The 72,089-nt window shown below is 39.3% G+C and overlaps 3 non-coding genes across 3 annotated transcripts; all 3 read right to left on the minus strand.

The window, feature by feature from the left end:
- Positions 1-6,729: 6,729 nt before the first annotated feature.
- Positions 6,730-6,835, minus strand: LOC148561822 (small nucleolar RNA R71). The gene has a single exon (XR_015886891.1). It is a non-coding gene; the product is annotated as a small nucleolar RNA R71 (small nucleolar RNA).
- Positions 6,836-31,640: 24,805 nt separating this feature from the next.
- Positions 31,641-31,748, minus strand: LOC148561823 (small nucleolar RNA R71). Its single transcript, XR_015888005.1, has one exon. It is a non-coding gene; the product is annotated as a small nucleolar RNA R71 (small nucleolar RNA).
- A 14,451-nt stretch (positions 31,749-46,199) lies between these two features.
- Positions 46,200-46,307, minus strand: LOC148561824 (small nucleolar RNA R71). Its single transcript, XR_015887368.1, has one exon. It is a non-coding gene; the product is annotated as a small nucleolar RNA R71 (small nucleolar RNA).
- Positions 46,308-72,089: the final 25,782 nt, after the last annotated feature.

Below are 72,089 nucleotides of genomic sequence, written 5' to 3' on the forward strand. Positions count from 1 at the left end.
ACTTCTAACGTGGTAGTGATAGCCATCTCCAACGTTAGTGACAAAGGTGAGTGTCACTAACGTTGGTTCATCATTCCTTCCCTCCACGTTAGCTTCCACGTTAGTGCAATTAACGTGGCAACTAACGTGGCTAATGGTGGCTTAGTCCAATGTTAGTGACAAAGGTGAGTGTCACTAACTTTGGCACTTCTTTCCTTCCACGTTAGAGTTCATGTTAATGTACTTAACGTGACTTTTAATGTGGCTAGGTGTGCCCCCTTTTCCAACGTTAGTGGCATTCACTTTTACCACTAACGTTGGAGTTTTACTTCTCTTCTACGTTAGCTTCCATGTTAACGTAGTTAACGTGGCAACTAACGTGGGCTATGATGGCTCACGCATACGTTATTGGCGATCACTTTTCTCATTAACGTTGCAAGCTGTCCTCCATTCCACGTTAATGGTCACGTTAGTTAGACTCACGTGGCTATTAACGTGGCATCTTCCTTGCTTCCTTTGTCCTAAAATCAAGCAAATAAAGTGCATCAAAACTAGGTTCTAACCCATGATATCATGCATCATCCATTTTATCATTCAATTCATGCATAATTCTCATGAAATCATATAAAATTCACAATGTTTGCTTGAATCAAGATGTAAGTGAAATTCTAACCAAAATTTGCTTATTTCCTAAGAAAATGCATGAAACTACCCTAAAACAGTAAAGAAAAGGTCAGTGAAACTGGCCAAAATGCCCTGGCATCAATCACTCCCATTCCCATTTAATTTCTTGCTATTTACTTTCTGCACTTTATATTCAGCAATTTACATTCCAGCAATTTAATTCAGCTATTTAACTTTTCGTCATTTACATTTCTTGCTATTTATGTTTTCCGCCATTTAAATTTCTGCAATCTCAACTCCATTATGTTCAGTTCAACTAGACCATCCCTCTGATTAAAGTTGACCAACCAATCAATCCCTGTGGAATTCGATCTCACTCTATTGTGAGTTTTTACTTGACGACAAATTCGGTATACTTACCGAAGGTAGTTTGTAGAGATACGAAAATTGCGCGTATCATCTATCTCTGTTCTGACTGCTGCACATCATCATGAACCTAAAGAAATAACTAAAGAAAACAAACAAATTTTAAGGAATTAAAAGAAATAGAAATAACTAAATAGGGTTGGGTTGCCTCCTAACAAGCGCTTCTTTCACGTCACCTAGCTTGATGGTTAGCTCCTTACGGAGATGAGTATAGGCTCAGAATTTTGCCCCTTACAGTGAAATTTCTTCCTGTCTTCTCATGAATGAGCTCCACATACTCTAGAGATAAGACACGACTCACTATATGTGGTACGACTGGCTTCTTGGTGAAGACAACTCTCATGCCAGGTGAGAGGCCTTCAGTGGGACTTTCTTGTCCTTCTAGTCTTTAGGTACTTTCTTCTTAGTACCTTTGTTCTCAGTGCTTGTTTGTGGCCGCCCAACACCAAACTTAGAATTGATGTTTGAGGGCTTAGTAAAGCTCTACACTGAAAGAGATGGTTTGAACACTAAGTGTTGCACATTTATCTCTCTTTTTTCAGAGGGAAAGTTAGGGTGAGGCATCTTAAACAAAATGTGATCCTCCCCTAGTTGTGAAATCAGTTCTCCCTTTGCTACATCAATGATAGCATTGGCAGTGTCTAAGAAAGGTCTTCCTAGGATGATGGATTCATTCTCATCTTCCCCAGTATCTAAGATAATAAAGTTTGTAGGGATGTAAAGATTTTCAACCTTTACCAAGACATCCTCTACTAAGCCATATGCTTTCTTTATTGATTTGTTTTCCATCTTTAGCAAGATATTTACAGCTTGTACCTCAAAGATTCTCAACTTCTCCATTATAGAGAGTGGCATGAGGTTTATACTTGACCCAAGGTCACACAGAGCCTTCTATAAGGTCATGGTGCCTATGGTGCAAAGGATTAGGAAGCGTTTGAGATCCGGAAGCTTCTGAGGTAGCTTTTGTTGAACCAAAGAAATTAGTTCTTTTGTAAGCACTGAAGGTTCTTCCTCCACAGGTTTTGTACCAAATAACTTGGCATTCAGCGTCATGAGAGCTCCTAGGTACCGAGCAACTTGCTCTTTCCTAGTGTCCTCATCCTCATCAGAGGATGAGTATTCATCAGAACTCATGCACTGCAAGATTAGATGCAAGAGAACCTCTATGGTCTCTATATGAGCCTTGGCTTCCTTTAATTCTTGGAAAAAAATTTCTTTAGTGGGTGCTGAACACTCAGTAGGTATACCATTACTGGAGTTTAACGTGAGTTCTGGTGGTTCTTTGGGCGTTGAACGCCCATCATGCATCCCTTCACTAGCGTTCAACGCCAATTTCCTTGCGAAGTTGTGCGTTGAACGCCCAGTGATGGCTTCCTCACTAGCGTGCAATGCTAGCGTCTATGCCAGCTTGGGCGTTGAACACCCAGTGAGGTCTTCCTTACTAGCGTTCAATGCTATCTGAGTTTCTCTAGGTTCGTTCTCATACTTGCACTCTTCTCTTAGGTTCACTTCAGTGTTACTAAGAAGAGTGTCAGGAGGAGTCTAAGGGATTTTCTTGCTCAGTTGACCAACTTGTACCTCCAAATTTCTAATGGAGGACCTTGTTTCAGTTATGAACTAGGAGTGGCCTTAGAGAGGTTGGAGATTATAGTTACCAAGCCAGAAAGGCTCTGCTTAGGAGTCTCCATATTCCCTTGAGAAGATGGGAATGGTGGCCTGTTGTTGAACCTATTCTAGGTTCTTCCACCTTGATTATTATTGAAACCTTGCTGAGGCTTCTATTGATCCTTTCATGAAAGGTTAGGATGGTTCCTCGATGAGGAATTGTAGGTGTTTCCATAGGGTTCTCCCATGTAATTCACCTCTTCCATGGTGGGTTGGTCAAGATCATAAGCTTCTCCTTCAGAGGAAGCTTCTTGAGTGCTGCCAGCTACAGCTTGCATTCCAGTCAAATGTTGAGGGATCATGTTGACCTGCTAGGTCAATATCTTATTCTGAGCCAATATCGCATTCAGAGTGTCAACTTCAAGAACTCCTTTCTTCTGAGGGATCCCATTGTTCACAGGTTTTCTCTCAGAAGTGTACATGAATTGGTTATTTGCAACCATCTCAATGAGTTCTCTTGCCTCTGCAAGCGTTTCTTCAAGTGGACTGATCCACCTACAGAGCTGTCGAATGATATTTTGGATATCTCATACAAGCCATCATAGAAGATGCCTAGGATAGACCATTCTGAGAGCATGTCAGAAGGACATCTCCTGATCAGTTGCTTGTATCCTTCCCAAGCTTCATAGAGGGTGATGACTTGCATCATCTACCTCTTTCTCCTATCCAAAAGGACCACAAAAGAAGTGTAATCTCATTCACACAATACAATTTCATGAGTTAATGGTGAATATTATGGTACATTGCTTTGAAATGAGTTTGTGTTGAATTTCAGGTGAAAAAAAAGCAGCAAAAGAAGGAGGAAACAAGAAAAAGAAGCTGAGCGTGTGAAGTTGGGAATGCTACTTGATACAAACGCCACCAAACAGTATGGGCGTGGCACGCCAGCAATAGGGCGTGGCATGCCAGTTGACAATTCCAGAAGAGAGTTCATGGAGCTTTAACATGGGCGTGTCACGCCAGGGCCAGGCGTGGCACGCCAATTATACCTTCCAGAGAAGCACTCTTGGAGCTTTACCTTAGGCGTGGCACGCCAAGGCAAGGCGTGTCACGCCAACTATATTTTCCTGAGAGCAAGTTTGAAGACCACAAAGTGGGGCATGTCATGCCAGGCTAGGCGTGGCACGCCAACCTTCTAGTCAACACTGGGCGTGCCATTTGGGTTCGAATGCGTGGTACGCCAGTTCATTGGTCCAGAAAGGAAACTTGAAGGCTCAACACTAGGTGTGCCACTTGGGCTCGAAAGCGTGGCACGCCAAATCTACCCATGTCTTGGGCGTGCCACTTGGGTTCTAGGCATGGCACGCCAAGCTTGAAGAAGTTCACACCAACAAGGGCGTGCCACTTAAACTCGAGGGCGTGGCACGCCAATACGTTTGACTAGAGGAACATGGAGGAAGTACTAATGCTGGGCGTGCCACTTGGGTCCCAGGCGTGGCATGCCAATGCTTGCAGAGCTAAAGTGCCAACACTGAGCATGCCACTTAATGTCGAAGGCATGGCACGCCAACTCTAGCACCCAAGGAAGAAGACTGGGCGTGCCACTTCAGACTAAAGGCGTGGCATGCCAAGACAAGATAGCTATGGGCGTGCCACTTGAATGTTGGGCGTGGCATGCCAGCTACTGGACCAAAGGGAGTCATGCATGCATCATAAAGGGCGTGGCACGCCATATGCTGGGCGTGGCACGCCAGCTACTGGACCAAATAGAGTCATGCATGCATCATAAAGGGCATGGCATGCCACCTACTGAGCATGGCACGCCAATATCATTTTCCAGAGGAGAAGAATGAAGCATCATAAAGGGTGTGGCATGCCAGTGTTGATTTCCAGAAGAGAAAGATGAAGTGTTTATAATAGGCGTGGCACGCCACGTTCTGGGCATGGCACACCAGTAGTGTTTTCCAGATAAGGAAGAAGAGGTGTTTACAATGGGCGTGGCATGCCAGACCTGGACGTGCCACGCCAGTTCAAGATTCCAGAAAGTAAGAGAGGAAGAAAGACCCTAGGCATGCCACTTGAGCTCGAAGGCGTGGCATGCTAGGTTAGCTGGACAAAAGGGGCGTGCCATTTAGAAGCCAGGCGTGGCACGCCACTCAAATGCCAGTCACACGCCAGGCACATGGTTCATTTTATGAGTTTTTCCTTTTATCTTTCACTTGTAATTTTCTTTACTCTTTTGTACTTTCTTATTCTAGTGGTAGGAGTAGTATATATACCCCCTGAGAGTACTGATTCGGGGGTTGGCAAGTGGGTTAGAAAGTTGGATTGGATAGTTAGTTTTACTTTTGCTTCTACACTTCATCTTCTCCATCTCTTGTACTTTTCTCTAAGCTATGAGTAGCTAAACTCCCTCTCATTGGGAGAGGGAGCTCTGTTGTACTTGATAGATTAATGATAGTGAATTTCTTCTCTTCATCTTCTCTTTGATTTGCTAGAAGGAATTTTGTTCTTCATGCTACTGCTCAATCATCTTGGGAAAGAGGTTGAATGCAAAATGGGTTTCATGGGAACATTGGAAAAGGAAATATGAAACCATGCTTGAAATCCCTTCTCACACTTGAGTAGATCTGGGTTTTGGGATTGGATATGGTGGCATGAAGTCCACCCAATATTTGGATCTATGAGGATGTGTGGTATAATCAGGGACTAAGCATATCTCTCTTTATGAGCAATTAGACTAAAGAATTGGCTAATTATCAAGATTTGAGAGATTGAATCACCAAGGGATTGGGGTTCAATCAATCATGATTGCCAAGAGGTCAATGAGTTGCATGATTGAAGATGAGATGATCTAGATTTAATCCAAAGAGAGTAACATCTCCTAATCTCAATGAATTTTCCCTATTCTTATCTTCCCTATTCTTTATAGCTTTCTTTAATTTCTGCTATTACCCATTCCCCATTTACAATTGAGTCATTTATATTTCAGTTCTTTATATTCTTGCCATTTACCTTTTTGCACCTTATTGCTTTCCTTTACCTTTAAGTCGTTTACATTTCTACTATTTAAATTTCTGCACTCAATACTCTCTACATTGATTAGCTTAACTAAATTCACTCATTAACAAAAATTACTCAATCAATCAATCTCTGTGAATTCGATCCCACTCCATTGTGGGTTATTACTTGACGATAATTTGGTGCGCTTGCCAAAGAATGGATTCATTTTATATGGGGAGTGAATTTCGGTCATCAAGTTGCCGGGGATTGATTTTGAATTGACAATGATTAAGTTGATGAGAATTTAGATTAAGCATTTTCTTTAATTTGTTAGTTTCTTTAGTTTCAATCTTTACTTTAATTCTTTTAGTGTTTGAATTCTTAATTGTTCATTGTATATATATTCATTCTAACAAAAAGCACACAAACTATTTGATACGTCGCATCAATTAATTTTTACTTACCCAGTCTTCTTCCAAAAGAGGTGATAACTCTTGTTTTAGATTGTGTCTTGTGTTATGTATGACAGGGAGAAGAGGAGTTGTAACCTATTACGATTCTAAACTAGAGAGAACATTTTTGAGATTGAAAAGGGAAGCAGTAGCAAGAGGCAAAAGAGTAGTTGGTGAAGAAGAAGAAGTAGAAGATAACCAGTCCAAACCATGGAAGGAGAATCACACAATCATCATGAAGAGGCAGTTGGTAACCATGCCCCTCCACAAGAAAGGAGTGCTAGGCTCCTACATCAATCACAATCCTGGGAATTGTAGGAGTAGCATCTTGAGACCCAACATACATGCCAACAACTTTAAGCTCAAACCACAACTAATCACTCTCGTTCAGAACAATTGCTCATTTGGAGGGAATGCTCAAGAATATCCCAACCAACATCTAACCACATTTTTGAGGATATGTGACACTGTGAAGTCTAATGGTGTTCACCCAGACACCTACAAACTGCTCTTGTTTCCCTTTTCTCTTAGGGACAAGTCCTCAAAGTGGCTAGAATCATTTCCTAAGTAGAGCTTGACAACTTGGGAGGATGTGGTGAACAAGTTTTTAGCAAGATTCTACCTTCCACAAAGAGTCAATAAATTGAGAGCTGAGGTACAAACCTTCAGACAACAAGATGGTGAAACTCTCTGTGAAGCATGGGAGAGATACAAGGACTTGACAAGGAAATGCCCTCCAGACATGTTCAACGAATGGGTACAGCTGTATATCTTTTATGAAGGGCTGCCACAAGAATCAAAGAAAGCTTTAGACCACTCTTTCGGAGGCTCTCTCAACAAGAAGAAGACAATCGAAGAGGCCATAGACATCATAGAAACTGTGGCCAACAATGAGTATTTCTATGCTTCTGAGAGAAACCCAAGAAGAGGAGTGATAGAGCTCACTTCTATGGATGCTTTGTTAGCTCAAAACAAGGTGATCACTGCTTAATTGGCAGCTCTAACCAAGCAAATGGAGAAGAATCAAGTCTCAGCTGTCTAAGCTCAAGCACCTCCACAAGAAGAAGATACCCTAGAAGTTGAATGTGAATAGGAGCAAGCTAACTATGTGAACAATTCCTCCAGACCACCATATGACCCCAATGCCAAAACATACAACCCAGGTTGGAAGAACCACCCAAATTTTGGGTGGGGAAACCAATAAAACCACAAACAAGATCACAAACCATACCACTTTAACCAATACAATCACAATCCCAACCACCAATCAAGCAACAATAGACCCTACCACAACCCACAAAATGCATCCTACCATCCCACCCAACAACCATACAATAACCACTCACAATACGTAGCATCCTTAACCCTACGACCATGTGATATCAGCAACAACTTTGCAAGATTGGAGGCTGCTATGGCACAATTGACAGGGAGTGGTGACATGTCATCATGTCATATTTTTCTATGCATTTTCATACAAGAAATTAATGATTAATGAATAAATGTTGAGTGTTTTTTGTGCTTAAATAGTATATTTCCTTGATCTTTTGATTTTATAAATTTTGTAGGAAATAAGTGGAAAAAGAAGCAAAATAGCACAAAATCAGCTCAAAAGAAGAAAAGAAGAATTTTGGGGCACGCTTTGAAGATTTAGGACGCTTTGGAGTCCTAGGCCACGCTTTTAAAAGCGTGGCCCATGACCATGAAGCCTTGGCATTAGTAATGATGCATATGCATTTTTATGCACGCATGAACTAATAACTAAAGCATGCATGTATTTAATTATTAATGCCAAGGTGGTGCACGGAATTGTGATCTCAGGCAACGGCGCCAAAAACTCTGTATGCACGTCTTAATAAATTATTTTTCATTCACAACTTCGATACAACTAACCAGCAAGTGCACTGGGTCGCCCAAGTAATAAAACCTTACGTGAGTAAGGGTCGATCCCACGGAGATTGTTGGTATGAAGCAAGCTATGGTCACCTTGTAAATCTCAATCAGGCGGATATAAAATAGTTATGGAGTTTTCGAAAATTTATAATAAATAAATAGAAAGTAAAGATAGAAACACTTATGTATATCATTGGTGAGAATTTCAGATAAGCGTATGAAGATGCTTTCGTTCATCTGAACTTCTGCTTTCCTACTGTCTTCATCCAATCAATCTTACTCCTTTCCATGGCTGGCTTTATGTAAGGACATCACCATTGTCAATGGCTACTTTTCATCCTCTCTGTGAAAATGGTTCGATGCGCTGTCACTGCATGGCTAATCATCTGGAGGCATCACCGTGGTCAATTGGTGCATCCTATCCTCTTGTGAAAATGGTCCAAATGCTCTGTCACAGCACGGCTAATCATCTGAGGTTCTCGATCATACTGGAATAGGATTCACCCTCCTTTTGCGTCTGTCACTACGCCCAGCACTCGCGAGTTTGAAGTTCGTCACAGTCATTCAATCCCAGAATCCTACTCGGAATACCACAGACAAGGTTTAGACTTTCCGGATTCTCATGAATGCCGCCATCAATCTAGCTTATACCACGAAGATTCTGATTAAGAGATCCAAGAGATAATCATTCAATCTAAGGTGGAACAGAAGTGGTTGTCAGGCACGCGTTCGTGGGGGAATGATGATGATTGTCACGTTCATCACATTCATGTTGAAGTGCGAATGAATATCTTAGAAGCGGAACAAGTTGAATTGAATAGAAAAGCAGTAGTACTTTGTATTGATTCATGAGGAACAGCAGAGCTCCACACCTCAATCTATGGAGTGTAGAAACTCTACCATTAAAAATACATAAGTGATAAAGGTCCAGGCATGGCCGAATGGCCAGCCCCCAAAACGAGATCACAAGATCAAAAATACAATCCAGGATGTCTAATACAATAGTAAAAAGTTCTATTTATAATAAACTACCTACTACGGTTTACAGAAGTAAGTAATTGATGCATAAATTCACTTCCGGGGCCCACTTGGTGTGTGCTTGGACTGAGCTTTAGCTTTCTACATGCAGAGGCTTCTTTTGGAGTTGAACGCCAGGCTGTAACGTGTTTCTGGCGTTTAACTCCAGACAGCAGCATAGAACTGGCGTTCAACTCCCTTTTACGTCGTCTAAGTGCGGCCAAAGTATGGACTATTATATATTGCTGGAAAGCCCTGGATGTCTACTTTCCAAAGCAACTGGAAGCGCGCCATTTTGAGTTCTTTAGCTCCAGAAAATCCACTTTGAGTCCAGAGAGGTCAGAATCCAACAGCATCAGCAGTCCTTCTTCAACCTCTGAATCTGATTTTTGCTCAAGTCCCTCAACTTCAGCCAGAAAATACCTGAAATCACAGAAAAACACACAACCTCATAGTAAAGTCCAGAAATGTGAATTTAACATAAAAACTAATAAAAATATCCCTAAAAGTAACTAGATTCTACTAAAAACATACTAAAAATAATGCCAAAAAGCGTATAAATTATCCGCTCATCACAACACCAAACTTAAATTGTTGCTTGTCCCCAAGCAACTAAAAATCAAATAGGATAAAAAGAAGAGAATATACTATAAATTCCAAACCATCAATGAAACATAGCTCCAATCAGATGAGCGGGACTTGTAGCTTTTTGCCTCTTGAATAGTTTTGGCATCTCACTTCATCCATTGAAGTTCAGAATGATTGGCATCTATAGGAACTCAGAGTTCAGATAGTGTTATTGATTCTCCTAGTTCAGTATGTTTATTCTTGAACACAGCTACTTTATGAGTCTTGGCCGTGGCCCTAAGCACTTTGTTTTCCAGTATTACCACCGGATACATAAATGCCACAGACACAGAACTGGGTGAACCTTTTCAGATTGTGACTCAGCTTTGCTAAAGTCCCCAATTAGAGGTGTCCAGGGTTCTTAAGCACACTCTTCTTTTGCTTTGGACCTTGACTTTAACCGCTCAGTCTCAAGTTTTCACTTGACACCTTCACGCCACAAGCACATGGTTAGGGACAGCTTGGTTTAGCCTCTTAGGCTAGGATGTTATTCCTTTAGGCCCTCCTATCCACTGATGCTCAAAGCCTTGGGATCCTTTTTATTACCCTTGCCTTTTGGTTTTAAGGGCTATTGGCTTTTTGCTCTTGCCTTTTGGTTTTAAGAGCTTTTGGCTTTTTCTGCTTGCTTTTGCTTTCTATTTATTTTTTTTCGCTTTTTTTTTCTGTAAGCTTTGTTCTCTGCTGCTTTTTCTTGCTTCAAGAATCATTTTTATGATTTTTCAGATTATCAAATAACATGTCTCCTTGTCATCATTCTTTCAAGAGCCAACATATTTAACATTCTTAAACAACAACTTCAAAAGACATATGCACTGTTCAAGCATTCATTCAGAAAACAAAAAGTATTGTCACCACATCAATATAATTAAACTAAGTTCAAGGATAAATTCGAAACTCATGTACTTCTTGTTCTTTTGAATTAAAACATTTTTTCATTTAAGAGAGGTGATGGATTCATAGGACATTCATAACTTTCAGACATAGTTACTGAATACTAATGATCATGTAATAAGACACAAACATGGATAAGCACTTAACATAAAAAAAAATGAAAAACAGAGAATTTAAGAACAAGGAATGAATCCACCTTAGTGATGGTGGCGTTTCCTTCTTGAGAAACCAATGATGTCCTTGAGCTCTTCTATGTCTCTTCCTTGTCTTTGTTGCTCCTCCCTCATTGCTTTTTGATCTTCTCTAATTTCATGAAGGATGATGGAGTGCTCTTGATGTTCCACCCTTAATTGTCCCATGTTGGAACTTAATTCTCCTAGGGAGGTATTGATTTGCTCCCAATAGTTTTGTGGAGGAAAATGCAATTGAGGCATCTCCGGGATCTCATGGTGATGAGCTTCATGCGTCTCTTGAGCTCCATGAATGGGATCTCTTGTTTGCTCCATCCTTTTCTTAGTGATGGGCTTCTCTTCCTCAATGGGAATGTCTCCTTCTATGTCAATCCCAGCCGAATTCTATAGATGGCAAATGAGGTGAGGAAAAGCTAACCTTGCCATAGTGGAGGACTTGTAAGCCACCTTGTAGAGTTCTTGAGGTATAATCTCATGAACCTCCACCTCTTCTCCAATCATGATGCTATGGATCATGATGGCCCGGTCTATAGTAACTTCAGACCGGTTGCTAGTGGGAATAATTAAGCGTTGAATGAACTACAACCATCCTCTAGCTACAGGCTTAAGGTCCAGTCTTTTCAGTTGAACCGGTTTGCCTTTTGAGTCAATCTTCCATTGAGCTCCTTCAACACATATGTCCATAAGGACTTGGTCCAACCTTTGATCAAAGTTGACTCTCCTTGTGTAGGGGCATGCGTTCTCTTCCATCATTGGCAAGTTGAACGCCAACCTTACATTTTTCGGACTAAAATCTAAGTAATTCCCCCGAACCATGGTGAGATAATTCCTTGGGTTAGGGTTCTTACTTTGATCATGGTTCCTTGTGATCCATGCATTATCATAGAACTCTTGAACCATTAGAGTTCTGACTTGTTGGATGGGGTTTGTTAGAACTTCCCAACCTCTTCTTTGGATCTCATGTCAGATCTCCAGATACTCATTTCTCTTGAGTTTGAAAGGGACCTCGGGGATCACCTTCTTCTTGACCACAACATCATAGAAGTGGTCTTGATGAGCTTTGGAGATGAATCTTTCCATCTTCCATGACTCGGAGGTGGAAGATTTTATCTTCCCTTTTCCTTTTCTAGAGGATTCTCCGGTCTTAGGTGCCATCAATGGTAATGGAAAAACAAAAAGCTTATGCATTTACCACACCAAACTTAGAATTTTGCTCGCCCTCGAGCAAGAGAAGAAAGAATAGATGAAGAAGAAGAAGAAAATATGGAGGAGAGGAGGGAAAGGTGTATTCGGCCAAGAAGAGAAGAGAGGGTTGTGTGGTGTGAAAATGAGGAAGAATGGAGGGCTATATATAGGGAAGGGAGGGGGGTAAGGTTTGGCCATAAGGGTGGGTTTTGGGTGGGAAATTGATTTTGAATTTTGAAGGTAGGTGGAGTTTATGAGGTAGGTTTATGGGGAAGAGTGGATGATGTGAGTGGTGAAGTGTTTTGGGGAAGAGTGTTTATTGGGAAGAGAGGATGAACATTGAGAAGAGGGAAGAGAGTGAGTGGAGGTAGGTGGGGAGCCTATGGGGTCCACAGATGCTGAGTTGATCCTGTGGGGTGCACAGATCCTGAGGTGTCAAGGATTTGCATCCCTGCACTCATCAGGCATGTAAAATGTCTTTGCATGCAATTCTGGCATTTAAACTCCGAATTGATGCTTGTTCTGGGCGTTCAACGCCCAGATGCAGCATATTTCTGGCGTTGAACGCCAGCCAGATGCTTGTTTCTGGCGTTGAATGCCAGACAGATGCTCCTTACTGGCGTTTAAACGCCAATGAGATCCTCCTCCAGGGTGTGATTTTTCTTCTGCTATTTTTGATTCTGTTTTCAATTTTTATATTTATTTTGTGACTCCACATGATCATGAACCTAATAAAACATGAAATAACAATAAAAATAAATTAAAATTAGATAAATAAAAATTGGGTTGCCTCCCAACAAGCGCTTCTTTAATGTCAATAGCTTGACAGTGGGCTCTCATGGAGCCTCACAGATGTTCAGAGCATTGTTGAGACTCCCCAACACCAAACTTAGAGTTTGGATATGGGAGTTCAACACCAAACTTAGAGTTTGGTTGTGGCCTCCCAACACCAAACTTAGAGTTTGACTGTGGGGGCTCTAGTTGACTCTGTTTTGAGAGAAGCTTACTGTGCCTCTTTTCCATGTTTACAGAAGGATGTCATTGAGTTTTAAACTCAAGGGAGTCCTCATTCAATTGAAGGACTAATTTGCCTCTGTCAACATCAATCACAGCTCTTGCTGTGGCTAGGAAGGGTCTTCCAAGGATGATGGATTCATCCTCATCCTTCCCAGTATCTAGGACTATGAAATCAGCAGGGATGTAAAGGCCTTCAACCTTTACCAACACGTCATCTACTTGTCCATAAGCATATTTTCTTGAATTGTCTGCCATCTCTAATGAGATTTTAGCAGCTTGCACCCCAAAGGTTCCCATTTTCTCTATTACAGAGAAGGGCATGAGGTTTATCCCTGAACCAAGGTCACACAGAGCCTTTTCAAAGATCATGGTGCCTACGGTACAAGGTATTAGGAACTTTCCAGGATCCTGTTTCTTCTGAGGCAATGTCAGTTGATCCAGATCACTTAGTTCATTGGTGAACAAGGGAGGTTCATTTTCCCAAGTCTCAATACCAAATAATTTGGCATTCAGCTTCATGATTCCACCAAGGTACTTGGTAACTTGATCCTTAGTAACATCCTCATTCTCTTCAGAAGAGGAATACTCATCAGAGCTCATGAATGGCATAAGGAGGTTTAATGGAATCTCTATGGTCTCTAGATGAGTCTCAGATTCCTTTGGTTCCTCAGAGGGAAACTCCTTATTGATCACTGGACGCCCCAGGAGGTCTTCATCCTTGGGATTCACGTCCTCCCCTTCTTCCTTGGATTCGGCCATGATGGTCATTTCAATGGTCTTGCACTCTCCTTTTGGATTTTCTTCTGTATTACTTGGAAGAGTACTAGGAGGGATTTCAGTGATCCTTTTACTCAGCTGGCCCACTTGTGCCTCCAAATTTCTAATTGAGGACCTTGTTTTATTCATGAAACTTACAGTGGCCTAAGATAGATCAGAGACTAAGTTTGCTAAATTAGATGTATTTTGTTCAGAGTTCTCTGTCTATTGCTGAGTGGATGATGGAAAAGGTTTACTATTGTTAAACCTATTTCTTCCACCATTATTAAAGCCTTGTTGAGGATTTTGTTGATCCTTCCATGAGAGATTTGGGTGATTTCTCCATTAGGGATTATAGGTGTTTCCATATGGTTCACCCATGTAATTCACCTCTGCTATTGCAGGGTTTTCAGGATCATAGGCCTCTTCTTCAGAAGGCGCCTCTTGAGTACTGTTGGATGCAGCTTGCATTCCATTCAGACTCTGAGAAATCATATTGACTTGCTGAGTCAATATTTTGTTCTGAGCCAATATGGCATTCAGAGTATCAATTTCAAGAACTCCCTTCTTCTGAGGCATCCCATTGCTCACAGGATTCCTCTCAGAAGTGTACATGAACTGGTTATTAGCAACCATGTCAATGGGTTCTTAAGCTTCTGCAGGCATTTTCTTTAGGTGAATGGATCCACCTACAGAAGTATCCAATGACATCTTAGCTAATTTAGACAGACCATCATAGAATATATCCAGGATGGTCCATTCTGAAAGCATGTTAGAAGGACACTTTTTGGTCAGTTGCTTGTATCTCTCCCAAGCTTCATAGAGGGATGTACCTTCTTTCTATCTGAAGGTTTGAACATCCACTCTAAGCTTGCTCAAATTTTGAGGAGGAAAGAACTTGGCTAAGAAAGCCGTGACCAGCTTATCCCAAGAGTTCAGGCTATCTTTGGGTTGAGAGTCCAACCACACTCTAGCTCTGTCTCTTACAGCAAAAGGGAAAAGCATGAGCCTGTAGACTTCAGGATCTACTCCATTAGTCTTACCAGTATCATAGATCTGCAAAAATTCAGTTAAGAACTGAAAAGGATCTTCAGATGGAAGTCCATGGAACTTGCAGTTCTGCTGCTGATGAGATATTTTGGAGGAAAAATGAATCTCTCCCAAAACACACAAATCTAACCGGCAAGTGCACCGGGTCGCATCAAGTAATAAAAACTCACGGGAGTGAGGTCGATCCCACAGGGATTGAAGGATTGAGCAATTTTAGTTTAGTGGTTGATTTAGTCAAGCGAATCAAGTTTTGGTTGGGTGATTTGTGATTTGCAGAAATTAAATTGCATGGAAGTAAAGAGAACAGGGAATTAAAGTGCTGAATCTTAAAGAACAAGAAATTAAATAGCAGAAACTTAGAATGCAAGAAATGTAAATTGTGGAATCTTAAAGTGCAAGAAATGTAAACGGCTGGAATTATAAAGGGAATTGGGGAATGGATTTGCAGAATTTAAACAAGGAAAAGTTGAATTGCATTAAACAGAAGAGTAAAAGGGAATTGGGATTGAAACGGATCTTGAAGCAGTAAAGTAAATGAACATTAAAAACAGTAAACAAAGAATGTAAAATTGAGATCTCAGGACCCAGAGACTAGAAAACCAAGTCTAGATCTCAATGCCTTCCTAGATCCAACAAGAACAATTGAAAGGAAATTGTAAATTGCAAGGAAAGTAGATGAGAAGCAAGTAACAGAAACGGAAATTCAATTGAGCAGTAAATAAACAGAGGGATCCAAGGATGAGATTGAAACAGAATTTCTTCAATTCTCCAACCCAAGATCCAAGACAATTCTAATTGAAATTTAAAGCAATAAAACTAAGAGGAAGAGAAATGAATTTTCCTTCCCCAAGACAAAGAAATTAAAGTTTACTCAATATCAAAAGCTCTCCGAAAACTATTATGAAAATTCCAAAAGGAAAGCTCCCCGAAGAACTTGAATTCTATCCTATTTATACACTTTCTTCAAATGATCTTCAAGCCTTGAGTTGGGCCTTTGCTCTTGGTGGAATTGGGTTGAAAGAGGCCTTGGTTGATTGCTCTTGAAGTTTGAAGAAGAACCAAAGTGAACCAATTGAACCGGGTTGGAGTTTTGCAAAAGTTGGACCAAAAGTTTGAGCCAAAGTTAGGGGTCTAACTTTGGCTCCAACTTTTCATATCAGCTAGCACAATTTGCTGATATCAACGTTGGTGCCAACGTTAGGGGTCTAACTTTGACCCTAACATTGGCCTTGCCTAGTGTGTTTGTGGCGCCAACGTTAGCCTCCAAGTTAGGGGTCTAACGTTGGCGCAAACTTTTGCTCCTCTCCCTTGTATTTCATGTGCCAATGTTAGCCTCTAAGTTAGGGGTCTAACGTTGGCGCAAACGTTAGGTGGCCAGGGAGGAGTTTCTCATGCCAACGTTAGCCTCAAAGTTAGGGGGCTAACGTTGGCGCAAACTTTTGGTACCCAGGGAGTGATTTTCAAGTTCCAACGTTAGCCTCCAAGTTAGGGGGCTAACGTTGGGGCTAACTTTTCAACCAAAAGTTTGTGCAAAAGTTTGGTGCTAACTTTAGGTCCAGCCTTTTGCTTTCTGGTTCAATTTCACTTATTCCATTGTCCTCTCTTCACTCCTAGCCATTCCTTCTTGCTTCAACCTTTCTCCAAGATTTCTTCACCTATCATTAATCAACCAAACACATCAAAGCTATGCTCAAAATCATGAGATATTCATTCTTTCAAAATATGCAACAAATATAGCATAAAACCTCATGAAATGGCATGAATTCATACATGGTTGATTCAATCAAGGGAAACATGAAAATCTACTCAATTAGCTTGCTTATGGTTCAAGAAAGTGCATAATTCTAATGAAAACAAAAGAAAAAGACTAGTTAAAATAGGCTAGGATGACTTGTCATCAGCTGCATCAGAGAAACTAATTGAGGTTTCAGCTCAAAATTGTTTGCTCCAATGGTGGGGATAGAGATGCTTCTTCCATGTAAATTGGAATTAGGTGCAGTAAAGTCACCAAGTATCCTCCTTGCATTATTATTATTATTTTCGGCTGCCATCTCCTCTTCCTGTTCGAAAATTTCTGAAAGGTGCTTGCTGGATTGTTGTAATTTAGCTTCTCTTAGTTTCCTCTTCAGAGTCCTTTCAGGTTCTGGATCTGCTTCAACAAGAATATTCTTGTCTTTGCTCCTGCTCATATGAAAAAGAGGGAACAGAAAAATAATAATAATAGGGATCCTTTTTGCCCAAGTATAGAGGTCCCTGTGTGAGTAGAAGAAAAGAAGAAGAAAAGAATGTAATGTAAGGAAAGAAACACAAGGGTGAGGAGAGCAGAAATGTGAGATGAAGAGAAGTGTTAGTAGATGAATAAATAAATAGAAGGAGATGAGAGAGAAAGAGAATTTTCGAAAATTATTTTTGAAAAATGGTTAGTTATTTTCGAAAATTAAAAGAAGAAATAAATTAAAATTGAATTTTGAAACAATTAGTTAATTAAAAAGAATTTTTGAAAAAGAGGGAGATATTTTCGAAAATTAGAGAGAGAGGGTTAGTTAGGTAGTTTTGAAAAAGATAAGAAACAAACAAAAAGTTAGTTAGTTAGTTGAAACAAATTTGAAAATCAATTTTGAAAAGATAAGAAGATAAGAAGTTAGAAAAGATATTTTAAAATCAAATTTTTGTAAAAGATATGATTTTTGAAAAAGATAAGATAAAAAGATATTTTTGAAAAGATATGATTGAAATTAGTTTTGAAAAAGATTTGATTTTTAAAATCACAATTAATAACTTGATTCACAAGAAATCACAAAATATGATTCTAGAACTTAAACTTTGAATCTTTCTTAACAAGTAAGTAACAAACTTGAAATTTTTGAATTAAAACATTAATTGATGATGTTATTTTCGAAAATTATGTGATAAAGATAAGAAAAAGATTTTTGAAAAATATTTTTAAAATTTTCGAAAATAACTAAGAAAAATGAAAAAGATTTTGAAAAAGATAAGATTTTTTTTATTGAAAATTTGATTTGACTCATAAGAAACAACTAAGTTTTAAAAAGTTTTGAAAAGTCAACTCAAATTTTCGAACTTTATGAGTGAAAAAGGGAAAGATATTTTTTTTATTTTTGAATTTTTAATGATGAGAGAAAAAAAAACATGAAAATGATGCAATGCATGAAAATTTTGGATCAAAACAATGAATGCATGCAAGAATGCTATGAATGTCAAGATGAATACCAAGAACACTTTGAAGATCAAGATGAACACCAAGAACTTATTTTTGAAAAAAAAATTTTTATGCAAAGGAAACATGCAAGACACCAAACTTATAAATCTTTAATGCTTAGACACTAAGAATTCAAGAATGCATATGAAAAACACCATACAACACAAAAAAATATAATATAAAGATCAATCAATAAGGTTTATCAAGAACAACTTGAAGATCATGAAGAACACTATGAATGCATGAATGCAATTTTCAAAAAATGCAAGATAAGTATGTAATTGACACCAAACTTAAAAATTGACTCAAGACTCAAACAAGAAACACAAAATATTTTTTATTTTTATGATTTTATTATTTTTTTTTTCGAAAAACATCTAGGAAAAAAAAAGAAAATAAGGATTTCAAAATTTTTAATATGAATTCCAGGTATCTTGTACTCTTAGTCTAAAGCTCTAATCTGAGGGTTAGGCATGGCTTAATAGCCAGCCAAGCTTTAGTATGCTATTACATGCATTGAAGTGATTAGTTGAAGACCAATCCCAAAGCAGTTTGGATAAGGCTTTACAGCCAGATAGGATTCAACATGTAACCATGAAACTCTAGAATTCATTCTTAAAAAATTCTGAAATAATTTTCGAAAACAAAGGGAAAATTTTTGAAAGATTTTTGAAAAAAAATTTTTTTGAAAACTTTTTGAAAATAAAATAAAAGGAAAATTACCTAATCTAAGCAACAGGATGAACCGTCAGTTGTCCAAGCTCAAACAATCCCCGGCAACGGCGCCAAAAACTCTGTACGCACGTCTTAATAAATTGTTTTTCATTCACAACTTCGATACAACTAACCAGCAAGTGCACTGGGTCGTCCAAGTAATAAAACCTTACGTGAGTAAGGGTCGATCCCACGGAGATTGTTGGTATGAAGCAAGCTATGGTCACCTTGTAAATCTCAGTCAGGCAGATATAAAATAGTTATGGAGTTTTCGAAAATTTATAATAAATAAATAGAAAGTAAAGATAGAAACACTTATGTATATCATTGGTGAGAATTTCAAATAAGCGTATGAAGATGCTTTCATTCATCTGAACTTCTGCTTTCCTGCTGTCATCATCCAATCAATCTTACTCCTTTCCATGGCTGGCTTTATGTAAGGACATCACCATTGTCAATGGCTACTTTTCATCCTCTCTGTGAAAATGGTCCGATGCGCTGTCACTGCATGGCTAATCATCTGGAGACATCACCGTGGTCAATGGTTGCATCCTATCCTCTTGTGAAAATGGTCCAAATGCTCTGTCACAGCACGGCTAATCATCTGAGGTTCTCGATCATACTGGAATAGGATTCACCCATCTTTTGCGTCTGTCACTACGCCCAACACTCACGAGTTTGAAGTTCGTCACAGTCATTCAATCCCAGAATCCTACTCGGAATACCACAGACAAGGTTTAGACTTTCCGGATTCTCATGAATGCCGCCATCAATCTAGCTTATACCACGAAGATTCTGATTAAGAGATCCAAGAGATAATCATTCAATCTAAGGTGGAACGGAAGTGGTTGTCAGGCACGCATTCGTGGGGGAATGATGATGATTGTCACATTCATCACATTCATGTTGAAGTGCGAATGAATATCTTAGAAGCGGAACAAGTTGAATTGAATAGAAAAGCAGTAGTACTTTGTATTGATTCATGAGGAACAGCAGAGCTCCACACCTCAATCTATGGAGTGTAGAAACTCTACCGTTAAAAATACATAAGTGATGAAGGTCCAGGCATGGCCAAGTGGCCAGCCCCTAAAACGAGATCACAGGATCAAAAATACAATCCAGGATGTCTAATACAATAGTAAAAAGTTCTATTTATAATAAACTAGCTACTAGGGTTTACAGAAGTAAGTAATTGATGCATAAATTCACTTCTGAGGCCCACTTGGTTTGTGCTTGGACTGAGCTTTAGCTTTCCACATGCAGAGGCTTCTTTTGGAGTTGAACGCCAGGTTGTAACGTGTTTCTGGCGTTCAACTCTGGTTTGTGACGTGTTTCTGGCGTTTAACTCCAGACAGCAGCGTAGAACTGGCGTTCAACGCCCTTTTACATCGTCTAAACTCGGCCAAAGTATGGACTATTATATATTTCTGGAAAGCTCTGGATGTCTACTTTCCAACGCAATTGGAAGCGTGCCATTTTGAGTTCTGTAGCTCCAGAAAATCCACTTTGAGTGCAGGGAGGTCAGAATCCAATAGCATCAGCAGTCCTTCTTCAACCTCTGAATCTGATTTTTGCTCAAGTCCCTCAATTTCAGCCAGAAAATACCTGAAATCACAGAAAAATACACAAACTGATAGTAAAGTCCAGAAATGTGAATTTAACATAAAAACTAATAAAAACATCCCTAAAACTAACTATATTCTACTAAAAACATACTAAAAACAATGCCAAAAAGCGTATAAATTATCCGCTCATCACAAGGCCAAGTGAGAATGAATGCTACGGATTACTATTTAAACCAATTGGCAAAAGAACAAATCATGCATTAATATGAATGCATTGGCTTTATTAATTAAAATATAATGAAAGCATGCATGAAGCTTTAATTACTAATGCAATTGGCAAATGCAAGCTTACGTTAAATAAATTGCATTACCAAGTAATTGGAAGCATGCAATATTAAAGCTAATTGGCAAGAGGAATAAACACTAGCGTTCACAAAAGGGAATGCTTCATTTAGCAAAGCCAATGAATGAAAGAAACAAAGGCTAGCGCTCATTAAAGGGAGCGCTACGTTGAATTTTGTTCACTTTTTCGGGCTTTTCTTTAAGCCTTGTGACAGCATGACCATGCCTCCTTCAAAGGGCAATAACTTGAGCTACAGATGTCCAATTGATGCGCTTTGAGTTGTGTTAGAAATCTGACATTTAGAGATTTCCAAAAATATAAAACAATCTATATTTGGCATGAAATTAAAGCACAAGTGATAGGCATCTTTTAGGCCCAAGAAAATACTCAACCAAGGGAAGCAAAAAGTGCAACACACATGCACTGGCCAAGGATCGAAGAGGGGGCACACATTGAAGCAACAAGGAGTAGCACTCACAATTTGAGCACTGTGCTCACTTAGTGAATGCTAGAAGAGCTAAGCCCATGAAGGAAGCATGCTTGGCCAAAGGAAAAATGAACGTAGCGTTCACAAAACTCAACGGAGCGCTCCCCTAGGAGTGTCACCAAGCCACTCCTGACCCATGCCATCAAGTGCCATCTTGGATCCAATTCCTTACAGACCCAAGTCACCAATTGCATCCGGATCTACTCTCATTCAAAACCAAAGCAAGCAAAGCCCATATCATCACTCAAAGGCACAAGAACAAGCTAGATTAGGAATTTCATTTAATTTGTAATTTGATTTCAATTTTAATTTTATTTTCATTTTTGTAAAGCCTATAAAAAGGCATCTTATTTCATTTCATTAGGAAGGCTGGCTCTGCTAGAGGGCAATAGGAGTAGGATTAAGATTAGAATAGAAAGACATCTCTTCTTGAAACACTTTAAATTTTCTGCACTTTTATTTTTCAATATTGGATTTATGAAATTTCAGTTTTTGCAACCTTTTGCTACAATTTTCTCCTCTTCAATTTTACTTTTCTGTTTACATTGCTTCCAATTTAGCTTTATGCAAATTTCCAATTCTTTGCTACAATTTCCTTTTATGCAATTCTACTTTCTGCACTTCACATTTGAATTTTCTATGAGCTTGATTTACATTTCCTGCAAATTTACATCTTCTGCATTTGTTCTGAATCTGATCTATTGCCTTCTTTAAATTCCCAGCACCCAGCCCCCTTTACCTTTCATGCAATTTACCTTTCTTGTTATTTAAGATTTTGCCAATTTACATTCCTTGCTTTTTACGTTTTTGCTCATTTACTTTCTGCAACTTTTAAATTTCTTGTCATTTACATTCTGTTGCTTCAATTTCATCCAATTCACCAATGTTAGCATGACTAAACTTATCATCCACTAAAGTTGCTTGATCCATCAATCCCTGTGGGATCGACCTCACTCTTGTGAGTTATTACTACTTGATGCGACCCGGTACACTTGCCGGTGAATTTTGTGTGGAAATCTAATTTTCACCCATCATGGAGCATTGCCACTATTGCAGAAAAGAAATTTCAAGCTGACAAAAAGATAGACTCAATCCAAGAGGAGACCAGATCCAACATAAAGAATCAAGGGGCAGCAATCTCAAAACTGGAAGCACAACTAGGGAGCTTGTCTAAACAAATACCAATGTCTATAACTACCTTTCCTAGTGATACCATGGCCAACCCAGGAGAAGAATGCAAGGAAATAACACTAAGAAGTGGGAAGGTGGTAAATGAAGCATCCTCAAGTCACAACAAGGAAGAAGAAGAGGCTGGAAGTGAACCAGAAATCAAGGAGGAAAAAGAGAGATCTACCCCAACTCCACCCAAGCAAACCTTGAAGCCTTATGTTCCAAAGGCATCCTACCCACAGAGGTTGAGGAAAGATGGGAAGGACAGCCAGTTTTCTAGATTCTTGGAGATCTTTAAGAAGCTTCAAATCAACATACCTTTTGCTGAGGCATTAGAGCAAATGCCATTCTATACCAAGTTTCTAAAGGAACTTATGGCAAGGAAAAGAAACTGGGGAGAAAAAGAAACTATAGTGCTCACAGAAGAATGTAGTGCCATCATACAAAAGAAGCTTCCCTAAAAGATGAAATTTCTTGGTAGCTTCCAAATCCCCTGCATCATAGGGGATATAAACATTGAGAAGGAATTATGTGTTCTGGTAGCTAGCATAAACCTCATGTCCTTAACCATGATGAAAAGAATAAGAATTGAAGAGGCCAAACCAACAAGAATTGCAATTCAATTAGCTGATAGAACATTCAAGTTCCCTCATGGAGTAGTGTAGGATTTATTGGTTAAGGTGGGGGAGTTCATCTTCCCAGCGGATTTTCTTGTGCTTGATATGGAGGAAGAGGCTAACACATCAATCATATTGGAAAGACCATTCCTAGCTACTGCTGGAGCTATAATTGATGTGCAAAAGGGAGAGTTAGTCTTGAGATTGCATTAAGAAAAGTTGGTATTTAAGGGTTTCAAAGCAATGAGCTACCCAAAGGAATCCATTAGTGAATGCATAATGGTGGACACAATAGAGAAGCTAGTTCAAGGAGTTCTAGAAGAGGAACAATGTGAAGAATCAATGGAGCAAGATCAACAAGCATTATGTGGTGAACTACCACAGGAGAGCATAGAAGACTCAATCATGCTAGACAAGGCAAGCAAGAAGGAAGTGGAAGCACCAAAGTTAGAATTAAAAATCCTGCCTCCAAGCTTGAAGTATGCCTACTTGGGTGATAACAACACATATCCAGATTTAAAAGGGATTAGTCCTTCAATGTGCATGCATAAAATCCTTCTTGAAGAAGGTGCCAAGCCTTCAAGACAACCACAAAGAAGGTTAAATCCAATAATGAATGAAGTGGTCCAAAAAGAAGTGCTGAAGTTGTGGCAAGCAGTGGTGATCTACCCAATCTCAGACAGCCCTTGGGTAAGTCCAGTGCAAGTAGTTCCTAAGAAGGGAGGAGTCACTGTTGTGCCAAATGAAAAAAATGAATTAATACCAATAAGAATAGTGACTGAATGGCGCATGTGCATAGATTATAGTAAGCTCAATGAAGCTGATAAGGGAAAAACGGTTCCACATAAACTCACCCGCAAGTGTACTGGGTCGCATCAAGTAGTAATAACTCACAAGAGTGAGGTTGATCCTATAGGGATTGATGGATTGAGCAACTTTAGTGAGTGATCAGTCTAGTCAAGCGGACAGTAGTGAATTGGTTGAAATTGAAGCAGCAGAAAGTAAATTGCAATGAATTTAAAGTGCAGAATGTAAATGGTAAAAACTTAAAGAGCAAGAAAAGTAAATTGCATCAAATGTAAAGGGAATTGAGTGCAGGGAATTTAAAAAAAAAAAACAGTAAATCAGAACTCAGAATAATTACAGAAGATTTAAAGTGGATGAAAAGTAAATTCAGATCACAGCAAATTCAAAAGTAAAATTGCAGAAAGTAAATTTGCAGAAGAGAATTTTCAGAAACTGAAATTTCATAAGCCAAATTGAATACTGAAATGTAACAATGCAGAAAAATAAAAGTGTATCAGCTATGCTAAGCTCTCTGGAGTCTCTAATCCTCCAACAGAGATCTGGAGTCTCTAATCCTCCAGCCTGAGCCTCCTATTCTACTCCTACTCCTATTGTGTGTGTCTCTTCTATTCTGTTAAATAAAGCTTTTTTATAGGCATTCATAAATTACAAATGAAATTGAAATTGAAAATAAATTACAAATCAAATGAAATTCCTATTCTAACTATTTCTTGTGTCTTTGAGTGATGTCAATGGGCTCTGCTTGCTTTGGTGTGTCAATGGGCTTGGAGTCAGATTAATTGAGCCAGAGTTGTATTTCCAAGAGAGTGGAGCGGTTTCAAATTGAGCGCAGCATTCATTCAACCACGCGTACGCGTCCTGCACACTTGCGCGTGCTTTTGCATTTTCGCCCATCGACGCGTACGCATCACCCACGCGTACGAGTCCCTTGCAGCGTTCACTTAGTGAGCGTAGCGTTCTTTAATTGAGCGCTACACCATGCGTACGCGTTATCTACGCATACGCGTGGATCGGAAAAATGCCATTTCCACACTGATGCTCCACCCGCGCTTGCGCGTCCTTCTTCAGGTAAGTCACAACCACGCGTACGCGTGATGCACGCGTACGCGTCGATGGCTGAACTTCTATCCCAAATTTGGTTTTGCTCGAAAATGTTCACTTATACAACGTAACATTCTCTTACAAAACGAGCACCAATAAATTCCTCGCGTATGCGTGGATCTTCAAAATTTGTTGCTCGACGCGTGCGCGTCTTGTACGCGTGTGCGTCGTGATGTTTTCGCGCCAAGAGCTCTCCTTGTTTAAATCATGGGCCACGCTTTTAAAAGCGTTGTTGATGTAAATTTAGCTCCCAGTAAAAAGTTACAGAGAGTTGCGTTGGAGGCGTGCTTGAAAGGTGCCTGACGCATGGTAGCACGAATTGCGAATCACACTTTTCACAACGCGTACCACTAACCAGCAAGTGCACTGGGTCGTCCAAGTAATACCTTACGTGAGTAAGGGTCGAATCCCACGGAGATTGTTGGTTTGAAGCAATCTATGGTTATCTTGTAAATCTTAGTCAGGAAGTCAATTATGTTTATCAATTGAATTGTGAGTAACCAGTAGAGCATAAATTAAAAATTACTTGTTGTGCAGTAATGGAGAATATGTTGTAGTTTTGGAGATGCTTTGCCTTCTGAATTTCTGCTTTCCTCTGTCTTCTTGTTCACGCACGCATGTCCTCCTATGGCAAGCTGTGTGTTGGTGGATCACCGTTGTCAATGGCTACCTTCCATCCGTCCAGTGAAAACTACGCTCATGCGCTCTGTCACAGCACGGCTAATCACCGGTTGGTTCTCGATCCGGTTGGAATAGGATTTACTATCCTTTTGTGTCTGTCACTAACGCCCAGCCTTCAGAAGTTTGAAGCTCGTCACAGTCATTCAATCCTTGAATCCTACTCGGAATACCACAGACAAGGTTTAGACTTTCCGGATTCTCATGAATGCTGCCATTAGTTCTAGCTTATACCACGGAGATTCTGATTAAGGAATCTGAGAGATAATCATTCAATCGTATATAGAACGGAGGTGGTTGTCAGGCATACGTTCATGAATTGAGGAAGGTGATGAGTGTCACAGCTCATCACCTCCATCACAGTTAAGCGCGAATGAACATCTTAGATAGGAACAAGCGTGTTTGAATGGAAAACAGAAATACTTGCATTAATTCATCGAAACACAGCAGAGCTCTTCACCCCCAACAATGAGGTTTAGAGACTCATGCCATCAGAGAATACAAAGTTTAGATCTGAAATGTCATGAGATACAAAATAGGTCTCTAAAAGTTGTTTAAATACTAAACCAGTAGCCTAGGGTTACAAAATATGAGTGGACTATGATGGATGATGCAGAGATCCACTTCTGGGGCCCACTTGGTGTGCTGGGGCCCACTTGGTGTGTGCTGGGGCTGAGACTTTAAGCAATTCACGTGCAGAGGCCATTTGTGGAGTTGAACGCCAGTTTTTGTGCCAGTTTGGGCGTTCAACTCCAGTTTTTGATCCTTTTCTGGCGCTGGACGCCAGAATTGGGCAGAGAGCTGGCGTTGAACGCCAGTTTACATCGTCTATCCTTGTGCAAAGTATGGACTATTATATATTGCTGGAAAGCCCTGGATGTCTACTTTCCAACTCAATTGGAAGCATGCCATTTCGAGTTCTGTAGCTCCAGAAAATCTACTTTGAGTTCAGGGAGGTCAGAATCCAACAGCATCAGCAGTCCTTTTTCAGCCTGAATCAGATTTTTGCTCAGCTCCTTCAATTTCAGCCAGAAAAATACCTGAAATTACAGAAAAACACACAACTCATAGTAAAGTCCAGAAATATGAATTTTTCCTAAAAACTACTAGAAATAGACTAAAAACTAACTAAAACATACTCTAAACTATATGAAATTATCCCCAAAAAGCGTATAAATATCCGCTCATCAACGCACAAGCCAACCCACACGCACGCGTGGGCGACGCGTGTGCGTCACCTGCAGTTTTTCCAATCCACACGTAAGCGTCAGCGACGCGTACACGTGGATGAAAAATTGGCGTAAGAGAGTGTTTTGAACAGAGAGTTGTGCGGGAAGGAGGCTAGTGTCGTGCGTCTGGCACGACGAAATGTCACGCGTACGCGTAACCGATGCTCACACGTGGGCAACGCTCACGCGTCGCGTTGCAGATTCCACTCCTCTCATTTTTTCTCCCGTTTCTTATTCTCTCCTCCTCATTTCCCACTCTCTTCTCCTCCCCTCTCATCCTTATTCCCTTTCTTTTTGTCTATTTGTTACATTTGCATACTCGCATTCATGGAATTCTAACTTTATTGTTTTTCCTCCTTTTCTTTTCTATATTTGTTGTTTTCACTTTGGTGTTTAAATTTTCTTATCCAACTGTTACATCTTTTCCTGAATTATTCTGGTGCTTCATAACTTGTTTTATTCTGATTGGGTATTATTATTCATAAGTCAATGCTATTCTTTTATGATACTTGCATTCTATTTGCATTGATATACACTTATACTATATTGTATTATCCACTCCCTCTCGCCCAGTTGTTGCAATTTTCGCACTATTGATATTCCATCTGCTTCTATTGTTTTCTCACTTGCATGTTGTAGCTACCTTGTAATTGAGACCCTCATTATTTGGCATTAACCCAACTCTATTTTATTTATTTTCTATCTTTATTTATGGGTTACATTTCTTTCCTTTTTCTTTCAGGATGGCCACCAGGAAGGAAACCAGAAGACGTTTACATGGGAGAGACACACAAGTCCATCTGCACAAACTATGGAGAAAAGAGTCAGTTGGAGCAGCCCGTCCACTTGCACATCTTAGCATGCACCGAGGACGGTGCAATCTTTAAGTGTGGGGAGGTTGATACCGACTTCTGTGGGTTATTTATTTCCTATTTCAACACTAATATTTTATTTTATTTGTTAGTACATTGTTGCATTTGCATGTGTTCATTGCATGTTTGCTTGATTTTGTGCATATTCTACCACTACTTGGTTGGAATAATAAGTTTCTTTTCAAGACCTTATTTTGAAAATTTCACTAATTAAAGTTAAAATTCTATGTTAAACTTGCTTGAAGATTGTAAATTGGAACATGGATTTTGAGCTAAGAACACACAACCTGTGAGATTTGAGCAAAATTACATGGTTACATTATTTAACCATAACATTTTATTCTTGTGTGTTTTCTTCTCTATAATTGTAATATATATTTTGTTCCACTCTATATGTCCAATGTTTAGTATATTTATATGCATGCATATGATTGAGGCCATCATTTATTATTAGCTCACTTATCCCAAATAGCCTACCCTTTCAATTACCTTTGATTAGCCACCTTGAGCCTTTTAATCCCCATTTGTTCTATATTTTACCACATCACTAGCCTTAAGAGGAAAAGTAAATTAATTACCGTAATTAAATCTTTGGTTAGCTTAAGATAGAGATTGTGTATCAATTAAGTGTGGAGAATTGTGGGAACTTGGGTTGATGAAAGTGTACAGTGTTTCATTGATAAAATATTGGAAATTTGGGTACCTTCTCATGTGAGACCAGAAAAATTAAAAATACGTGTGCATTGATATGTTATGTTTACTTTTATAATTTAAAAAAAAAGAAAGAGAAAAAGAAAAAGAATATATATATATATATATATATATATATATATATATATATATATATATATATATATATATATAAATAAATAAGTAATTAAATAAGGGGACAAAATTACCACAATGCTAAGTTTAATAATCAATGCATATGCGGTCAAATTAAAGAAATATTTGGTACATGAGTATGTGATACAAAAGTGGGAATTATGGGTAGCTAGGCACAATTTTAGAGTTACATAGAATGTGTGTGTGTTAGGTAAGAGTTTAGGTTAGTCAAAGATTCATATTTCAGCTCACTTGGCCATACATATATCCTCACCATTACCTTAGCCCCATTACAACCTTGAAAAGACCTCATGATGTTTGCATTGGTATACTAAATTTTTGTTGATTGGTTAGATGAAGAAAAAAGTTTAGAAAGCATGACTGGAGAAGAGTAGAGTGATTAACCCTAGACACTTGAGAGATTAGAGTGCATACACATTACCAGTGAAGGTTCAATGCTTGATTCTATGTTCCCTGCTTTCATGAGCTATCTTCTTACAAGTTTACCTATCTTTTATTGTGTGATTTGGATTAGTCAAATCTGACTTATGTTTGTCTTGGAGAACTTATTTGCTTTTAACAAAGTAGACAGAATCATCATAGCATATAGTTGCATTCATAGGTTGCATCTCATGAGTCTTACTTTCCCCCATTCATTCTTTCTATCTCCTTGAGCTTAGCATGAGGACATGCTAATGTTTAAGTGTGGGGAGATTGATAAACCACTATTTTATGGTTTATCTTATGGTAATTTGAGTGGTTTTTATCAAGTCTTTGCACACTTATTCATATAATTGCATGATTTTTACAATTCCTTCCCAATTTTACTCTATTGTTGAAAATATGCTTCTTTAGCCTTAAATTTGCTATGTTTAATCCTCTCTTATTACCATTCGATGCCTTGATATTTGTGTTAAGTGTTTTCAGGGTTTACAGGATAGGAATGGCTTAGAGAATGGAAAGGAAGCATGCAAAAGTGGAAGGAATACAAGAAGTTGAAGGAATTGCTAAGTTGTCCAGCCTGACCTCTTCGTACTAAATCGACCATAACTTGAGCTACAGAGATCCAAATGAGGCGGTTCTAGTTGCGTTGGAAAGCTAACATCCGGCACTTCAAAATGATATATAATTTGCCATAGTTGACACGCTGTTAGGCAATGAGCACGCATGAATCACGCGTACGCGTGACCTGGCAAAAATTCAATCCACGCGTACGCTTGGACGACGTGTACGCGTGACAAAGACACGTGCTCGACGTATCAGAAATTGCTGGGGGCAATTTCTGGGCTATTTTTGACCCAATTTTTAGCCCAAAAAATACAGATTAGAGGCTACAGAGTGGGAGAACACATTCATTCATTCAGACAACTTCTCATTATTCATAATTTTAGGTTTTAAATGTGGTTTTCTAGAGAGAGAGGCTCTCTCCTCTCTCTAGGTTTTAGGATTTAGGATTTCTGTTAGTTTTAGGTTTATTTCTTCTCAATCACAGGTTCAATGTTCCTTTAATTTAATTTCTCTTCTACTTTTATTTGTTCTATCATTCTATTTTATTTATTTTCTCAATTTGGTTTATGAACTCCATGTTAGATTTGATTTCTTTATTTAATGCAATTTGAGGTATTTCAGATTTATGATTTTTATTTTGCTTTTTACATTCTTAGCTTGAATTGATCAATTGGAGACACTTGAGTTATCAAACTCCTTTGTTGATTGATAATTGGAATTTCCTGGTTGGTTTAGATCCCTCTAAAGCTAGTCTTTCCTTAGGAGTTGACTAGGACTTGAGGAATCAAATTGATTAGTCCACTTGACTTTCTTTTATTTAGTAAGGGTTAACTAGGTGGGAGTAATGAACAATTCTCATCACAATTGTTAAGGATAACTAGGATAGGACGTCCAATTTTCATACCTTGCTAAGAGCTTTATTAGTTATTAATTTAATTCTTGCAATTTACTTTTCCTTGTTCCTTATTCAAAAACCTCAAAAAGATAATCTTCCATAACCAATAATAAATACACCTCCCTGCAATTCCTTGAGAGACGACCCGAGGTTTAAATACTTCAGTTTATTTTTGTTGGGTTTGCTTTAGTGACAACAAAAGTTTTTGTACGAAATGATTCTTTGTTGGTTTAGAAACTATACTTTCAACGAGAATTTATTTGTGAAATTCTTTACTAGCAAAAATCTGTTCGTCAAAATGGCACCATTGCAGAACAACAACAACCTTTTATTATTACACTTGGGAAAATTCAACACTGATAGAATTTCCAATTAATCTTCTCCCGATCAAGGCTTTTATTTGAATCATATAAATTCTCTCCTTAATTTCCATTGCTTCAGTTTACTATTATTTATTTTTCTGTTTCTCAAACTCAAAAATTTCTTGGAAAACCTCTGACCAATAAACTGCACTTTTTTGTCAACTCGTTGGGAGATGACCTGGGATTTCTACTCCCAGTATTTTTATTCTAAAAATAGTGACACTCTTTCTAAATTGATAAGCAGATTTTTGCTGGTTAAGAATTGAACTTGCAACATATTTCTCATACTAATTTCTTAATCGGCTAATTTCTACCACGTCAATTTTTGGCGCCATTGCCCAGGAGTTGCAATAGTGTGCTAATTTATTGGTTGGAATTTATTTATTTGCATTTTATTTTATTTTATTTCATTACCATGAGTTGTATGTTTCTTTCGTTGAATGACGCGTTCATTGCTTAATCCGAGCTTAGCCGCATTTGATCCTGAAATTGAAAGAACTTTTTTACGTATTAGGCGAGCTCGGTGTCGGTTAGCCTCTGAGGGTGGTGAAGTAGTTATTGCCAATTCACCAATCTTATCTGAAAGCGAATCTGAAGCAGCATTTGAGGAAGAAACAAGCTCCTCTACCACTGATTCGGTTGATTTGCGTGCAGGTAATACGGCAGAGCATAGGAGGATTACTCTCTAGGAAGCTGGAGCTCCAGACTTTACATTGTAACCGTATCAAGCGCGTCACCCAAATCTGGCTGCAGATTTTGAACTGAAGACTGCGCTAATCAACTTGATACCTAAGTTTCATGGCTTACCTACTCAGGAGCCTATAAAGCACCTCAGGGATTTTCAGACATCCTGTTCTACTGTTAGGCGTCATGGTGCAGATGAGACTTCTATTCTGCTGATCGCCTTCCCATTTTCTCTTGAGGGAAAGGTGAGAGAGTGGTACTACGCTCAACCTGAGGTAGTTGTTACCAACTGGGATACGCTCAGGAGAGAATTCTTGTAAAAATACTTCCCAGCTGAAGTTACAAATAGACTGAGGAAGGAGATCTCCTGCATTATCCAAGGTGAATAAGAAACCCTTTATGAGTACTGGGAACATTTCAAGAATCTTCTGGACGCATGCCCCCACCATATGATTGACAAGTTGGTGTTGATCAGCTACTTCACACAAGGCATGAAGCCTCGGGATAAGACTACATTGGATGGTGCGAGTAATGGTTCCCTGAAAAAGTACAAGACTGTAGATGAAGCGTGGCAACTGATCAGCGACTTAGCTGAGTCCACTCGAAATCAAAGGCACAGGAACAACCATCCCAAGACTGTTGCAGAGGTTTCCTCTAACGTTGAGACTACTGCTCTTACACAGTCTCTATATGAGATGACAAACCTACTAAAGCAGATACATCTGAGCCAACAACAATCTCAACCCCCCTCACCACAACATAGTCAACAACTGGTTCCTCAGAGAGTATGCGGAATATATGCTGAGTATAGTCATTACACTGATGAGTGTCCACAGCTCCAACAAGAGGACAACACCTTGGCAGCTACTCACAATTTCTATGACTGTCTGAATCAAGGATACTATCAACAAGGCAGCAACTATAACTAAGGTGGGAACTATAACCTAAGTTGGCAAGACAACTCCTACCAGGGGTGGAGAGATAATTCCAACTAAGGCTGGAGGGACAACCATAACAGAGGAGGCAGGGACAACCAGGAAAATCAGAGGTGGATTAATAACAACAATCAGAATAAATGGTATCAGCAGAACCAGAACCAACCTTACAGATCACCTCATCGAAGGCAGTCCCAAGCGTCTCAGAACAACCAACAGCAGACCCCTCAGATATCACCTTTCTTCTTCTAATGACGAATTGCTTCAGTCTATTGAGCAAGGACAAAAGGCCATGGAGAACACACTTAGCTCCACCTTAAACGGTCTGACCTCTGTTGTACAAGCTCTTGCCTCACAGATTGGATCAATGAACACTTTCACCAATCAACCTTCAAGCTCCAGTGAAATTTCTTCTCAACCCTTACCCAACCTTAAAGGTGGCATCAATGCCATCACTTTGAGGTCTGGAACCACACTACAAGAGAGAAATCAGGAGGAGCCAAGCCAACAAGAACACACCCCAGTTGAGGATATAGTTGAAGTGGAGGATGTTGAAGAGGAAAATGAAGTACAAGACGTGGTTGAAGAAGAAGCAACTCAACCAGGGAGTGGTGCACCAGAAGAAGCTAAAGCTACCAGAGACACCATCCCTTTCCTATTTTTGCACCATACAAGGAAGCCCAGAAAGAAGATAGAGCTCGATCCCAAAATGGTAGAAATCTTCAAAAAGGTTGAGGTAATTGTTCCCCTTTTTTATGTTATTCAGCAAGTACCTAAATATACGAAGTTTCTAAGGGATTTGTGCATGCATGAAAGAGCAGAAGATTGATGGTTTAGAGGTTATAAAAACTCTCGTTGTGAGTATAGTTACTAAACCAAGCAATCAACCTTTCTTACAAACGTGTTGGTTGTCACAAGTAACAAACCCCTTTAAAAATTGTTAACCGAGTATTCAAACCTCGGGTCGTCTTCTCAAGGAACTGCGAGGAAGTATGTTCTTATTATTGGCTATAAAGGTTGTAATCGGGGTTTAGAAGGTGAGAAGTAAGTAATTTAAATGACGAATGAATTAAATGGCAAGTAAAAATAAATAATAACTGTAAAACAACTTTTGGCAAGATAATGGAATTTAGAAGTCCAACTTAGTTACCCTTCTCAACAATAATGAAATTTGTATCTTAATTCTACTTGGTCAACCTTTACCGGAGCAAAGGAAAGTCAAGGGACTAATTAAATTGACCTTTGAATCCTAATTATTTCCTAAGAAAAGGTTGGGATTGTTTAAGTTCAACTTAATTAGCAAGATAACGATTATCAATTATGTTGAGTTTAATAACTGTTGAGTTACTGAATTCTTAACCAAAACCAAAAGGGGAAAAAGTAAATTGCTGAAATAATAAAAGTGTTCTTAGATGGGAAGCAATGGCAACTTAAATCAAGAGAACAATCATAAACTGAAAATACCTCAAATTATCATTAATTCAATTAGAAATCTGTAACACGGAATAATTCTCAGATCAATTTATAATAATAATCAATTCAAATGTTAGAATAAATAGATAGAAGTAATACTAAAAGAACATTAAACCTAGATCCAGAGTTACTCTTAAAACAAGAAGAAATCCTAAATCCTAAAAGAGAGAGAGAGAAGATCTCCCTCTCAACTAAATCTAAATCATTGAAAGGTGAAAATATGCGAGCTCCCTTTGAATGGAAGCATTCCCACACTTTATAACCTCTGGTCTATGCTGTCTGTACTTGGATCTGGGCCAAAAAGGGCTTCAGAATTCGCTGGGGGCGTATTCTGTAATTTCTGGTGCGTGGCCTCTGTCACACGTCCGCGTAGGTCACGCGGTCGCATCATTCGGAGCTTTTCCTTGCCACGCGGTCGCGTCAGTCATGCGATCGCGTCATGTGTATTCTGCTTGAGACGCGCAGTCGCGTCAGGCATGCAGCCGCATCGCTGCTGATTCGTGCTTGGCACGCGATCGCGTCATCCATGCGATCGCGTGGATACCAGTTTCTTTAAAGCTCCATTTTGCTTCCTCCTTCCATTCTAGTATGTTTCCTTTTTCCATCCTTTTAAGTCATTCTGCCTTTAGAAAATCTGAAACTACTCAACACACTAATCACGGCATCAAATGGAAATAAAGGTAATTAAAATAATTAATTTTTAAAGCTTAGAAAACATGTTTTTCATTGTATGACATAATAAGGAAGGGAAAGTAAAACTATGCAATTAATGTGAATAAGTAGGTGAAGAGTTGAATAAATCACTCTAATTAAGCACAAAAGAACTCATGAAATATGGGTTTATCAACCTCCCCACACTTAAACACTAGCATGTCCTAATGCTAAATCCAAGGTAAATAATTAAGGTTAAAGTGATGGAGTGTTATGAAATGCAACCTATGCTAAATGCATCTACCTAATGAGTCATGCAATTCTAATTCATCCACTCATATATAAAGTTTACATGTAGCTAGGTTAATTCACATTCTCAAGGGGTTATGTATATATATATATAGCCAACCCTTAAATAATAAAGTACTTTAGCAAATGAGATGGGAAAGAAAACATTGTACAAACTTGCAAAACAATTAGTAAATTTTGAGCACAGATATATGTTGATGAGTTATTGAACCCTCACTAGATTTTGTGTTTACTCTCTAGTCACTCAATGTTTATTGGGTTTATTCACTCTATTTTTCTTTTTATTCTTAATTTCTACAGCTTTGTTTTTCATCTAACCAATCAACAATTATAGAATATAGTCATACCAAAAAGTCCTGAGGTCTTAATTAAGGTTGTAATGTGGTCAAGGTAAAGGTAAGGATTTATGTATAGGGTCAAGTGAGCTAATAAGTGAATCCTTAATTAGACTAAGATCTCACCTAACATACATATTCAGCAAGATAAAACTTCTTTACCTATTTTCCCATAATTTCCCACTTATTGTTACATGCTCATGTTTCACTTTTTATCAATTTTTTTTATCCCATGTGCATTGTTTTTATTTTGCATTGGGGAATTTCTTTTGTATCCCCTTTTATTTAAATGCTAAAAAAGTTAACTTTTTTTTTAATGCACATGATAATTGAATCATTTAGATTTTCTCATGAGCATGCTTCCCAAATTTTATTTTATTCCTTTTAACTTCTCTACCTTTTGTTTCTATCATCCATGTTCCCAAAAGGTTTCCCACATTTAACTCTATTTATAATTTTCTATCTTAAGCTAACCAAGGATTCACTTGGGATTTTATTTTGTTTTTCTGCTTAAGGCTAGTAATTTGGCTAAATAGAATAAAGGGGTTTTGAAAGGCTCAAGGGGGCTAACAAGGGTAATGTAAAAGGTAGGCTAATTTGGGGTGAGTGAGCTAAAATCAAATGATGGCCTCAATCATTCTCTTGGTATGTATCTATTCTATATTCTATAATTGGACATATAGATTAAAGCAAAGTAAAGAACATCAGAATAAAAAGAAATGTGACACACAGAAATGAAATTATGGTTTGAATGCAACCATACAATTTAAGCTCAAGACTCACAGGCTGTGTGTTTTCTAACTCAAGCATCATATATCATTCATATATTGTATGCAGGTTTAGTTAAAAATTCCCATTATTCTCTTGAAAAAAAATTATTTAGGGTAACTTTTAAAGTTTTAATGTTCCTCCTTGATTAAATGTTGTCAACTAACATGTAATGCTATATATACAAGGTGTGGGTTGTTTTGATTCTGTTAAAGTTTCTAGTTTACTTCCTTTTTATATTTTTCTATTTAAACTATAATATCTTATGCTAAAAAGGGTAAACTATACTAATTAATCTACTAATAAATCAGAATTGCAAACTAAACTAAATAACTAAAATAAACTAAATGGCTAAAGTATGAACTAAAGATGCAAAATGCAGCACATAGAGTAAAATACACAAGTAGCAATGTATAAGTACTCAGAAAATAACAATAAAAGAAAAAGAGAAAAATACAGAAAAATATCCAAAATAAAAGAAAAACTATGTAGTGGTTCACCAAAATAAACGCCAGAGATGGCGACCTCCCCATACTTAAAATGAAGCATCGTCCCCGATGCTCAATCAAGCCTAGTGTTAAGGAGTGTCATCAATGGTAGGGATGGTAGCTGGGGTCTCCGTGGTGGTGGTGGGCTAAGGGTCCGACTGCTATGGAGGTGGGACGGACTGGAGCGGGATCTCCGGATCTGCAGCCTCTATCTGGGGCATAACCTCCTGAGGCGGGGCAGCTTGCTCTGTGGCTGCCTGCTGATGAGTCTCAGCCTGGGAATGAGGCTCCTCCTCGTGCTCATCCTCCTCCTCGTGCTCATCCTCTGATGGCTCTGAAGGGGTGTCGGGCTCAGAGGGGATGTCGGCACCCTGTCTGATCATCAGCTTCAGATGGGAATAGCGTCGCCTGCTGCGGCGCTCTAAGCTCTCATACCGGCGCCTGTTACGGCGCTCCATCTGATCAAACTGGCGGAATAGACGGTGCACGAGGTGATAAACCGGCTCAGAGGCAGGTGGAGGTGCAGTGGTGGTAGCAGAGGCAGCTGGGGCAACTGTGGATGAAGAGGGTCCAGCAGACGGAGGGGCTGTCTCATCAGTAGTAGTGACAGGTGGTGGTCTGTAGCCCAAAGCAAGGAAGTTCCTGCTGTGCGGGATGATCTTCCTGCAGTCCGCTGCTGGTGGTCTCTCATCGGCATCCTCCCAAGGCACATCAGCCTGACGGCCTAGCCGTGTAACCAGGTAAGGAAAGGGGAGGGTGCCTCGTACGTGGGCCCTGGCCATATAATACCGGATAAAACGAGGTAAGTATATGTCCTTACCCTCCAGCACACACCAGAGGAGGGTGATCATGGTAGCCGGGATCTCCGTCTCATGAGTACTCGGCATCACAAAATTACTTAAGATCTGATGCCATAGCCGAGCCTCATCATTTAAGTACACTCTCTTGATCCCTCTAGGCATAGTGGTGTTCTAACCCATCTCCCAAGGAACAGCAGGGTCGAGAGCTATCCCTGCCTTTACAGCATCCCAGTCAAACTGCATCTGGCCCATGTCCTCCTCAGCCTGTGCAAAACCATCTAGCTTGGAGCTGGAGAATGGTCTCTATGGCTTCTTCTGTGACCAGAATTTGCTTTCCCCTCAGGTTCACTGCATATAGGGTAGTAAGGTAGTAATTGCAATAGAATTCCCGGACCCAAGATGCATTGACCTCTGTCAGTGGTCTCTCCAGAAAGTACCAGCCCCTTTGCTTGATTTGCTCAGTAGTGTACTGCTAGAGGGCTTCTGGAATCTTCAAGGTACGTTCCTGGTATAGATTTCTTGAGTTTGCAAAAGCCGGGTACTTCAGTTCACAGTACCGGTTTGCAAATTTTATAGGCTCATTTCCAGGAAGCAGCTGGTTAGCTTTCTCCTGCGGTGTGAAGTTCTTCTCCTGCCATGAGGTATCGTGCATTAGAGAAATGATGGACTGGGAGGAATCTCCTCTCTTGCGCTTGCCAGTGGCCTTGCCTTTACCTTTCCTGTGTGAGGCAGACATCCTGAAAAATAGAAAATCAGAATAAGGAAAATGAGTAATAAAAATGTGATTGAATTTATGTTAAATGGAAAAAAATAAGCAATATGCCATGGTTAGAAAGTTAGAGGAAAGTGAAAATAATCAGAAAAGAGACCAAAAGGGTTGGTATGGGTAGGATTTGAAAAAGAAATTAGTAATTTAAAATTAGTGAGTTAGGAAGGTAAGTGGCATAGAAAAATTCCATGTAACAAGGATTCACAGGTAAGAATAGAAGTACTCATAATTGAACAAGCAGTTTATGAACCAGGAAATCAAAAAGGACGAGAAAGTCTGCCATAGCATGCATGTAAAGGTTTGGGTAAAGCAAAGTAAAACAGATTTCAGAAATGCCAAACCAAAACATGAATGAAAATAATTTAAAAAAAAAAAGATTTGGGCAGCATTCCGGCTAAAATTGGATTGTCCCGGAAAATAAACAGCAATTTAATCAGTTCATATGAATTAAAAAAATCAAGCCGCATGTACATAGATATAAAATAAACATGAAAACTTAATGTAAACAGCAGCAACATACAAGAAAGTAGCATATGAATCATGATTATAGCAGCAACAGATTTGCACATAGGGTAAAACAGAAGTAAGAACAGTGCAAGTAAACAGACCTAGATCCACTAACCACAGCCTAAGCTACCTAACATCCTAAAAATCCACTACAACATGCAAGTCTAACTATCCTAATTATGAACATAAACGGAATAAAAATTACAAAAAAGTGACGAACAGATAAAAAAAATGGTTGCGTGTTGCGGAACCTGGTAAGCAGAAAGGGTGAAACAGGAAAGAAGGTGGCTGCGGCGGCGTCCGGCGCGGTGGTGGTGCACGGCGATGCGGTGGTGGCGGCGGAGGGGGTTGGTGTCGGAGAAAGGGTTTAGGTGGTGGGTGGTGGTTGGAGGGAGAGGACAGGGGTGGGAGGTTGTGGTTGGGGTTGCTGGCTGAAGGGGTGGGGCACGGTGGATGGCCGGCAGTGGTGGGTGGTGGTGGCGGCGAGCAGCGGTGGAAAGGGGAGGAGAGAGGAAGAAGGAAAAAGAGAGTAGGGGAGGGGGTGTTACGGCGGTGGTGGCGGGTCGGCGGCGGCGTCTGGGTGATGGTGCGGTGGCGGCTGGAAGGTGGTGGGTGGTGGTTGGAGGGAGAGGAGGCAGAGAAGGGGAAGAGGGTTGGGGGTGAGGGCTGCGCGACTGATAGGGTTCGCGGGCTGGGAGGTTATATTTTCGAATCCACGTGGCCGCGTGGGGCACGCGGTCGCGTGGTTGGGACGAGAATGGGAGTGACGCGATCGCGTGGGGTGCGCGATCGCATGCGAGGGGGAAAGAAGGGTGATGCGATCGCATGGGTCGTGCGATCGCGTCGCTGGAAGTCGTGCTAAACGCACGACTCCAGTGCCGTTTTAGCGCAACTCTCTGTCTCCTTTTGGGGCGATGTGCAATCCATGCGACGCGATCGCATCGCTCACGCGGTCGCGTGGGATTGGTATTGGGTAAGTGACGCGATCGCATGGGGCATGCGATCGCGTGGGCCAATTTGTGCGAAACGCACAAGGGTCGCACGATTCCAGCCCAACTTTCTGTTCGTTGGATCCTTACGCCGATATATATATCACGCGGCCGCTTGGGTCATGCGGTCGCATGGGTGGTGTTTTTCGCGATATGACGCAATCGCATGGGGCATGCGGTCGCGTCGTGCAACCACTTTCTCTTTTTTTTTTTTTATGCATGAAAAGTGCAGAATGAAATGACTATCATGGATGCTTATGCATGATTCCAAGTTTAATAAATTAAAATGAAAAAGGAAAAATTGAAAGCAATTAACAAGAAATAAATTGAAAAAGAAGCGACCATACCATGGTGGGTTGTCTCCCACCTAGCACTTTTAGTTAAAGTCCTTAAGTTGGACATTGGAAGAGTATCCTGTTATGGTGGCTTGTGTTTAAATTCGTCCAAAAATCTCCACCAGTGCTTGGAATGCCAATAGCCTCCGGGGTCCTAAACTAGGCATGTAAAGCTTCTGCGTAGCTTTAAACAGATATCCAGCCTCCCGGGATGACGAATGTCAGAACATAATCCATGATCCCAAGCTGTGTTTTTAGATCCGCTTCCGTTTTGATTTGTAAGTTTCCATTCGGGCGGGTTAAAGAGTAGAATCTCACCGTGGCGACCAAACGTCCTCCGTGATCCATGCAATTGAGCACGATACCAATCTGTGTACTTCGAGGTGAAGCGTGGAACCTTATTGAACCTGGTGCACCAGCTCTGAATACGAGCCATTTCCCTCTTACTCTTAAAGCCGTAGAGATCTCTAAGCTGGCCATCTGTTTCAAGAAAACCATATTCAAGTGAATAAGTAAAATTATAAGTTAAGGATTGTACCCACTTGAAGCTTGTATTGGGTGGCAATGGCCTTGGGATAGGTGTTTTTGGTGGTTCTGCAAGTTCCGTTTCCTTGTGCTCTTCTGTGAATTCTTCCACTTTCTTGCAAAGATCTTCGATTGTATTTGTATTCTGGTCAAAGTCTTCTGCGTCTTCCTCATCACTTGAGTTATAGATTGGAGGTTGAGAGAAATCTACCTCCACATTATCTTCATATTCACTTAGGGAAGATTCTTCGATCTCAGAGAATTCACTTGCGGACGCAAGTTCATCACTAGGAGCACTAGACTTGTGACTATCATCATCAAGGAAATTTGCTTCTTGGATTATTCCGTCTGATTCTTCGTAAACGACTTGCCTTGGAGATTGTACGGTATCCTCCTTAGCATCAACTGTAGTGTCTTGGACGGAGTTTTCCTCAATTCTGTATTCCTAAGGAAGTTCAGCATCGCCTAGATCTTCAACCAACTCTTCTTTTTGAACAATGACAGCTTCTTCCACTTGTTCTAGTACGAATTCATTTTTTGTCTTGTTCACTGGAGTCTCTAGCATTTCTTTCATGCTACGCTCTTCATTGGGCTGTCCACATGGAGTTGTGGTTGATCCTTGTATATTTGAGCGCCTAGTGGCCCATTGAATTAGTGCTTGCTCCAGTTGTTGAATGGTTATTTGAAATTTAATCATTGTTTCTTTCAGGCGATCCTTTGCTTCGCAGTTTGCCAGACTTAGACATGATACAAAGGAAAGTGGTGATGATTGGGAACGATTGGATTGGTATTGGGGTAAGGAAGGATCATATGATGGCGAATGGTGAAGAGAAGCTTGTGAGTGTGGTGGTTCGAGGTTATGTTGAAAGGATGGTTCATATGCACGGGGTGGGGCTTATTGGTAGTCACAAGGTTGTCCACCTTGTCTTACAGCTGGGTATGCACGGTAGAATGGTCTTTGTCCAGGATATCTCGGAGGGTGTTGCCGCCAAAAGGGTTGATTAGATCTTCTTGGTTCCATCCATCCTTGATTGGTCTGACCTTGATGCACATTCCTGCTATAACTTCTATTTCCTTTAACAATATTAGAACCAAACTCAAAGCGAGAGGGGTGAGAGTTCATAGTAGCAAATAAAGAGAAAAAAGAAAAACAACAATAATTAAACAAGCAAAAGAAAAAATATTTACAATAACCAATAATAAGGCACACGTTAGCAGTTCCCCGGCAACGGCGCCATTTTGAAAGAGCAGAAGATTGATGGTTTAGAGGTTATAAAAACTCTCGTTGTGAGTATAGTTACTAAACCAAGCAATCAACCTTTCTTACAAACGTGTTGGTTGTCACAAGTAACAAACCCCTTTAAAAATTGTTAACCGAGTATTCAAACCTCGGGTCGTCTTCTCAAGGAACTGCGAGGAAGTATGTTCTTATTATTGGCTATAAAGGTTGTAATCGGGGTTTAGAAGGTGAGAAGCAAGTAATTTAAATGACGAATGAATTAAATGGCAAGTAAAAATAAATAATAACTGTAAAACAACTTTTGGCAAGATAAGGGAATTTAGAAGTCCAACTTAGTTACCCTTCTCAACAATAATGAAAGTTGTATCTTAATTCCACTTGGTCAACCTTTACCGGAGCAAAGGAAAGTCAAGGGGCTAATTAAATTGACCTTTGAATCCTAATTATTTCCTAAGAAAAGGTTGGGATTGTTTAAGTTCAACTTAATTAGCAAGATAACGATTATCAATTATGTTGAGTGATGAGCGGATAATTTATACGCTTTTTGGCATTGTTTTTAGCATGTTTTTAGTAGGATCTAGTTACTTTTAGGGATGTTTTCATTAGTTTTTATGTTAAATTCACATTTATGGACTTTACTATGAGTTTGTGTGTTTTTCTGTGATTTCAGGTATTTTCTGGCTGAAATTGAGGGACTTGAGCAGAAATCAGATTCAGAGGTTTAAAAAGGACTACTGATGCTGTTAGATTCTGACCTCCCTGCACTCAAAGTAGATTTTCTCGAGCTACAGAATTCGAAATGGCGCGCTTCCAATTGCGTTGGAAAGTAGACATCCAGGGCTTTCCAGCAATATATAATAGTCTATACTTTGGCCAAGAATTGACGACGTAAACCGGCGTTCAACGCCAGCCTTCTGCCCAAATCTGGCGTCCAGCGCCAGAAAAGGATCCAAAACCAGAGTTGAACGCCCAAACTGGCACAGAAACTGGCGTTCAACTCCACAAATGGCCTCTGCACGTGCAACACTCAGGCTCAGCCCAAACACACACCAAGTGGGCCCAGGAAGCGGATTTATGCATCAATTACTTACTCATGTAAACCCTAGTAGCTAGTTTATTATAAATAGGACCTTTTACTTGTGTATTAGGCGTCTTTTTGACCATCTTTGGATTACCTTATGATCCTTTGATCACGTTTTAGGGGGCTGGCCATCTCGGCCATGCCTGGACCTTCACTTATGTATTTTTAACGGTAGAGTTTCTACACTCCATAGATTAAGGTGTGGAGCTCTGCTGTCCCTCAAAGATTAATGCAAAGTACTACTGTTTTCTATTCAATCCTTCTTATTTCACTTCTAAGATATCCATTCGCACCCAAGAACGTGATGAAGGTGATGATTATGTGTGACGCTCATCATCCTTCTCCCTTATGAACGCGTGTCTGACAAACACTTCTGTTCTACATGAAATAAGCTAGAATGAGTATCTCTTAGATCTCCTAACCAGAATCTTCATGGCGTAAGCTAGAATGATGGCGGCATTCAAGAGAATCCGGAAAGTCTAAACCTTGTCTGTGGTATTCCGAGTAGGATTCAATGATTGAATGACTGTGACGAGCTCCTAACTCGCAATTGCAGGGCGTTAGTGACAGACGCAAAAGGATAGTAAATCCTATTCCAGCATGATCGAGAACCGACAGATGAATAGCCGTGCCGTGACAGGGTGCGTGAGCATATTATTCACTGAGAGGATAAGATGAAGCCATTGACAAGGGTGATGCCTCCAGACGATTAGCCATGCCGTGACAGGGCATTGGATCATTTTCCCGAGAGATGACTGAAAGTAGCCATTGACAGTGGTGATGTATCACATAAAGCCAGTCATGGAAAGGAGTAAGACTGACTGGGTGAAGATAACAGGAAAGCAGAGGTTCAGAGGGACGAAAAGCATCTCCATTCGCTTATCTGAAATTCCTACCAATGAATTACATAAGTATCTCTATCCCTATTTTATTATATAATATTCGAAAACACCATTATCACTTTATATCTGCCTGACTGAGATTTGCAAGGTGACCATAGCTTGCTTCATACCAACAATCTCCGTGGGATTCGACCCTTACTCACGTAAGGTATTACTTGGACGACCCAGTGCACTTGCTGGTTAGTTGTATCGAAGTTGTGACAATTATGAATTAAGATCAGAGCACCAAGCTTTGGAGCCATTACCAGGGATTGTTCGAGCCTGGACATCACAATTTCGTGCACCAAGTTTTTGGCGCCGTTGTCGGGGACTTAATTGTTCCTGTTTGGCGCCAAGAATCGTCTGAGATCCCAATCCCGGCAACTGCACCAAGTTTTTGGCGCCGTTGCCGGGGATTGTTCGTGTTTGGACAACTAACGGTTCATCTTGTTGCTCAGATTGGGTAACTTTCTTTTCGTTTTCTTTTCAAAAATCTTTCAAAAATATTTTCAAAAAAAAAATTTTCTTTTGTTTTCAAAAAAAATAAAAATGTTTTCAAAAATTTATTCAAAATTTTTAAGAATGAATTCTAGTGTTTCATGAAGCATGTGAAGCCTGGCGGGCTGTAATGCCATGTCTAAATTTATTTGGACTGAGGCTTGCAATTTGTTATCAAGAGCAATATACTCTCGTGTTAAATGCTGATGCTTGGCTGGCCATTGGCCATGTCTAGTGTTTTGGACTGGAGCTTTCTTTGAAAGCTTGGCTGGCTAGTGAGCCATGTCTAATTCCTGGACTGAAGCTTTAGACTAAGAATGCTAGATTCCTGGAATTCATATTAAAAATTTTGGAATCCTTATTTTTATTTTTCAATTAATTTTCGAAAAAAATCCAAAAAAATAGAAAATCATAAAAATCAAAAATATTTTTCTGTTTCTTGATTGAGTCTTGAGTCATATCATAAGTTTGGTGTCATTTGCATGTGCATCTAGCATATTTCGAAAATATCATGCATTCATAGTGTTCTTCATGATCTTCAAGTTGTTCTTGGTAAGTCTTCTTGTATGATCTTGATGATTTTTTGTTTTGTGTCTTTTCATGTTTATCATATGCATTCTTGAATTCTTAGTGCGTAAGCATTAAAGAATTCTAAGTTTGGTGTCTTGCATGTTTTCTTTGCATTAAAATTTTTTCAAAAATATGTTCTTGATGTTCATCTTGACATTCAAAGTGTTCTTGGTGTTCATCTTGACATTCATATCATTCATGCATGCATTCATTGTTTTGATATAAAAATTTCATGCATTGCATAATTTTCATGTTTTTCATAAAAATTTCAAAAATCAAAAAAATATCTTTCCCTTTTTCTCTCATCAAATTCGAAAATTTGGATTGACTTTTTCAAAAAATTTTTAAAATCAAATTGTTTCTCATAAGTGAAATCAAATTTTCAATTTGAAAATCTTATCTTTTTCAAAAATCAAATCTTTTTCAAAATTCTTAGTTATTTTCGAAAATTCCAAAAATATTTTTCAAAAATCTTTTTCTTATTTTTATACCAAATTTTCGAAAATAACATAATCAATTAATGTTTTGATTCAAAAATTTGAAGTTTGTTACTTGCTTGTTAAGAAAGATTCAAACTTTAAGTTCTAGAATCATATCTTGTGATTTCTTATGAATCAAGTCATTAATTGTGATTTTAAAAATCAAATCTTTTTCAAAACAAATTTTTATCATATCTTTTCAAAAATATCTTCTTATCTTATCTTTTTTCAAAAATATGATTTCAAAATATCTTTTCTAACTTCCTAACTCCTTGTCTTTTCAAAATTTGTTTCAACTAACTAACTAACTTTTTGTTTGTTTCTTAACTTTTTCAAAACTACCTAACTAACTCTCTCTCTCTCTCATTTTCGAAAATATCTTCCCTCTTTTTCAAAATTTCTTTTTAATTAACTATTATTTTAAATTTTAAATCTTAATTTTCGAAAAAATACTAACAATTTTCAAAAAAAAAAAAAAAAAAAAAACCATTTTCGAAAATCACTAACTATTTTTCAAAATATTTTTTTGAAAATTATCCCTCTCCCATCTTATTCTATTTATTCATTCATATCCTAACATCTCATCTCACATCTCTTCCATCCTTACAGTTGTGTTTCTTCCTTTACATCACATTCTTTATCTCCCCCTCTTTTCTTCCACTTACACAGGGATCCCTATACTGTGGTATAAAGGATCTCTATTATTATTATTATTTTTCTGTGCCGTCTTCTTTGTCATATGAGCAGGAGCAAGGATAAGAACATTCTTGTGGAAGCAGATCCAGAACCTGAAAGGACTCTGAAGAGAAAATTAAGAGAAGCTAAATTACAACAATCCAGAGAAAACCTTTCAGAAATTTTCGAACAAGCAGAAGAGATGGCAGCCGAAAATAATAATAATGAAAGGAGGATGCTTGGTGACTTTACTGCACCTAATTCCAATTTACATGGAAGAAGCATCTCCATTCCTGCCATTGGAGCAAACAACTTTGAGCTGAAACCTCAATTAGTTTCTCTGATGCAGCAGAACTGCAAGTTTCATGGACTTCCATCTGAAGATCCTTTTCAGTTCTTAACTGAATTCTTGCAGAAATGTGATACTGTAAAGACTAATGGAGTAGATCCTGAAGTCTACAGGCTCATGCTTTTCCCCTTTGCTGTAAGAGACAGAGCTAGATTATGGTTGGATTCTCAACCCAAAGACAGCCTGAACTCTTGGGATAAGCTGGTCACAGCTTTCTTAGCCAAGTACTTTCCTCCTCAAAAGCTGAGCAAGCTTAGAGCTGATGTTCAAACCTTCAGACAGAAAGAAGGTGAATCCCTCTATGAAGCTTGGGAAAGATACAAACAGTTGACCAAAAAGTGTCCTTCTGACATGCTTTCAGAATGGACCATCCTGGATATATTCTATGATGGTTTATCTGAGCTATCAAAGATGTCACTGGACACTTCTGCAGGTGGATCTATTCACCTAAAGAAAACGCCTGCAGAAGCTCAAGAACTCATTGACATGGTTGCTAATAACCAGTTCATGTACACTTCTGAAAGGAATCCTGTGAACAATGGGACGCCTATGAAGAAGGGAGTTCTTGAGATTGATACTCTGAATGCCATATTGGCTCAGAATAAAATATTGACTCAGCAAGTCAATATGATCTCTCAGAGTCTGCATGGAATGCAAGCTGCATCCAACAGTACTCAAGAGGCTTCTTATGAAGAAGAAGCTTATGATCCTGAGAACCCTGCAATAGCAGAGGTGAATTACTTAGGTGAACCTTATGGAAACACCTATAACTCATCATGGAGAAATCATCCAAATTTTTCATGGAAGGATCAAAAGCCTCAACAAGGCTTTAATAATGGTGGAAGAAATAGGTTTAGCAATAGCAAGCCTTTTCCATCATCCACTCAGCAACAGACAGAGAACTCTGAACAAAATGCTTCTAATTTAGCAAATCTAGTCTCTGATCTATCTAAGGCCACTGTGAGTTTCATGAAGGAAACAAGGTCTTCCATTAGAAATTTGGAAGCACAAGTGGGCCAGCTGAGTAAAAGGATCACTGAAATCCCTCCTAGTACTCTCCCAAGCAATACAGAAGAGAATCGAAAAGGAGAGTGCAAGGCCATTGACATAAGTGCCATGGCCGAACCTGTGAGGAGAGGAGAGGACGTGAATCCCAAGAAGGAAGACCTCCTGGGACGTCCAGTGGTCAATAAGGAGCTTCCCTCTGAGGAACCAAAGGACTCTGAGGCTCATATAGAGACCATAGAGATTCCATTGAACCTCCTTATACCCTTCATGAGCTCTGATGAGTATTCCTCTTCTGAAGATAATGAGGATGTTACTGAAGAGAAAACTGCCAAGTTTCTTGGTGCAATCATGAAGCTGAATGCCAAATTATTTGGCATTGATACTTGGGAAGTTGAACCTCCCTTGTTCATCAATGAACTAAGTGATCTGGATCAACTGACATTGCCTCAGAAGAGACAGGATCCTGGAAAGTTCATAATACCCTGCACCATAGGCACCATGATCTTTAAGGCTCTGTGTGACCTTGGTTCAGGAATAAACCTCATGCCCCTCTCTGTAATAGAGAAACTGGGAATCTATGGGGTGCAAGCTGCTAAAATCTCATTAGAGATGGCAGACAGCTCAAGAAAACAGGCATATGGACAAGTAGAGGACGTGTTATTAAAGGTTGAAGGCATTTACATCCCTGCTGATTTCATAGTCCTGGATACTGGAAAGGAAGAGGATGAATCCATCATCCTAGGAAGACCTTTCCTGGCCACAGCAAGAGCTGTGATTGATGTTGACAGAGGTGAAATATTCCTTCAATGGAATGAGAACTCCCTTGTGTTTAAAACTCAAGGATCTCCCTCTGCAACCATGGAGAGGAAGCAGAAAAAGCTTCTCTCCAAGCAGAGTCAACCAGAGCCCCCATAGTCAAACTCTAAGTTTGGTGTTGGGAGGCCACAACCAAACTCTAAGTTTGGTGTTGAACTCCCATATCCAAACTCTAAGTTTGGTGTTGGAGAGTTTCAACAAAGCTCTGCACATCTGTGAGGCTCCATGAGAGCCCACTGTCAAGCTATTGACATTAAAAAAGCGCTTGTTGGGAGGCAACCCAATGTTTATCTAATTCTTATTTTTATTGTTTTTCATGTTTTCTTAGGTTCATGATCATGTGGAGTCACAAAATAAATATAAAAATTGAAAACGGAATCAAAAACAGCAGAAGAAAAATCACACCCTGGAGGAGCATCTGTCTGGCGTTCAGCGCCAGAACAGAGCATGGTTCTAGCGCTGAATGCCCAAAATGGTCAGCTTCTGGGCGCTGAACGCCAGAACAGGCATGGTTCTGGCGTTCAACGCCAGAAATGGCACACAAATGGGCGTTGAACGCCCAAAATGGCCACCAACCTGGCGCTGAACGCCCAGAGTTGGGTACAAAGGCATTTTTATATGCCTAATGGGTGCAGGGATGTAATTCCTTAAACACCTCAGGATCTGTGGACCCCACAGGATCCACTCAGGATCTGTGGACCCCACAGGATCCCCACCTACCTCCACTCACTTCTTCTCACCACTCCCTTTCACACAACCCCATAAACACTCTTCCCTAAAAACCCCTCACCAATCACCTCAATCTCTCTTCCCCACTAAACCTTCACCACTCACATCCACCCACTCTTCCCAATAAACCTACCTCATAAACTCCACCTACCTTCAAAATTCAAAACCAATTTCCCACCCAAACCCACCCATATGGCCGAACCTTAACCCCCCCTCCATCCCCTATATAAAGACCTCCATTCTTCACCAAATTCACACAACACAACCCCTCTATACCCTTCTTGGCCGAACCACATCACCCTCTCCCTCTCCTCCATTTCTTCTTCTTCTTCATCTATTCTTTTGTTTATTGCTCGAGGGCGAGCAATATTCTAAGTTTGGTGTGGTAAAAGCATAGCTTTTTTTGTTCTACCATTACCATTGATGGCACCCAAGACCGGAGAATCCTCTAGAAGAGGGAAAGGGAAGACAAAAGCTTCCACATCCGAGTCATGGGAGATGGAAAGGTTCATCTCCAAAGCCCATCAAGACAACTTCTATGATGTTGTGGCCAAGAAGAAGGTGATCCCTGAGGTCCCTTTTAAACTCAAAAGAAATGAGTATCCGGAAATCCGACATGAAATTCAAAGAAGAGGTTGGGAAGTTCTAACAAATCCCATCCAACAAGTCGGCATCCTAATGGTTCAAGAGTTCTATGCCAATGGATAGATCACCAAGAACCATGATCAAAGTAAGAACCCGGATCCAAAGAACTATGTTACAATGGTTCGGGGGAAATACTTAGATTTTAGTTCGGAGAATGTGAGGTTGGCGTTCAACTTGCCATACATGGAAGAGAACGCACGCCCCTACACAAGGAGAGTCAACTTTGATCAAAGGTTGGACCAAGTCCTTATGGACATATGTGTAGAAGGAGCTCAATGGAAGATTGACTCCAAAGGCAAGCCGGTTCAACTAAGAAGATTGGACCTCAAGCCTATAGCTAGAGGATGGTTGGAGTTTATTCAATGCTCAATCATTCCCACTAGCAACCGGTCTGAAGTTACTATAGACCGGGCCATCATGATCCATAGCATCATGATTGGAGAAGAGGTGGAAGTTCATGAGATTATACCTCAAGAACTCTACAAGGTGGCTGACAAGTCCTCCACCATGGCAAGGTTAGCCTTTCCTCACCTCATTTGCCACCTATGCAATTCAACTGGAATTGACATAGAGGGAGATATCCTCATTAAAGAGGACAAGCCCATCACTAAGAAAAAGATGGAGCAAGCAAGAGAGCCCAATCATGGAGCTCAAGAGGCGCAAGAAGCTCATTTCCATGAGATCCCAGAGATGCCTCAAATGCACTTTCCTCCACAAAATTATTGGGAGCAAATCAACACCTCCCTAGGAGAATTGAGTTCCAATATGGGACAACTAAGGGTGGAACATCAAGAGCACTCCATCATGCTTCATGAAATAAGAGAAGATCAAAAAGCAATGAGGGAGGAGCAACAAAGACAAGGAAGAGACATAGAAGAGCTCAAGGACATCATTGGTTCCTCAAGAAGGAAACGCCACCATCACTAAGGTGGATTCATTCCTTGTTCTTATTTCTTCTGTTTTCGTTTTCTATGTTATGTGCTTATCTATGTTTGTGCTTTCATTACATGATCATTAGTAGTTAGTTACTTTGTCTTAAAGATATGAATGTCCTATGAATCCATCACCTCTCTTAAATGAAAAATGTTTTAATTCAAAAGAACAAGAAGTACATGAGTTTCGAATTTATCCTTGAACTTAGTTTAATTATATTGATGTGGTGACAATGCTTCTTGTTTTCTGAATGTATGCTTGAACAGTGCATATGTCTTTTGAAGTTGTTGTTTAAGAATGTTAAATATGTTGGCTCTTGAAAGAATGATGACTAGGAGACATGTTATTTGATAATCTGAAAAATCATAAAAATGATTCTTGAAGCAAGAAAAAGCAGCAAAGAACAAAGCTTGCAGAAAAAAAAAAGAAAAAAATAGGCGAAAAAAAAAAGAAAAAGAAAAAGCAAGCAGAAAAAGCCAAAACCCTTAAAACCAAAAGGCAAGGGCAAATAAAAAGGATCCCAAGGCTTTGAGCATCAGTGGATAGGAGGGCCTAAAGGAATAAAATCCTGGTCTAAGCGGCTAAACCAAGCTGTCCCTAACCATGTGCTTGTGGCGTGTAAGTGTCAAGTGAAAACTTGAGACTGAGCGGTTAAAGTCAAGGTCCAAAGCAAAAACAAACAGTGTGCTTAAGAACCCTGGACACCTCTAATTGGGGACTCTAGCAAAGCTGAGTCACAATCTGAAAAGGTTCACCCAATTATGTGTCTGTGGCATTTATGTATCCGGTGGTAATACTGGAAAACAAAGTGCTTAGGGCCACGGCCAAGACTCATAAAGAAGCTGTGTTCAAGAATCATCATACTGAACTAGGAGAGTCAATAACACTATTCGAAATCTGAAGTTCCTATAGATGCCAATCATTCTGAACCTCAATGGATAAAGTGAGATGCCAAAACTATTCAAGAGGCAAAAAGCTATAAGTCCCGCTCATATGATTGAAGCTCTGTTTCATTGATAGTTTGGAATTTATAGTATATTCTCTTCTTTTTATCCTATTTGATTTTTAGTTGCTTGGGGACAAGCAACAATTTAAGTTTGGTGTTGTGATGAGCGGATAATTTATACGCTTTCTGGCATTGTTTTTAGCATATTTTTAGTAGGATCTAGTTACTTTTAGGGATGTTTTCATTAGTTTTTATGTTAAATTCACATTTCTGGACTTTACTATGAGTTTGTGTGTTTTTCTGTGATTTCAGGTATTTTCTGGCTGAAATTGAGGGACTTGAGCAGAAATCAGATTCAGATGTTGAAAAAGGACTGCTGATGCTGTTGGATTCTGACCTCCCTGCACTCAAAGTGGATTTTCTGGAGCTACAGAACTCGAAATGGCGCGCTTCCAATTGCGTTGGAAAGTAGACATCCAGGGCTTTCCAGAAATATATAATAGTCCATACTTTGGCCAAGAATTGACGACGTAAACTGGCGTTCAACGCCAGCCTTCTGCCCAAATCTGGCGTCCAGCGCCAGAAAAGGATCCAAAACCAGAGTTGAACGCCCAAACTGGCACAGAAACTGGCGTTCAACTCCACAAATGGCCTCTGCACGTGCAACACTCAGGCTCAGCCCAAACACACACCAAGTGGGCCCAGGAAGCGGGTTTATGCATCAATTACTTACTCATGTAAACCCTAGTAGCTAGTTTATTATAAATAGGACCTTTTACTAGTGTATTAGGCGTCTTTTTGACCATCTTTGGATTACCTTATGATCCTTTGATCATGTTTTAGGGAGCTGGCCATCTCGGCCATGCCTGGACCTTCACTTATGTATTTTTAACGGTAGAGTTTCTACACTCCATAGATTAAGGTGTGGAGCTCTGCTGTCCCTCAAAGATTAATGCAAAGTACTACTGTTTTCTATTCAATCCTTCTTATTTCGCTTCTAAGATATCCATTCGCACCCAAGAACGTGATGAAGGTGATGATTATATGTGACGCTCATCATCCTTCTCCCTTATGAACGCGTGTCTGACAAACACTTCTGTTCTACATGAAATAAGCTAGAATGAGTATCTCTTAGATCTCCTAACCAGAATCTTCGTGGCGTAAGCTAGAATGATGGCGGCATTCAAGAGAATCCGGAAAGTCTAAACCTTGTCTGTGGTATTCCGAGTAGGATTCAATGATTGAATGACTGTGACGAGCTCCTAACTCGCGATTGCAGGGCGTTAGTGACAGACGCAAAAGGATAGTAAATCCTATTCCAGCATGATCGAGAACCGACAGATGAATAGCCGTGCCATGACAGGGTGCGTGAGCATATTATTCACTGAGAGGATAAGATGAAGCCATTGACAAGGGTGATGCCTCCAGACGATTAGCCGTGCCGTGACAGGGCATTGGATCATTTTCGCGAGAGATGACTGAAAGTAGCCATTGACAGTGGTGATGTATCACATAAAGCCAGCCATGGAAAGGAGTAAGACTGACTGGGTGAAGATAGTAGGAAAGCAGAGGTTCAGAGGGACGAAAAGCATCTCCATTCGCTTATCTGAAATTCCTACCAATGAATTACATAAGTATCTCTATCCCTATTTTATTATATAATATTCGAAAACACCATTATCACTTTATATCTGCCTGACTGAGATTTGCAAGGTGACCATAGCTTGCTTCATACCAACAATCTCCGTGGGATTCGACCCTTACTCACGTAAGGTATTACTTGGACGACCCAGTGCACTTGCTGGTTAGTTGTATCGAAGTTGTGACAATTATGAATTAAGATCAGAGCACCAAGCTTTGGAGCCATTACCAGGGATTGTTCGAGCCTGGACATCACAATTTCGTGCACCATTGAGTTTAATAACTGTTGAGTTACTGAATTCTTAACCAAAACCAAAAGGGAAAAAAGTAAATTGCTGAAATAATAAAAGTGTTCTTAGATGGGAAGCAATGGCAACTTAAATCAAGAGAACAATCATAAACTGAAAATACCTCAAATTATCATTAATTCAATTAGAAATCTGTAACATGGAATAATTCTCAGATCAATTTATAATAATAATCAATTCAAATGTTGGAATAAATAGATAGAAGTAATACTAAAAGAACATTAAACCTGGATCCAGAGTTACTCTTAAAACAAGAAGAAATCCTAAATCCTAAAAGAGAGAGAGAGAATATCTCCCTCTCAACTAAATCTAAATCATTGAAAGGTGAAAATATGCGAGCTCCCTTTGAATGAAAGCATTCCCACACTTTATAACCTCTGGTCTATGCTGTCTGTACTTGGATCTGGGCCAAAAAGGGCTTCAGAATTCGCTGGGGGCGTATTCTGTAATTTCTGGTGCGTGGCCTCTGTCACGCGTCCGAGTGGGTCACGCGGTCGCGTCATTCGGAGCTTTTCCTTGCCACGCGGTCGCGTCAGTCATGCGACCGTGTCATGTGTATTCTGCTTGAGGCGCGCGGTCGCGTCAGGCATGCGGCTGCGTCGCTGCTGATTCGTGCTTGGCACGCGATCGCGTCATCCATGCGATCGCGTGGATACCAGTTTCTTTAAAGCTCCGTTTTGCTTCCTCCTTCCATTCTAGTATGTTTCCTTTTTCCATCCTTTTAAGTCATTCTGCCTTTAGAAAATCTGAAACTACTCAACACACTAATCACGGCATCGAATGGAAATAAAGGTAATTAAAATAATTAATTTTTAAAGCTTAGAAAACATGTTTTTCATTATATGACATAATAAGGAAGGGAAAGTAAAACTATGCAATTAATGTGAATAAGTAGGTGAAGAGTTGAATAAATCACTCTAATTAAGCACAAAAGAACTCATGAAATATGGGTTTATCAATGCATAAGGATAAGATTAACGAGTTAGAAACTATTTCTTTAGGTAGTTCTATATCTGCTTTAATGGGAGGTATACCTGAAAAATGTAATGACCCAGGGCCATGCATGGTTAATTGTACTATTGCGTGTGTAATATTTTCTGACTGCAAGTGTGACTTAGGAGCGTGCGTGAGTATTATGCATTTGTCTATATATGATGCTTTAAGGCTCCCTCCCTTAAAAAGGTCGGCAGCTCATTTTGTGTTAGCAGATAAAAGAATTATTACAGTGGTTGGAATTGCTGAGGACATGCTGGTGAGAATTAAGGGGCTCACATTTCCCATTGACTTCTATATCTTGGAGATGCCCCAAAATGACTCAGGAAGACCGTCATCCATCCTGCTTGGAAGACCATTCCTGAAGACCTCAAAGTTCAAGTTGGATGCATTCTCAGGAACTTATACTTTTGAGATAGACGGCCGAGCAGTGAGCTTCAACCTGAATGAAGCTATGAAGCATCCTCCGGAAGACCATTCCATCTTTCAGTGCGACATCATTGATGAGACCGTAGCTGTAGTTCACCAAGAAGAAGTAGAAGAGATGCACATGGAGCAAGGTCCAAGTGTGGGAAAACCCTCTAAACACAATGAGGACACTTTGCCATCATCACTTGCTCCAGAAGATCTAGCGCCCAGTCAGGAGCAGAAATTGGAATTGATGCCCCTTCTATCCCACCTCAAGTATGCTTACCTTGAGGACAATCAGAAGCTCCCAGTTATCATTGCAAGGGAACTCACATCCCAACAAGCGGAGCAGTTACTTACCGTGCTGAGAAGACACAAGAAAGCAATTGGGTGGAGCTTGGCAGATATAGTAGGCATCAGCCCTCAAGTTTCTGAGCATAGAATATTTTTAGAAGAGGGAGCAAGGCCTTTCCGTCAACCCCAAAGAAGACTGAATCCCACCATCTTGGAGGTTGTCAAGAAGGAAGTGACCAGACTACTGGAAGCTGATATTATCTACCCTATCTCAGATAGTGAATGGGTCAGCCCAGTAAAAGTGGTGCCCAAGAAGTCTGGAGTCACAACAGTGAAGAATGAGCATGGAGAGCTCATAGTAACTAGAATGCAGAATTCCTGGAGGGTGTGCATTGATTACAGGCGCCTCAACTAGGCTACTCGTAAGGATCACTACCCCCTGCCCTTCATTGATCAAATGCTGGATCGCCTGTCAGGTAAATCACATTACTGCTTTTTAGATGGTTACACAGACTATTTCCAGATTCATATAGCTCCTGAAGATCAGGAAAAGACTACTTTTATGTGCCCCTTTGGAACATATGCTTACAAGAGGATGCCTTTTGGCTTATGTAATGCACTAGCTACTTTCCAAAGGTGCATGATGAGTCTTTTCTCTGATCTTATTGAAAGTTGTATGGAAGTTTTCATGGATGATTTCAGTGTATATGGTGATTCTTTTAATCATTGCTTGGATAGTTTAGCTAGAGTATTAGACATGTGTGTTAGATCAAACCTTGTTTTAAATTTTGAAAAGTGTCATTTTATGGTTAAACAAGGTATTGTTCTAGGACACATTGTTTCTAATACTAGTATTTCTGTAGATCCAGCTAAGGAAAATGTCATTTCTAGTCTACCTTACCTCTCCCTCGTGAGGGAAGTTCGTTCCTTCCTTGGACATGCAGGTTTCTACCGGAGATTTATCAAGGACTTTAGTAAAGTAGCATTGCCTTTATCCAAACACCTGCAGAAAGTTGTTGAGTTCAAGCTGAGTAAGGACTGCATGAATGCATTGGATCAGCTAAAGATTGCCTTGACTAAAGCTCCAATTATGAAAGGACCAGACTGGAGCCAGCCTTTTGAGATTATGTGTGATGCCTCCAACCATGTTGTAGGAGCGGCGCTAGCCCAGTGCGCAGGTAAGGATCCTTTCATAATAGCTTATGCTTCCAAGACCTTAGACGTTGCTCAGTCTAATTACACTATGGTGCACGAATTGTAAATCACACTTTTCACAACTCGTACCACTAACCAGCAAGTGCACTGGGTCGTCCAAGTAATACCTTACGTGAGTAAGGGTCGACTCTCATGGAGATTGTTGGTTTGAAGCAATCTATGGTTATCTTGTAATTCTAAGTCAGGATAACAATTATAATTATCAGTTTGGATTGCAGAAAATAAAAGAGCATGAATTAAATACTTGTTATGCTGTAATAGAGAATATGTTAGAGTTTTGGAGATGCTTTGTCTTCTGAATCTCTGCTTTCCCCCTATCTTCTTCTTCACGCACGCAAGGTTCCTCCTATGGAAAGCTGTGTGTTGGTGGATCACCGTTGTCAATGGCTACCATCCGTCCTCTCAGTAAAAATGGTCCAGGTGCACTGTCACTGCCCGGCTAATCATCTGTCGGTTTTCACTCATGCTGGAATAGGATCCATTGATCCTTTTGCGTCTGTCACTACGCCCAACCTTTGTGAGTTTGAAGCTCGTCACAGTCATCCAATCCCTGAATCCTACTCAGAATACCACAGACAAGGTTTAGACTTTCTGGATTCTCAAGAATGCTGCCAATGGATTCTAGCTTATACCACAAAGATTCTGATTAAGGAACCCAAGAGATACTTATTCAATCTAATGTAGAACGGAGGTGGTTGTCAGGAACGCGTTCATAGGATGAGAATGGTGATGAGTGTCACGGATCATCACATTCATCATATTGAAGTGCGAATAAATATCTTAGATAGAAACAAGCGTGTTTGAATGGAAAACAGAAGTAATTGTATTAATTCATCGAGACACAGCAGAGCTCCTCACCCCCAACAATAGAGTTTAGAGTCTCATGCCATCAAAGAGTACAAAGTTCAGATCTAAAATGTCATGAGTTACAAAATAAATCTTTAAACGTTGTTTAAATACTAAACCAGTAACCTAGGTTTACAGAAAATGAATAAACTAAGATAGATGGTGCAGAAATCCACTTCTGGGGCCCACTTGGTGTGTGCTGGGGCTAAGACTTAAGCTTTACATATGCCTAGGCTGTTTCTGGAGTTAAACGCCAGGGTGTAACCTGTTTCTGGCGTTTAACGCCAGACTGCAACATGGAACTGGCGTTGAACGCCAGTTTACATCATCTATCCTTGAGCAAAGTATGGACTATTATATATTTCTGGAAAGCCCTGAATGTCTACTTCCCAACGCAATTGAGAGCGCGCCAATTGGACTTCTGTAGCTCTAAAAAATCCATTCCGAGTGCAGAGAGGTCAGAATCCAACAACATCAGCAGTCCTTTTTCAGCCTGAATAAGATTTTTGCTCAGCTCCCTCAATTTCAGCCAGAAAATACCTGAAATTACAGAAAAACATACAAACTCATAGTAAAGTCCAGAAATATGAATTTTGCCTAGAAACTAATGAAAATATACTAAAAACCAATTAAACCATTCTAAAAACTACATGAAATTAACCCCAAAAAGCGTATAAAATATCCGCTCATCACAACACCAAACTTAAACTGTTGCTTGTACCCAAGCAACTAGACAAATAAAATAGAATACAAATAAGTCAAGAAGCAATAATATCTCAGAGTTTTTGAGTGAAGCTCAGATTCTAATTAGATGAGCGGGACTAGTAGCTTTTTGCTTCCGAACAGTTTTGGCATCTCACTTTATCCATTGAAGCTCAGAATGATTGGCATCTATAGGAACATAGAATTCAGATAGTGTTATTCATTCTCCTAGTTCAGTATGTTGATTCTTGAATACAGCTACTTTATGAGTCTTGGCCGTGGCCCTAAGCACTTTGTTTTCCTGTATTACCACCGGATACATAAATGCCACAGACACATAATTGGGTGAACCTTTTCAGATTGTGACTCAGCTTTACTAAAGTCCCCAATTAGAGGTGTCCAGGGTTCTTAAGCACACTCTTCTTTTTGCTTTGGACCTTGACTTTAACCGCTCAGTCTCAAGTTTTCACTTGACACCTTCACGGCACAAGTACATGGTTAGGGACAGCTTGATTTAGCCGCTTAGGCCAGGATTTGATTCCTTTAGGCGCTCCTAACCACTGATGCTCAAAGCCTTGGATCCTTTTATTACCCTTGCCTTTTGGTTTTAAGGGCTATTGGCTTTTTCTGCTTGCTTTTTCTTTTTTTTTTTTTGCCATTTTTTTCTGCAAGCTTTTGTATTCACTGCTTTTTCTTGCTTCAAGAATCATTTTTATGAGTTTTCAGATTATCAAATAACATTTCTCCTTTTTCATCATTATTTCAAGAGCCAACATATTTAACATTCATAAACATCAAATTCAAAAGACATATGCACTGTTCAAGCATTCATTCAGAAGACAAAAAGCATTGCCACCACATGTAAATAATTAGAATTTTTCTTATTAAAAACTCGAAAAATATTGCCTCCTTATTCTAAAGAAAATCTGCTATTTTATTCATGTTTAATGATGATGAGAAAAATAAATTATAGCTTAATCAGAGATAAAATCAGAATATAGATACTAATTACTACTACTCATATATAACTTCTAAGGTAAAACTCAAATAAGAACAATTACCACAGAGTTAAGGCTAAGATTAGAACTCAACAACCTTGAATTTTGGAGGTGGATGCCTCTTTAGTCTGTGGGGTGCTTGGCCCTTCAAGAGATAGTTTCTGATGCTTTAATTCCTTCAGTTCACGCCCTTGCTCTTCTTGTTCTCTAAGCAATTTGCAGAGCATGCTATTTCGATTTTGCTGTTCTTCCTTCAGTTACTCCACAGCTTCTTGCAACTTGGTGACAGATGCTTCTAGGTGATCCCAGTATTCAATTTGAGGGATTTCCAGGAGGAACTCCTCTGCTTTTCTCTTGATGGGGTCGTCCTGCACTTGTTGTCCTTCCATAGACTTTTTGGTGATTGGTTGCTCAACTGAGATATACTTATCTACTCCCATCTTTATCCCAGCATCTTTACATAACAGAGAAACTAAGCTTGGATAGGCCAATTTGGCATCTTGGAGTTCTTATTTGCAATTTTGTAAAGCTCACACGCAATCAGCTGATGAACTTCCACTTCTTTTTCCAGCATAATGCAATGAATCATCACTGCTCTTCTGATGGTGACTTCAGAGTGGTTGCTAGTGGGCAGTATAGAGTGCCCAATGAAGTCCAGCCAGCCTCTGGTGACTGGTTTGAGATCTCCTCTCTTGAGTTGGTTCGGGGCACCCTTTGTGTTGGTTGTCCACTTGGCTCCAGGGAGACATATGTCCTCTAAGATTTTATCCAAGCCTAGGTTTGATCTCATCATTCTCCTATTAAAGGAGTCTGGGTCATCTTGCAGTTGAGGCAGCTTGAAGATCTCCCTTATTTTATCAGGGTGAGTGTGAACAACCTTCCCTCTGACCAACGTTCTATAGTCATAGAATGCGGTTCTATCTATCCTCTGCTTGTCCGTCTGCCTTATATTAGCATAGAATTTCTGAACCATGTTTCTTCCCACTTTTGTTTTAGGATTAGCTAGGACTTCCCAGCTCCTATTTTTAATTTGCTCTTGGATCTCCGGATATTCATCTTCTTTCAGATCGAATTTAACTTCCGGGATCACTGACCTTAGACTCATTATTTTGTAAAAATGGTCTGAATGTTCTTTGGTTATGAACTTCCCTTGATTTCAAAGTGGTTTTGGAATATTCTCTTTCTTGCCTCTTGAGTTGATTTATTTTCCCTTAGGAGCCATGATCTTAGTGGGTATTGGTTTAGTGATCACGGATAAACACACCAAACTTAGAGGTTTGCGTGTCCTCAAGCAAAAGAAAGCAAAGGAGAGGGAAAGAGGGAGAGCCAAGCGCAACTTGTGGAGGAGAGGGGGAGAGGCCGAACCAATATTTAAAGGGAAGGGGGGTGGGTTTCGAAAATTATTTGAAAAAGATATGATAGAAAAAGTGATTTGGAAAAGAAAAGTATGATAGTAAAAGATGTGATTTAAAATTGAAAAGATATGAAAGATATTTGAAAAAGATAAATCTGAATTTTGAAAAAGATGATGTGAAGATTTGAAAAAGATATTGATGAGTTGAAAAGAGTTGAGAAGGAAAAGAGATAGATTTATTTTGAAAAGGATTTGAAAATAATTTGAAGGGGATTAAGAAAAAGGGTTTATGAATTAAGATACATTTGATATCTTTTGAAAAAGGATTTGAAAAATTAGGATTTGTAACATGTTTGTGAAAGAAATCATGAATTGAAACATAAAAGTTGGAAAAAATTTGAATTAAAAACGAAATTGCCTATTCCCCAGAATCCTGGCGTTAAACGCCCAACTGGTGCATGTTTTGGGCGTTTAACACCCAGTTGCTGCTTGGTTTGGGCGTTTAACGCCCAGCTGTTGCTTCTAGCTGGCGTTAAACGCCAGAAACCCCTTTGTCACTGGGCGTTTTTCTGAACGCCCAGGATGCTGTAAATCTGGTGTTAAACGCCCAGAAGTTGCTTCTTTCTGGCGTTTAACACCCAGATGGCTATCTTTACTGGCTTTAAACGCCCAGTAGATGCTTCTTTTGTGTGTTTAACGCCCAGTTGTGTTTCCTACTGGTGTTTTCTTGCGAATAAGCTCCTTTTTCCTGTTTTGTGCTCTGAATTCTTCTGCAACCCTATGGACTTATGCAATTGATTCTTTACCTTGTTAATATTAAGCTCATAAAAATAAAATGAGGAATAAAATAAAATAAAATAACAGAAAAAAAGTTTTGCTAATGGCTGGGTTGCCTCCCAGCAAGCGCTTCTTTATTGTCTTTAGCTGGACCTTTGCTGAGCTTTTAATCTAGCCTCAGCCTTGAGCACTCTTGCTCAACATTGCCTTCGAGATTGTGGTTGATTCTCTGTCCATTAACAACGAACTTCTTATCAGAATCAATGTCTTGAAGCTCCACATAACCATATGGTGATACACTTTTTCCCTCTTTCAGCTCTTCTTAACCTTCTAAGAGTTCTTTCGTCTTGTTCATGAAAGATGGGTGTATTTCTTCTTGTACCTGACATACAAGCATAACATAAGAAACACACAAACCAGTGACACTTCAATCTATTGCTAGAATGAAGTTTTAGTTAGCTTAAGCAAAAATTCAAACAGTTAGTGGGTTAATTGAAAATTAAAGGAACAGAAAATAAAAATACTAGATCTAGATCACCACCTCACTTAATCATTGTCAATCTAATCAATCCCCGGCAACGGCGCCAAAAACTTGATGGGATATTTTCGCGGAGAAACGAATTTCTCCAAAACACCCAAAACTAACCGGCAAGTGCACCGGGTTGCATCAAGTAATAATGACTCACGGGAGTGAGGTCGATCCCACAGGGATTGAAGGATTGAGCAATTTTAGTTTAGTGGTTGATTTAGTCAAGCGAATCAAGATTTGGTTGAGAGATTTGTGATTTGCAGAATTTAAATTGCATAGAAAGTAAAGGGAATGGGTAATTGGCATGAAATTAAAGAGAGCTGAAATTTAAAGTGCTGAATCTTAAAGAACAAGAAATTAAATGGCAGAAACTTAGAATGCAAGAAATGTAAATTGCAGAATCTTAAAGTGCAAGAAATGTAAATGGCTTGAATTGTAAAGGGAATTGGGAGTTGGATTTGCAGGAATTAAACAAGGGAAATTTAAATTCAACAAGCAGAGGAATAGAAGAACACTTGGATTGAATCAAATCTAGAAACAGAATTGTAAATGAGCATGAAAACAGTAAACAGGGAATGGGAAATGGGAAATCCGGATCTCAGGACCCAAGAGACTAGAAAACCAAGTCTAGATCTCAATGCCTTCCTAGATCCAACAAGAACAATTGCAAAGGAAATTGTAAATTGCAAAGAAAGTAGATGAAGAACAATTAACCGAAACTGAAATTCAATTAAGCAGAAAATTAAACAAGATTCCAAGGTGAGATTGAAACAGAATTTCTTCAATTCTCCACCCAAAATCCAAGACAAGAAAAGTAAAGAGTGCTGGGCAAGAACAAGGAAGAAGAGAGATCAATTCTCCTCCCAAATTCTCTTGAATTAAAACAACAATGCTAAGAAATGTAAAAGTGAGCTCTCAATTAAACCAGAAAAGAAAGCTCTCCTGAAAACTCAAAGGGAAGCTCCCCTAAAACTTAAATTCTAATCTATTTATACACTTTCTTCAAATGGTCTTCAAGCCTTCAATTGGGCCTTTGCTCTTGGTGGAATTGGGTTGAGAGAGGCCTTGGTTGATTGCTCTTGGAGTTTGGAGAAGAACCGAATTGAACCGGGTTGGAATCATGAAAGCTTGAGTAAAAGTTGGAGTAAAAGTTAGGGTCTAACTTTTGCTCCAACTTTTCACATCAGCACCCTTGTTTTGCTGATACCAACGTTGGGGCAAAAGTTAGGGGTCTAACTTTTGCTCCAACGTTGGCCTCCCCTTAGTTATTCATGGCGCCAACGTTAGCCAGAAAGTTAGGGGCTAACGTTGGCGCAAACTTTTGCTAGCCCAGGGAGTTTTTCAAGCGCCAACGTTAGCCAAAAAGTTAGGGGCTAACGTTGGCGCAAACTTTTGGTGCATCAGGGAGTGTTTTTCATGTCAAAAGTTAGCCAAAAAGTTAGGGGCTAACTTTTGCTCCAACTTTTGCCCAAAAGTTAGCCAAAAAGTTAGGGGCTAACTTTTGCTCCAGCTTTTGCCCAAAAGTTAGCCAAAAAGTTAGGGGCTAACTTTTGCTCCAGCTTTTGCTTCCTGGTTCATAATTAATTCAAGACTCAAGTCATTCCTCCTAGCCATTCCTTCTTGCATCAACCTTTCTCCAAGCTTTCTTCACCTATCATTAATCAACCAAACACATCAAAGCTATGCTCAAAATCATGAGATATTCATTCTTTCATAATATATGACAATTATATCATAAAACCTCATGAAATAGCATGAATTCATACATGGTTGATTAAATCAAAGGAAACATGAAAATCTACCAAATTGGCTTGCTTTTGGCTCAAGAAAGTGCATAATTCAATTGAAAACAAAAGAAAAAAGGCTAGTGAAACTAGGCTAAGATGACTTGTCATCAATTACACAGACCAAAAGGCATTCTTCTGTAAGCTAATACTCCAGAAGGACATGTGAATGCTGTTTTCTCTTGGTCTTGAGGATCTATTGCAATTTGGTTGTAACCTGAATAGCCATCCAAAAAGCAGTAATATTCATGACCTGCTAGTCTCTCTAGCATCTGGTCTATAAATGGTAAAGGAAAATGATCCTTTCTGGTGGCTGTGTTGAGCCTTCTGTAGTCAATACACATGCGCCACCTTGTAACTGTTCTTGTAGGAACCAGTTCATTTTTTCATTATGAACCACTGTCATGCCTCCCTTCTTGGGAACAACTTGAACATGGCTCACCCAGGGGCTATCAGAAATAGGATAAATAATCCCAGCCTCCAGTAATTTGGTGACCTCTTTCTGCACCACTTCCTTCATGGCTGGATTTAGCCGCCTCTGTGGTTGAACCACTGGCTTAGCATCATCCTCGAATAGGATTTTGTGCATGCATCTAGCTGGGCTTATGCCCTTCAGGTCACTTATGGACCACCCAAGAGCTGTCTTGTGTGTTCTTAGCACTTGAATTAGTGCTTCCTCTTCCAGTGGGTTTAAAGCAGAGCTTATGATCACTGGAAAAGTGTCACCTTCTCCTAGAAATACATATTTCAGGGATGGTGGTAATGGCTTGAGCTCGGGTTTAGGAGGTTTCTCCTCTTCCTGAGGAAGTCTCAGAGGCTCTTTCAATTCCTCTAAACCCTCCAAATCAGGCTGAACATCTTTAAAGATGTCTTCCAGCTCTGATTCGAGACTCTCAGCCATGTTGACCTCCTCTACCCAAGAGTCAATGAGATCAACTTTCATGCAGTCTTTTGGTGTGTCTGGATGCTGCATGGCCTTGACATCATTCAACTTAAACTCATCCTCATTGACTCTCAGGGTTACTTCCCCCTTTTGGACATCAATGAGAGTTCGTCCAGTTGCTTGGAAAGGTCCTCCTAGAATGAGAGTAGCACTCTTGTGCTCCTCTATTTCCAGCACCACAAAGTCAGTGGGAAAGGCGAATGGCCCAACCCTGACAATCATGTCCTCAGTCACGCCTGATGGGTATTTAATGGAGCCATCAGCAAGTTGGAGACATATCCGGGTTTGTTTAACTTCTTCAGTTAAACCAAGCTTTCTGATAGTGGATGCAGGTATTAGGTTGATGTTTGCCCCAAGATCACATAAAGCTGTCTTGGTGCAATTACCCTCTAATATGCATGGTATTAGAAAGCTTCCGGGATCTTTAAGCTTTTCTGGAAAGTTTTTCAGAATGACTGCACTGCATTCTTCAGTAAGGAGAACTCTTTCAGTTTCTCTCCAATCCTTCTTATGACTCAAGATCTCCTTCATGAACTTGGCATAAGAAGGTATTTGCTCAAGTGCCTCTGCAAATAGAATCTTTATTTCAAGAGTCCTGAGATAATCTACAAAGCGAGCAAATTACTTATCCTGCTCCTCTTGGCGGAGTTTTTGAGGATAAGGCATCTTGGCTTTATATTCCTCGACCTTAGTTGCTACAGGTTTATTTCCTACAGAGGTGGTTGGACAAGCCTTTTTAGAGGGGTTGTTATCAGCACTTGTGTGTGTCTGATCCCTCACTGGCATTGGAATGCTAGGGTTAGAAGCTGGAGTGGCGTTGGACGCCAACTCCTTACTTATTCCTGGCGTTTGAACGCCAGAACTGAGCTTCCATTGGGCGTTTGATGCCAAATCCTTGCCTGTTTCTGGCGTTTGAACGCCAGAGTTATTCCTCTCTGGGCTCTTACTGTCCTCAGAGGGATTTTGGATAGCAGGTTGTTCATTTCTTGCCTTCCTGCTGCCTTGAAGTGAGGTATTTAATGTTTTCCCACTTCTTAATTGAATTGCTTGGCACTCTTCCGTTATTTGTTTTGATAACTGCTGTTGTTTACTTCAACTGTACTTCCATATTCAGATTAGCTATTCTTGTGTCTTGTGATATCTCCTTGAATTCGGCCAGTTGTTTTGTTAGAAAGTTTAATTGCTGATTGAATTCAGTAATTTGTTCTGTAGGACTGAGTTCAGCAGTTACTGTTTTAGCCTCGTCTTTCATGGAAGATTCACTGCTTAGGTACAGATGCTGATTTCTGGCAACTGTATCAATAAGCTCTTGAGCCTCTTCAATTATTTTTCTCATGTGTTTAGATCCACCAGCTGAGTGATCTAGAGAAATTTGAGCTTTCTCTGTAAGCCCATAATAGAAGATGTCTAACTGCACCCACTCTGAAAACATTTCAGAGGGGCATTTTCTTAGCATTTCTCTATATCTCTCCCAGGCATCATAAAGAGATTCATTATCTCCTTGTTTAAAGCCTTGGATGTCCAGCCTTAGCTGTGTCATCCGTTTTGGAGGGAAGTATTGATTCAGGAATTTTTCTAACAGCTGTTTCCATGTCCTTATGCTAGCCTTAGGTTGGTTATTTAACCACCTCTTAGCTTGGTCTTTTACAGCAAATGGAAACAGTAATAATCTGTAGACATCCTGATCTACTTCCTTATCATGTATTGTGTCAGTAATCTGTAAAAACTGTGCCAGAAACTCTGTAGGTTCTTCCTGTGGAAGACCGGAATACTGGCAACTTTGCTGCACCATGATAATGAGCTGGGGATTCAACTCAAAGCTACTGACTCTAATGGAAGGTATACAGATACTACTCCCATATGAAGCAGTAGTGGGGTTGGCATATGACCCCAGAGTCTTTCTGGACTATTCATTTCCACTTAGATCCATGATGGAGAAAAGGGAATTGATATGAATAGCAAATAGAATATATATTTTTTTTTTTTTGTAAAATGGGAACGAATAAATAAATACTAAAAGAAAAGAGAATAAAATAGTTTGAAATTAAATATAGAATTCGAAAATTAAGAACAAAAAAATTTAAGACTAAAATAATTACTTAATTAAGAAGATTTGAAAAATTTTGGATATGATTTTTGAAAAAGATTTTAAATTTTGAAATAAAGATCTGAATTTTAAAAGTAATTTTCGAAAATTCACTTTAAAATAGAGAGAAAAGATATTTTTGAATTTAATGAGGAAAGAGAAAAACAATAAAATGGCACAAGACTTAAAAGTTTTAGATCTACTGCTCCTTATTTTCGAAAATTTTGGAGGGAAAACACCAAGGAACACCAAACTTAAAAATTTTAAGATCAAGACACAAGAAAAATTCAAGAACACCTTGAAGACTCACAAGAACAACAAGAACATGAAGAAAGAACACCAAACTTAAAATTTTTAGAAAATCACAATAAAATTTTCGAAAACTAAAGCAAAGTTAACAAGAAAACACCAAACTTAAAGTTTGGCACAAGATTTAATCAAAGAAAAATTATTTTTGAAAAAGTTTTTAAAAAGGAGATAGCCAATTACCAAGAACATAAGCACAACGCTCTAGCCAATTGAGCTATAAATTTAAAGTGTTTTAGCAAAGGTATTTAATGTATAAAAATATTTTATTTTAAAATTTTTTTTTTAATACTGATAATTTGAAAACGCACAAGAAAAACAAGAAAAAACACAAAACAAGAAAAACTAAAGATCAAACAAGGAAAATACACAAAAACAACTTGAAGATTAAAAAAGAACTAAGAACATATAATTCAAAAAATTGGAAGAAAAATAAAATCATGCAATTGACACCAAACTTAAATTATGAAACTAAACTCAACAAAAGACTAAATCATGAAGTTATTGGTTTAAAAAAAATTTTCGAAAATAATTTAGAAAAATAAAATAAGGATTTCAAAATTTTGACCAAAAATAATAATAGAAGACTCTAAACCAAAAATAAAAATTTTTCCTGATCTAAGCAACAAAATAAACCGTCAGTTGTCCAAACTCGAACAATCCCCGACAACGGCACCAAAAACTTGGTGCACGAATTGTAAATCACACTTTTCACAACTCGTACCACTAACCAGCAAGTGCACTGGGTCGTCCAAGTAATACCTTACGTGAGTAAGGGTCAAATCCCACAGAGATTGTTGGCTTGAAGCAATCTATGGTTATCTTGTAATTCTTAGTCAGGATATCAATTATAATTATCAGTTTGGATTGCGGAAAATAAAAGAGAATGAATTAAATACTTGTTATGCAGTAATGGAGAATAAGTTGGAGTTTTGGAGATGCTTTGTCTTCTGAATCTCTGCTTTCCCCCTATCTTCTTCTTCACGCACGCAAGGTTCCTCCTATGGCAAGCTGTGTGTTGGTAGATCACCGTTGTCAATGGCTACCATCTGTCCTCTCAGTGAAAATGGTCCAGGTGCGCTATCACCGCCCGGCTAATCATCTGTCGGTTCTCACTCATGCTGGAATAGGTTCCATTGATCCTTTTGCGTCTATCACTACGCGCAACCTTTGTGAGTTTGAAGTTCGTCACAGTCATTCAATCCCTGAATCCTACTTAGAATACCACAGACAAGGTTTAGACTTTCTGGATTCTTAAGAATGCTGCCAATGGATTCTAGCTTATACCACGAAGATTTTGATTAAGGAACCCAAGAGATAGTTATTCAATCTAATGTAGAACGGAGGTGGTTGTCAGGCACGCGTTCATAGATTGAGAATGGTGATGAGTGTCACGGATCATCACATTCATCATATTGAAGTGCGAATAAATATCTTAGATAGAAACAAGCGTGTTTGAATGGAAAACAGAAGTAATTGTATTAATTCATCGAGACACAGCAGAGCTCCTCACCCCCAACAATGGAGTTTAGAGACTCATGCCGTCAAAGAGTACATAGTTCAGATCTAAAATGTCATGAGTTACAAAATAAATCTCTAAACGTTGTTTAAATACTAAACTAGTAACCTAGGTTTATAGAAAATGAATAAACTAAGCTAGACGGTGCAGAAATCCACTTCTGGGGCCCACTTGGTGTGTGCTGGGGCTGAGACTTAAGCTTTACACGTGCCTAGGATGTTTCTGGAGTTAAACGCCAGGTTGTAACCTGTTTCTGGCGTTTAACTCCACTTTGTAACCTGTTTCTGGCGTTTAACGCCAGACTGCAACATGGAGCTGGCGTTGAACGCCAGTTTACATCGTCTATCCTTGAGCACAGTATGAACTATTATATATTGCTGGAAAGCCTGGATGTCTAATTCCCAACGCAATTGAGAGCGCGCCAATTGAACTCCTATAGCTCTAGAAAATCCATTCCGAGTGCAGAGAGGTCAGAATCCAACAGCATCAGCAGTCCTTTTTCAGCCTGAATCAGATTTTTGCTCAGCTGCCTCCATTTCTGCCAGAAAATACCTGAAATTACAGAAAAACACACAAACTCATAGTAAAGTCCAGAAATATGAATTTTTCCTAGAAACTAATGAAAATATACTAAAAACCAATTAAAACATACTAAAAACTACATGAAATTAACCCCAAAAAGCGTATAAAATATCCGCTCATCACAACACCAAACTTAAACTGTTGAGTGAAGCTCAGATTCTAATTAGATGAGCGGGACTAGTAGCTTTTTTCTTCCGAACAGTTTTGGCATCTCACTTTATCCATTGAAGCTCAGAATGATTGGCATCTATAGGAACTTAGAATTCAGATAGTGTTATTGATTCTCCTAGTTCAGTATGTTGATTCTTGAACACAGCTACTTTATGAGTCTTGGCCGTGGCCCTAAGCACTTTGTTTTCCAATATTACCACCGGATACATAAATGCCACAGACACATAATTGGGTGAACCTTTTCAGATTGTAACTCAGCTTTGCTAAAGTCCCCAATTAGAGGTGTCCAGGGTTCTTAATCACACTCTTCTTTTTTCTTTGGACCTTGACTTTAACCGCTCAGTCTCAAGTTTTCACTTGACACCTTCACGCCACAAGCACATGGTTAGGGACAGCTTGGTTTAGCCGCTTAGCACAGGATTTGATTCCTTTAGGCCCTCCTATCCACTGATGCTCAAACCCTTGGATCCTTTTTATTACCCTTGCCTTTTGATTTTAAGGGCTATTGGCTTTTTCTGCTTGTTTTTTATTTTTTTTTATTTTCGCCATTTTTTTTCTGCAAGCTTTTGTATTCACTGCTTTTTCTTGCTTCAAGAATCATTTTTATGAGTTTTCAGATTATCAAATAACATTTCTCCTTTTTCATCATTCTTTCAAGAGCCAACATATTTAACATTCATAAACATCAAATTCAAAAGACCTATGCACTGTTCAAGCATTCAATCAGAAGACAAAAAGCATTGCCACCACATGTAAATAATTAGAATTTTTCTTATTAAAAAATCGAAAAATATTGCCTCCTTATTCTAAAGAAAATCTGCTATTTTATTCATGTTTAATGATGATGAGAAAAATAAATTATAGCTGAATCGGAGATAAAATCAGAATATAGATACTAATTACTACTACTCATATATAACTTCTAAGGTAAAACTTAAATAAGAATAATTATCACAGAGTTAAGGCTAAGATTAGAACTCAATAACCTTGAATTTGGGAGGTGGATGCCTCTTTAGTCTGTGGGGTGCTTGGCCCTTCAAGAGATAGTTTCTGACGTTTTAATTCCTTCAGTTCACGCCCTTGCTCTTCTTGTTCTCTAAGCAATTTGCAGAGCATGCTATTTTGATTTTGCTGTTCTTCCTTCAGTTGATCCACAGCTTCTTACAACTTGGTGACAGATGCTTCTAGGCGCTCCCAGTATTCAATTTGAGGGATTTTCGGGAGGAACTCCTCTGCTTTTCTCTTGATGGGGTCGTCCTCCACTTGTTGTCCTTCCATAGACTTTTTGGTGATTGGTTTCTCAACTGAGATATACTTATCTACTCCCATCTTTATCCCAGCATCTTTACATAACAGAAAAACTAAGCTTGGATAGGCCAATTTGGTGTCCTTAGAGTTCTTGTTTGCAATTTTGTAAAGCTCACACGCAATCAGCTGATGAACTTCCACTTCTTTTTCTAGCATAATGCAATGAATCATCACTGCTCTTCTGATGGTGATTTCAGAGCGGTTGCTAGTGGGCAGTATAGAGCTCCCAATGAAGTCCAGCCAGCCTCTGGCAACTGGTTTGAGACTCCTCTCTTGAGTTGGTTCAGGGCACCCTTTGTGTTGGTTGTCCACTTAGCTCCAAGGAGGCATATGTCCTCTAGGATTTTATCCAAGCCTAGGTTTGATCTCATCATTCTCATATTAAAGGAGTCTGGGTCATCTTGCAGTTAAGGCAGCTTGAAGATCTCCCTTATTTTATCACGGTGGGTGTGAACAACCTTCCCTCTGACCAAATTTCTATAGTCTTAAAATGCGGTTCCAGCTATCCTCTGCCTGTCCGTCTGCCATAGATTAGCATAGAATTTCTGAACCATGTTTCTTCCCACCTTTGTTTCAGGATTAGCTAGGACTTCCCAGCTCCTATTTCAAATTTGCTCTTGGATCTCCGGGTATTCATCTTCTTTCAGATCGAATTTAACTTCCGGGATCACTGACCTTAGACTCATTATTTTGTAAAAATGGTCTGAATGTTCTTTGGTTATGAACATTCCTTGATTCCAAAGTGGTTTTGGAATATTCTCTTTCTTGCCTCTTGAGTTAGTTTGTTTTCCCTTAGGAGCCATGATCTTAGTGGGTATTGGTTTAGTGATCACGGATAAACACACCAAACTTAGAGGTTTGCTTGTCCTCAAGCAAAAGAAAGCAAAAGAGAGGGAAAGAGGGAGAGCCAAGCACAACTTGTGGAGGAGAGGGGGAGAGGCCGAACCAATATTTAAAGGGAAGGGGGGTGGGTTTCGAAAATTATTTGAAAAAGATATGATAGAAAAAGTGATTTGGAAAAGATAAGTATGATAGTAAAAGATGTGATTTAAAATTGAAAAGATATGAAAGATATTTGAAAAAGATAAATCTGAATTTTGAAAAAGATGATGTGAATATTTGAAAAAGATATTAATGAGTTGAAAAGAGTTGAGAAGGAAAAGAGATAAATTTATATTGAAAAGGATTTGAAAATAATTTGAAGGGGATTAAGAAAAAGGGTTTATGAATTAAGATACATTTGATATCTTTTGAAAAAGGATTTGAAAAATTAGGATTTGTAACATGTTTGTCAAAGAAATCATGAATTGAAACATAAAAATTGGAAAAAATTTGAATTGAAAACAAAATTGCCTATTCCCCACAATCCTGGCGTTAAACGCCCAACTGCTGCATGTTTTGGGCGTTTAACGCCCAATTGCTGCTTGGTTTGGGCGTTTAACGCCCAGCTGTTGCTTCTAGCTGGCGTTAAACGCCAGAAACCCCTTTGTCACTGGGCGTTTTTCTAAACGCCCAAGATGCTGTAAATCTAGTGTTAAACGCCCAGAAGTTGCTTTTTTCTGGTGTTTAATGCCCAGATGGCTATCTTTACTGGCGTTAAACGCCCAGTAGATGCTTCTTTTGGGTGTTTAATGCCCAGTTGTGTTTCTTACTGGCATTTTCTTGCCAGTAAGCTCCTTTTTCCTGTTTTGTGCTCTGAATTCTTCTGTAACCCTGTGGACTTATGCAATTGATTCTTTACCTTGTTAATATTAAGCTCATATAAATAAAATGAGGAATAAAATAAAATAAAATAACAGAAAACAAAGTTTTGCTAATGGCTGGGTTGCCTCCCAGCAAGCGCTTCTTTTAATCTAGCTTCTTTATTGGGAACGTGCCAATTGGACTCCTGTAGCTCTAGAAAATCCATTCCAAGTGCAGAGGGGTCAGAATCCAACAGCATCAGCAGTCCTTTTTCAGCCTGAATCAGATTATTGCTCAGCTCTCTCAATTTCAGCCAGAAAATACCTGAAATTACAGAAAAACACACAAACTCATAGTAAAGTCCAGAAATATGAATTTTGCCTAGAAACTAATCAAAATATACTAAAAACCAATTAAAACATACTAAAAACTACATGAAATTAACCCCAAAAAGCGTATAAAATATCCGCTCATCACACTACCACTGAAAAAGAGCTTCTGGCTATTATTTTTGCTCTGGATATATTCCGAGCCTATTTACTTGGTACTAAGGTGGTAGTGTACTCAGACCATACAGCTCTAAAATATTTATTAGCTAAAAAATAGTCCAAAGCA

The sequence above is a fragment of the Arachis ipaensis genome, chromosome B6, assembly GCF_059453495.1.
Source record: "Arachis ipaensis isolate K30076 ecotype BB chromosome B6, ASM5945349v1, whole genome shotgun sequence".
In the NCBI taxonomy this organism is placed as follows: Eukaryota; Viridiplantae; Streptophyta; class Magnoliopsida; order Fabales; family Fabaceae; genus Arachis; species Arachis ipaensis.